Raw genomic sequence first — 60,948 nt, forward strand, 5'->3', positions numbered from 1 at the left:
ATGTTTCTTTAGTTGTTCTAGTTCCTTTCATTCTTGCTTACTTCTGCTTATGTTTATGTAAGCAAGTTACATTACTAGCATGTTGTAATGTACTCCCTTCCCTTTAAAATTAATGTTTCCATTATGTATGTACCTTGTCAGTCACTTGTTATGTGTTTGTTGACATATTCATACCAAACCTCATATCCCCTCTCTGTGTTTGTGTTCTCTAGCTGGTTTGTGGGCATGTCAGCATCAGATATTGTTGTGCATGACCCAGACCTGACCCTTTCTGGGGTCATATGCTTCATACAATGTATTCCCAAAACCCCTTGACCCCTTGTGTAACTACTGATTCTGTGTGTTTTTGAGTTTTATTACTACTGTTTTCAAATCACCCTTACCACTTACTATTTTCAACCCAGTTTTAAATAAATCTCTATATTCTCTACTTCCACTATATTCTTAGAACTTAGGTTCTGCCCCTCTTGTATGAGCCTTGCCTTGGGATCCTTGAGCTCCCTCTGAACTTGGACACATAAGGGTTGGCCCTTCCACACTACACTCATCTCTGTTTGGTTATGCAAACCTGGGTGTAAGCACTGCCCGGGGTCCCTTGAGACCCTTAGGAAACTGACACACACAGATCTGAGAAAGGCTTAGAAACAATTGGCATTTGAGGTGGTTTATTCCATAACTCTGAGAGGAAATCAGAATCAGGCTTCCTACGGTTGTAACTTCTTATTTTTGGTCTGTAATTTTGTAACAAATATTGGGGCTGGCTAGTGAAAAGGGGTGGGGTAATTGTGCATGTTTTAGATATTAGAAGGGTAGAGAACATGCCTATAGGATTTGCTCTGTTTTAATTTAAGTTCTGCATGTTTTACTTTCACACAAATAGACATCATGCCTGTAGGATTAAAATTCATTTTAATAGAAATCATGCCTATAAGAATTTCGCTTTAATCAAATAAATCCTTCCTACTTCACTGCCTGTTCAATTAGATACCATGCTTATAGGATCAAAATCAACCTTTAATACTTAGATACCATGTCTATAGGAATTAAAATCAGCAATAATAGAAATCATGTTTATAGGATCTAACACTAGTTTAGTGAAAAAATCAGGTTGACTCGTACTGTTCCGAATTAGTTTGAGCAATCTACTCATTTTATTAATACGACTTAGAAAGCATGTCTATAGGATCCAAATCGCCTGTTTTGAAATTAACCACTACTCTGTTGCATTCTTAATCAGTAATAGATATCATGCTTATAGGACATCACCAATACACACCTAGGCAAGCCGTAGGTAATTTCTTGATAAAACTGAACTCGCATTTGTTTAATTAGCACTGCTACAACCAGCAGGCAGGCCTGATTCGGACTTCTTATCTGAGTTATATAATAAATTGGTTTGCTTCAACAATTAACGCACCCCTACCTTAGTACTTTAAATTCTGACCCTAACTATGTTTAAGTCATGCTATTTATGTGCATTATCTGCGGAGGTATACATGAGCCTCTTATTTGTTTATATGTTTTACCCTAATATGTAGTCCTATGTGTTTTTCATGTCGCGTTAGTCTTTTTACCTTTAAAAAACCAAGAGTCAGCCTAAAATCCTCCCTCTTATAGGAACAGTGGTCCTAAATTCCTCCGAAACTGATAGGAATAGGACGGGTAATAGCATGCAATAGAGGTCGAGACCAATCCGCGCTTTAATACCTTAATGGGATGGGAAGGGTAGATATGGATATGATGACTGGTGCACTAATACCACGTGTATCCCCTCTTCTGAGGAGTGTCATTTCTGGTATCACATTGATGTGATCCATATTATGAATAATCCTAGGACCCCCTCCTTTTAGATTCTCAAATATTTGTAGAACTATAACTCATTTTCAAAATTCGCCTTTTAATTGTTTTCAAACTTTTGTGTGTTCAAACTTAAATCCCCACTATTTGAGCATATATTTGCCTATCTGCTAATTGTACAAAATTCACAAAAAACTGTCTGGCCGAGAAGCACACTAGTGGATCCTGAGGGGTGCCTAAAACCTTCCCCTTGGGATAATTTCAAGTCCTTACCCTATCTCTGGTTATCAAACAAACTTAGAAATGAACCCTATAGTGTCCTAATGCACCTTAAATCATTAGGTGGCGATTTTTCAAATGCAAAACCCATTTCCCAAAAGGAATGAGTTGTCTCACACCCAAAATGTCATAAACCCGATTTTCCGATGCGAAGAGGGAAAAAGGGGCGCGACAGCATGGCGACTCTGCTAGGGATTCTTAGGCTTTTACCACTTCAGATTGTTCTTGTGAATTTGTACCCTACCTTATGTGCAATTACTTATTTAATTCCTTTAAGCATTTAATTTCTTTTCAAAAAGCAAAACTGACATGTCTTCTTGTTTTTTTTCCTTTATTGTCGCTTTAAATTACGAAACTGTTGTATTTTATCGCTTCCTTAATGTGCATATACATTTCAACGTGCTTTTAATTGTTACATAATCATGCTCAACATCATACTCCACTCGTGCCAAACAAATACCATAGCAACGCTTATAATGAGTAGTTGTGCTCTTCCTATATCATCACCCCCTAAATCAGGAAAGGCATATTTGCGGTAAAACCAGCCGATCAGCGGTGCAGTCGACGGTTCCGTGCCTTCCCCTTTGAGTTGTGTGCTCAAGGGTACCAGTCTAAACCCTCATAGAAACCTTACTCTGTTCAAATTGTGTATGCATCATGGTCAAACCTAGCTGGGTCAGTTATGTTGTCCACATAATGATCCTCATTGTCCAAAGTCCACTGGGTTTCCCTAAACCCAAACGGACATCATCACATTTTATGCATTTATTTGGAGAACTAAATGCTTCATGCTAATTGTTGGTATTAAATAAACGAGTCTGGTGGGGGTAAGGGCCTAACCTTATTTGTCTTGCAGAAATATGAGGCACGAAGTCCCTATATTCGGCATGGTCACCAACATCCACTCAAGACTGCTAAGCTAGTGGAAAGATCTTCACTCTAGTGATCAACCTCTCGTCAGAAAGTATCTAGGAAACCTACCTTCCCTTTTGGAGATCCAACCTAATAACAAGATTATAGAAGCTGCCACACTCTTTTGGGATTTGAAAGGGCTGTATTCTACTTTGGGGACATTAAAATGACACCCTTGCTATAGGAGATAAGAGGATTGGCCGGTCTAGTATGGGAAACTCCGGGTCTGATGATGCCTGAGAACCGTAAAGGCAGGGGTTTCCTCAAAATGATGGGTTTAAAGAAGAATCCAGAATTGACATGTCTGAAGGAATCGTACATTCCTTTTGACTATTTGTATGAAAGGTACGGTCACAGCAAATCCTACCGTACCTACCCTAACGAGTTTGCCATCACATCCTTGGGGCACATCCATCGAAGAGTCTTCGTCTTCATGTTTTGTTTCCTGTGGTTGATCGTGTTCCTGATGAAGAAAGCAAGAATCCACACCAGGCTGGCTATGGTAACTAAAACCCTAATGGAAGGGATTGGTGGGCATCCATTCAACATCGTGCCCATGATCATTGCAGACATATACCGAGCCTTGGAGAAGTGTCAATGAGGAGCAAAGCACTTCGAAGGCTGCAATTTATTACTTCAACTCTGGCTCATGGAACACCTCCAAAAGGGTGAATACCGACAAGAGATTCAGCGAAGGGACTGGGATGATCACATCGCTTTCTATCATCCAAAGCGAATGAATTACGTCCTTGATATGTTCGCTCAGCCTGAGGATGCCAAAGGATGGTTGGAGCTATTTGATAACCTGACTGAAGAACAAGTTCAATGGATGTTCGAGTGGTTTCCGACCGAGGAGTTCATCGCCCGATCCAGAGATGCACCTTTCCTGATATTGATTGGTCTGAGAGGAACCTATCCTTACATCCATCTCCGAGTTATGAGACAAGCTGGTAGGAAGCAGGTTATACCCAGGGTTGACAAGATGAGCCATTTTCGGGCTGACTTCCAGAATGATGATAGTCCTTACAAGTGTCAAGCTCAGCATATGTGGCACTACAAAATCATAATAGGGAGAGATACCATCGAACCAGACAGGTATCATGCTGGTTGCGCTCCTTTCTACTCTGGTTGGATGGAAGACAATCATGATGATCTGGGCCAACCAGGGTTTGCTCGAGGTCATAGGATTATAGATGAAAGGGCCGAGGCACAGGTCAAATACAACAAACTATGCAAAAGAATCCGGGAGTATGAAAGCGAACACCGCGAGAAACAAGAGTCCAACTAAAAGTTGATCGAGGAATGGAAGGACATGGCTGTCAGTGCCAACAAGCGACTAGGATACTTGGAGCGAGGCATAGTGGAATTGGAGAGAAAGTTTCTCAAAAGGGTCGAAGATTGTCAAAATGCTGAAGGGACCGAAGGCGGACATCTAGCTAGAACCTACCTGTTGCTGGGACTTCGCGAGTTGGGAAATCTGTTCGATGGAGCCAGGGATGCCGAATCTGGGGAAGGTCCTTCTGGGACCAAATAGATAGGAGTTTATCTTTTCGCTTTATAAAATGTAATAAGGCCAAAGGCTATTAGTGACTTTTTATTTCCTGTTAATTAAGTGTCAATTTGGGATTCGTCTACTTTTCATCAATAAAATGAGGCATTTAGCATCCTAAGTTCTCCAAATCAATTTGTCTCTAGGCCTACCTCAGGCATAAAGAGGTCCCCCAATTAGGACGCGTTTTACATTCCCGCACTATATGTTTAAATACTGCAATACTTTTTATATTCCTCACTAACTTGGTTACCTTTTTGTTTCATTATTTGTTTTTGTCTTTATTATTCCCTTCCCCGAAGGTTAGTTCATGCACTCTAGCAACATCATCCTATTCCACGAGATCCAGGGGCCCTCCACCCACTCCTCCTCTTAGTCCTGTCAAAAACAAGAACAAAGGCAAGATGGAAGATTTGAACAACGTCAGAAAGGAGAATCCAACTGAACGGGTAGAGGCCACTAATGGCCATGGTACTCAGGTTCCTAAGGAGAATGTATCCCAACTTGAACAAAAGTTGTTTAAATTTCAAGAAGAGCTCGATCAGGTTCGCAATCTGGCAAGCCTGTCATTTTCCCTCAACACCCCAGATATCAGCTTTCCCAATACTCAAAACCCCACACCTCCTCAAAACATCCCAAAGCAACAGAATTATCCCGCTCCTCACCATCACATTGTTCCACCAAAAACCCAATACAACACCTGCCATACCCAAACAACACGCCACTACTCATCCCAGAACTCCAAAACTTCACAAAGGACCACTCTCACACCCACCATAACACCCCTATCTACATGGAGACCATGCCAGACTCCACCCAACCTATCTCAAGTACACCTGAGTCTGATGAAAAAGACCTGCTCATCATAAACCTGGCTGAGGAACTTAAGAAATTGACTAGCCGAATTCAGGGCGTTGAAGGAAGTAAAGGAATCGAGGGGCTGAACTATGAAGATCTTTGCATATAGCCCGATGTCGAACTGCACGAGGGGTACCAACCTCCGAAGTTCGAAATGTTTGATGGTACAGGGGATCCAAGAGTCCATTTGAGGACGTACTGTGACAAGCTGGTTGGAGTAGGGAAAGATGAGAGAATCCGCATAAAGCTATTCATGAGGAGTTTGAAAGGAGATGTGTTGTCCTGGTACATTAGCCAAGATCCAAAGAAGTGGTCAAGCTGGGTAGGCATGGCGTCCGACTTTATAGACAGGTTTAGGCTTAACACAGAGAATGCATCAGATGTTTTCTATATTCAGAATCTAAAGAAGAAGCCTACAGAAACGTTTCGTGAGTATGCTACTCGCTGGAGGTCCGAAGCTGATAAGGTCAGACCTGCCTTAGAGGAGGAACAGATGAACAAATTCTTTGTCCGGGCTTAGGACCCGCAGTATTATAAATGACTTATGATGATCGAGAGCCACAAATTCTCCGACATTATCAAACTGGGTGAAAGAATTGAAGAGGGTATCAAAAGCGGAATGGTTACAAACTTCGAGGCCTTGCAAGCTACAAATAAGGCCTTATAGTCCGGTGGTATGTCTAATAAAAGGGACATAGGGGCCGTGATGGTTGCACAAAGGACCAAATCCCCTCAAATACCAAACTTACCTAACACCTCCACTTATATATCATTCAACCCCAAATTACCAAGCACCTTCACCCTCATACCAAGCTCCGCCACCTAGTTATCAATCGTCTCCACCTCCCACACATCAACCTACCTCACCCAAATACTCCCAACCCGCTCATGTCTACCAAACCTACAATGCTCAACCATCCCACTATCAATCACCTCTTGCACGCCAAAACTTTCCTAGGCCCCGCCCTAATCTTGACCGCAGACCTCCAAAACAATATACAGTCATTGTTGAACCCATTGACCAGTTGTACGAGAGACTCAAAGCTGCTGGTTATGTCACCCCCATTCCTGCTGCGACCCCTGAGAACCCTTCTTAGTGGGTTAACCCAAACAAATCCTGTGCATACCACTCCGGCATGAAAGGGCACACCATCGATGAATGTCGTTCTTTGAAAGACAAAATCTAGTCCTTAATTGATAACAAAATCATTGTGGCAAAGGAACCCGCATCAAATGTCCGGAATAACCCTCTGCCAGACCATAAGGGTGGAGGTATCCACATGATTGAAATAGAAGATGACTGGGATCCCGAGGGATCAATCGGGTTGATCGCAGAAGGAGATGACCCAAAGAAGCCAATAGTTACTCTCAATCCAATCATAGTCCAGATTCAACCATCTAAGGACACTGAGGTAAATATGTCTGTGCCACTTGAGTTTGAAGCAACGTCATCTGCAAAGACACCAGCACCAATTGAGGTCGAATTCATGTCTCCAGCAAATGCACCCACACCATTCGAGGTTGCAGTTTTGCCACCCAAGGCACACGCTCCATTCGGAGTGAGGTTAGCCATGCCAGTCCCAGTGGCAATGTCAACCATGACACCATTCTATACAAAGGTTGTACCCTGGGACTATATAGCCGAGGCAAGGAGGAAGGACAAGGTCAGATTCGAAGAGACTGTTGCAGTATAGGGTATGACAAGAACTGGTAGAGTCTATACCCCTGAACATCTATCTAAGTCAAGCAAGCAGGCCTCCAACCGGCCACCCATCATTGAGACATGTCCAGACAACCTTTGGAGAAAGATACAGGCCAAGAAATACTCGGTCATCGACCAGTTGAACAAAACACCAGCGCAAATCTCCATTTTTGCTTTGCTACAAAATTCTGAGACACACAAGAATGCTCTACTAAAGGTTCCGAGTGAAGCATACGTACCAAGCAACATCACTGGTGGGGAAATGGCTAACATGGTAGGAAAAGTGTTGGAGAGCCATAGGATCACTTTTCATGAGGACGAGCTGCCACCTGAAGGGTTGGGACATAACAAAGCACTGCACATCACCGTGCAATGCGAGGATTATTTCATCACTAGAATCTTGATCAATGGAGGCTTCAGTCTCAATATTTCTCCACTGGTAACGCTCAAGAAGCTGGGTAAAGGACTGTACGAGATAAAGGATGGAGCAATCAACGTGAAAGCTTTCGATGGTTCTCAAAGGACCACCATTGGTAAGATTGTCATATGCTTGCAAATGGGACCAACATAGTTTGATGTTGATTTCGAGGTGATAGACATGTCGGCATCTTACAACTTACTGCTGGGACGGCCATGGATTCATGCTACTGGGGCCGTAGCATCAACATTGCATTAGGCAGTAAAATTCGAACGGAATCACCAAGAGGTGATCATTCACAGCAACGGTAGCAACCCTATATATAGTCGCCAGACCATTCCGGCGATCAAAGGAAGAAGAAAGCTAGGTGGAGAGACTTACCACCACATGGAATGGGTAAATGCTGTTGACAAAGATAAATGGTGGGATAACAAAATCGAGAGTATACTAAATTGGAGTGAGTACGAACCTGCCAAGGGGCTCAACAAGAACCTCTAGGGAATCTCTAAGCCCATAAAACTCAAGAAGCATGGCACTACTTTCGGTCTGGGATATGATTACACCTGGGAAGAATTCAACAATCGGTCGCCACCATGGTGCGGTCCTTACTATCCACTAGAGCAGCCAATACCGCATCTGGAGCAGACTTTCCAATAGGCTGACATTATTTATGGGTCAGATGAAGAAGAAGCACTTATAGCGGTGAAGAACTTGTTCCTAGAAGACAATGATATGGACTGTTGTGTTGTTCTCGAGGAGGAGGGGGAATGCCCTTCCATATAGGCTGTGAGTAGAGGGGCACGCCTCAATAACTGGATCATCAGGACAACCAGATCCCGACGAGCCTCGGGGTAGCAAGGCTAAAACATGCATCATGCACTGTTTTATTTACTTAATGATTTTCTTTTCGTATTTTTCAACTCCCGCAATAAGATCTCCAATGTTCAAAATAGATATGCAATTTATCAAAGCATTTTGACTTTTCTCATGAATCAACACTCATTATTATTTTTCTCTCATTACTTTACTTATACAGCATTACTATTACTTATCTTGATGAACCGATAACTGTGACATGCAATGAGACAACGCAACAAACGGACATTGATTCAGAGGAAGATGACATACCAGATGAGATTGTCAAAGAAGTTGAGAACTTTTAGAACAGACCTAAGTCCAACCTGGACGAGACAGAAATTGTTAACTTGGGAGAAGCAGAAAATGTCAAGGAAACACGAATCAGCGTTCACTTATCGCCATCAGAGAAGAAGTAATACACGAAATTTCTAAAGGAATATGAGGACATATTCGACTGGTCGTATGATGACATTACTGGTTTGAGTACGTCTATTATGGCTCACAAACTCCCAACCGATCCAACATGTCCGCCGGTAAAGCAAAAGCTCAGAAAGTTCAAGCCTGATATGAGTTTGAAAATCAAGGAAGAAGTCACTAAGCAAGTCAAAGCTAAGGTTCTCGGGGTAGTAGAATACCTGACATGGTTAGCCAACATCGTGCCAGTACCAAAGAAGGACGGAAAGGTCATAGTCTATGTCGACTACCGGGATCTCAACCGGGCCAGTCCGAAAGATGACTTCCCTTTGTCGAATATACAAATCCTGATTGACAATTGCGCTAAGCATGAGCTGCAGTCATTTGTAGATTATTTCGCGGGTTATCATCGGATCTGGATGGATGAAGAAGATGCTGAGAAAACAACTTTCATTACGCCATAGGGGATGTACTGTTATAAGATGATGTCGTTCAGCCTAAACAATGCAATGGACACCTACATGAGGTCCATGACTACCATTTTTCATGATATGATACACAAGGAGATTGAGGTATATGTAGATGATGTCATCATCAAGTCCAAGAAGGCCACTGATCACATGGAAGATTTGAGGAAGTTATTCAATAGATTGCGAAGGTACAACCTGAAACTGAATCCCGTGAAGTGCACATTTGGGATTCCTGCTGGAAAATTGCTTGGGTTTATTATGAGTCACCGAGGAATAGAACTGGATCCATCAAAAGTCAAAGCTATTCAAGAATTGCCACCGCCAAGGAACAAGAAGGATGTGATGAGTTTCTTGGAAAGACTTAACTACATCATCCGGTTCATAGCACAGTCTACAGTTATCTGTGAGCCAATCTTTAAGATGTTGAAGAAGGACGCCGCCACCAAATGAACTGATGACTTCCAAAAGGCCTTCGACAGAATCAAGGAGTACTTGTCAACACCACCAGTCTTGGTCCCGCCTGAGCCAGGTAGACCCTTATTACTCTACCTTGCAATATTGGATGGAGCTTTCGGTTATGTTCTGGGGCAGCATGAGGAAACAGAGAGGAAGGAGCAGGCCATCTATTATCTCAATAAGAAGTTCACCCCATACGAGGCCCGGTATTCTCTGTTGGAATGCACTTGTTGTGATTTGACTTGGGTAGCTCAGAAGCTGAGGCACTACTTCTGTGCCTATACTACATATCTCATATCAAGTATGGATCTTTTGAAGTACATCTTTCAGAAGCCCATGCCCACTGGCAAGCTAGCCAAGTGGAAAATCCTGTTGAGTGAATTCGACATTGTTTACGTAACTCAGAAAGCAGTCAAGGAACAAGCACCGGCAGACCACCTTGTTGAGAATCCCGTGGATGGAGAATACGAACCCCTAAAAACGTACTTTCCTGATGAAGAGGTATCATTCATAGGAGAAGACATTGCAGAATCCTATGACGGTTGGAGAATGTTTTTCGATGGAGCAGCAAACTTCAAAGGAGTTGGCATAGGAGCAATCCTAGTATCAGAAATTGGTCAGCATTATCCGGTGTCTGCTAAACTCAGATTCCCGTGCACCAACAACATGGACGAGTATGAAGCTTGCATCTTAGGGCTCAAAATGGCCATTGACATGAACATTCAAGAGTTGCTAGTGATTGGAGATTCTGACCTACTTATACATCAGGTGCGAGAAGAATGGGAACCAAGAACTCCAAGATACTCCCGTATCTGCATCATGTACAGGAACTGAGAAAGAGGTTCACGAAGATGGAGTTCCAACATGTTCCCAGAGTCCAGAATGAGTTCGTTGATGCATTGGCTACCCTGTCATCTATGAAACAACATCCAGACAAGAATTTTATTGATCCCATTCCAGTAAAGATCCATGATCAGCTAGCCTATTGTGCCCGTATTGAAGAAGAAGCAGACAAAAAGCCTTGGTTTCATGATATCAAGGAAAATTTGGCAAAAGGAGAATACCCAGAGCTTGCAAATCCTAATCAGAAATGCACACTTCGGAGATTGGCCAACAACTTCTTTCACATCAGAGGAATCCTGTATAGGAGGACTCCTGATTTGGGACTACTAAGGTGTGTCGACGCAAAAGAAGCATCCAGGCTACTACAGGAAATTTATGCTAGGACCTGCGGGCCACATATGAATGGTTTTGTCTTAGCAAAGAAGATCCTCCGGGCAGGTTACTTTTGGATGACCATGGAAACGGACTGCATCCAGTATGTCCGAAAATGCCACCGTTGTCAGGTACATGCAGACATGATAAAGGAACCTCCAAATGAGCTTAATGCAACAAGTTCACCGTGGTCGTTCGCCGCCTGGGGAATGGATGTTATTGGACCAATCGAGCCTGCCGCTTCCAATGGACACCGCTTTATCCTGGTAGCCATCGACTATTTCACCAAATGGGTCGAAGCAGCATCTTACAAAGCAGTGACTAAGAAAGTCGTGGCAGACTTTGTTCGCGACCGCATTATTTGTCGATTCGGGATACCAGAGTCAATCATTACTAATAATGGCTCCAACCTCAATAGTGACTTGATGAAAGCTATGTGTGAAACCTTCAAGATCAAACACAAGAATTCCACAGCCTATAGGTCTCAGATAAATGGAGTTGTAGAGGCCGCCAATAAAAATATCAAGAAGATATTGAGGAAAATGATAGAGAAGCACAAATAGTGGCACGAGAAGTTATCATTTGCTCTATTGGGGTATCGCACCACAGTCTGTACATCAATCGGGGAAACCCCCTATATGCTGGTTTACAGTACAAAGGCAGTCATTCCCGCCGAGGTAGAAATTCCTTCCTTAAGGATCATACAAGAAGCTGAGCTCGATGACGAGGAGTGGGTAAAAAGTCATTACGAACAACTAGCCCGTATAGACGGAAAGAGAATGAATGCAGTTGTCCATGGTCAACTCTATCAGAACAGAATGTCCAAAGCCTTCAACAAAAGAGTCAAGCCCAGACAATTCACACCGGCAACTGGTGTTAAAGAAAATTTTCCCGCGTCAAGATGAAGCCAAGGGGAAGTTCTCTCCCAACTGGCATGGGTCCATACATGGTTCACCAGGTACTGATAAGAGGAGTCCTCATACTTGCAGAAATGGATGGAGAAGTCTGGCCGAAGCCGATCAATTTAGATGCAGTCAAGCATTACTATGTGTAATCTTTATGCTTTCTTTGTATGATGTAATTTGAACTACGATTGACCTGATTCCCGTTCAAGAGGGGATACGTAGGCAGCCCTGTGGATTCGATCACAATGCAATAAAATTTTCGTTTCCCCCCGCAGTTGGAAATTGGGGCAGAATTTTGAGGAGGACCCTCAAAATTCCGAAGAAACTTCAATCGATCATCGCAAGCAATAGGAAGAAGTGTCAACCCATTAAACTGGGGTAGAATTTTGAGGAGGACCCTCAAAATTCCGTATCAAGAGAGGTTGCAAGAGAGGTTGCAATGTCCCGAACTATGTTGCAGTCATTGATTCATCCAAAAGCTATTTTACACTTTTACAAAATCATGCATGTTTATTATCGAAACTGCTTTGTTTAGCAACGCTACCCCAATGATACAGACAGTATCACCATATCAAAGCCGAGCAGGTCAAGCAAAGCCAACGGGGATACAAACTAACCACTCCCCTTTACAAAACTCACAATTTTTCTTTGGATGCAGACACTTGGATTGTGAAATCACCAAACACACTATACACCCATGGGACAAACATTATTCAGGATTATGACCTCCAGACCGTTACATTTACAAACATTTGCTATCAGCATACACCGGTAATGCACTGTATGTCATAATGATCCTAGTAATCACAACACCACAATCCGCTATCAGCTAAGAAACTCTACTACCATTTGCCATTTTATTTCTTGTATAAGGCTACCATTCTGCCTTCCGAGGTTAAGCTCTACCTCCATCTGCATTCTTGCATAAGGCTACCTTTCTGCCTTCCATTTGCATAAGGCTACCATTCTGCCTGCCGAGGTTAAGCTCTTCCTCCATCTGCTTCTTTGCATAAGGCTATCATTCTGCCTTCTGAGGCTAAGCTCTGCCTCAAATTTCCTTCGAAACTAAGCACTATCTCAAGCATCGTTTATTTCGTTTCTCTTATGGGCTAAGCTCTGCCCTTCAATTCACAAGACTAAACTCTGTCTTGTCCGCTTCATGCTACTGCATCTCATGGGATGAAAATCGCCCCATACTACATCTGCATGGCTGAAAGATCGCCTCATACTGCATCTCATAGCTAAAACATCGCCTCACACTACATCTGCATGGCTGAAAGATCGCCTCATACTGTATCTCATGGCTGAAAGATCGCCACATACTGCATGGCTGAAAGATCGCCTCATACTGCATCTCATGGTTGAAAGATTGCCACATACTACATCTACATGGGCTGAAAGATCGCCTCACACTGCATCTGCATTGGTTGAAAGATCGCTTCATACTGCGTCTCATGGGCTGAAAGATCGCCAAATTATCCAAAGGCGTCATCGTTCGGAGGCATCATCTTTATAGCCCGAGAACACCATGTCATGGCCTGAGGATCCCTTTTTAACCTTTTGCATATCATTATTCAAAGGCATCATGGTTCGGAGGCACCATCCTCATAGCCCGAGGATATCATTTCATGGCCTGCGAATCCTTTATTGTACGCTTCATGGACCAGGACATCATGGTCTAAAGGACGTCATCCTAGCCGTCTGAAGGCAACATTCATGGTCCGACTGGAATTTGCATCATGTTTAAATTTACGCTCGATATACGCTTGTATTATTTCTAATTATAGGTACACCGGCGAGCAACGGCCATCCCGGCAGGAGCAATCCCACTCTAGTTCCCGCAGCCACATCATACCTGATCATTCCCGTAACCTTTCACTCACCCGACCCAAGATATTGCGTTCGTTCTTGAAAAGTCTCTGTCGGCCTACTCCGCCGACGGATCTTGAACTACATATGGCCTGATTCCTGTAAAACTAGGGATATGTAGGCATCTCAGAAGCCAGGGTGCGGCCTATCTTCTTTAAACCATTTTGCTCGGTCAAAATTGGCCATCATATCTTTACCCGACAACTCTTTCATCCTTCCCGGGTAAAGAGGGGCAGCTATTAATACCCAATTTTTCCCTATATATTTTTCAATATGCAAAATACCTTCAATCATATATATACAAATATAAGCATGTTCAAATGTTTTATTATTTTTTTATAATTTTTAAAGGTTTTTAAATCAATTTATTTTCCCCTTTTATCCATAAAAACCCCAATAATTATTTCCAAAATTATTATTTTGGTAATTCATTTGTTGGAGTTTTATATTTAAGCTAAAATATAGCTAATATAATTTTTGCACATTTGTATAAATTTATTTAGTGTTTTAAGGCTAAATTGCATATAATTGCAATATTAGCCTCTTTTAAGATTTAATTGCGTTTATATTCATAAAATTAAGTCCTGTATTTTTAAATTGATAATTATATGTTATAAATTATTTTAGTGCTTTTAATTTGTTTCCAAAAATTAATTTACTATTTTTATAATTTTAAAAGGGGAAAATTGGCCATTTAAATAATAGCCCAATTGTATTTCAATTATAGCCTAAATCTGACCCGAATTTAAACCCAATTTCCCGACCCAATTTCAATTAAACCCGACCCAAACCAAATTAAACCGACCCAAACCCGGATTCCCCACCTACCCTTTTAAATCTAGGTCGTTGATCATTTAGATCAACGGGCACCGTTTCCCCTACCTTTTTTAACCTTAAACGACCCCTTACCCTACCTCATTCTTCATCAAACACCGCCCTTGAATTCCATTTCCCTCTCAATTCTCTCTGAAACACTCATGAACCCTAGCCGCCATCTAATCCCACCTTAATCCACCCTAAACCCTGCCTAATCCATGGCCTCCCATGGCCATTGGAGATGTGTAGTGGCCTCCAATGGCTCCTGAGTGTTTGTTTCTGTGGTTTCATGGCCAGACCTCGAGGGAATCCGGTTCATTCCTTGCTCGACTTCTGTTCATGGCCTTTCTCCGGTCATCCATGACCTTTCTCCGGTCATCCATGGTCGTTCGAGTCAAATCCTTGACTCTCCTGGTTAGATCGGTAACTTTCAAGGCCTTTCTCACCTTTTCTGGGTCTTTTGAAACCCTAATATTTAAGATCTTTTGGTTTTCTTTTAGATCTGCCCTAGATATGTGCTTACTATGAATTTCTTAAGTGTTTTCTCGAAGGTTCTTTAACTTTTCTTTTAAAATGACTCTTCATTTTTTCGACGATTAGGGTTTTCCTTTAAGTTATTTCAAAAGATATTCTCTCTGATTTTAATGTGTTTGTGATTTTGCTATGTTTTGCTCATGTCGTTCTTCTATCTATTTCAGCATATTAAAACCCTAGTCCCCTTTCGGTCCTATCCGAGTTCTGAAATTGTTTGCCTAAATGTATACTTTTTCTTTGTTTCTGACTCTCTTTTCTTTGTTTAACTTGTTTGATTTTGAGTTCTTATCATCTCTACAACTCGACTATTGTCGAAGCCCTAATTTCTTAAAAGGTTTTCCTCACTTGATACTGTGAGACCTTTACTTGTTTTTGATTCTCTTTACCTGTTGCTATGTTTTCTTCACTGTTGATTCTATGTGACTACTTGACATACTTGACTACTGTGTTTCGAATATTTTCCTTACTACTGAATCCTAGCTTGTTTCTGTCACTACTGTATGATTGTGTTATCTCTTTTGCCAATATGTTTGGCCTCGCATGTCTGATGCTTCTGTTCACTCTATTTATATACTGAAGTGCAGAATCGTGTTTCTTCCTTGATTGATCTTGATCTAGTGACTGATTGTAAAAGCTTTTCTGTTATGACCCCTAATTTTACTCGCCTGTTTAAAATTAATTGACTCTTTTCCTTTTATAGTAATGTTTACCTTGCTGAATCTTTTCCAAAATAAGCATATCTTTTTACTTAGACTTGATTATTTACTTCATGCTTTTACTGCCCCTTTTATGGCAATAATCAATCTGTCTCCAAACTGATTTTCTTTTCTTAATTAGACCTGCTGCTACCCGTTAAACAGTGATTCCTTAATTAAAGGGAATCACTTGTGGTAATTGATTCTGACTTGTGATTGTTTCCATGTTTGTGTTAAGACTTTACTTATTACCTTATTCTTCACCTATTTTCAAAACTATAAATACCCACCCTCTTTTCTTTCAAAGACACGAACCATATGAGTTCAGAACACACACTTCACTTAAAACTTTCTCTTTTCTCTATTACTACTTGTGCTACTGCTTTGTCTAGCCGGCTGAAAGTCAAGGCTAGGCTGTGGAAATTTGCTTACTTTTCCTTTCTGCACTTGCTTCTTGGTATGTCCTAGTTAATTTTCAAGCATCAACAACAACATGTTTCTTTAGCTATTCTAGTTCCTTTCATTCTTTCTTACTTCTGCTTATGTTTATGCAAGCAAGTTATATTACTGGCACGTTGTAATGTACTCCATTCCCTTTAAAATTAATGTTTTTCTTGTGTATGTACCTTGTCAGTCACTTGTTATGTATTTGCTGACTTATGAATCCCAAACCCCATATCCCCTCTATGTGCTTGTATTTTCTGGCTGGTTTGTGGGCATGTCAGCATCAGATATTGCTGTGCATAACCCAGACCTGACCCTTTCTAGGGTCATATGCTTCATACAATGTATTCCCAAAACCCATTGACCCCTTGTGTAACTACTGATTCTGTGTGTTTTTGAGTTTTATTACTACTATTTTCAAATCACCCCTACCACTTACTATTTTCAACCCAGTTTTAAATAAATCTCTGTATTCTGCACTTCCACTATATTCTTAGAACCTAGGTTCTGCCCCTCTTGTGTGAGATTTGCCTTGGGACTCTTGAGCTCCCTCTGAACTTGGACACATAAGGGCTGGCCCTTCCACACTGCACTCATCTCTGTTTGGTTATGCAAACCTGGGTGTAAGCACTGCCCGGGGTCCCTTGAGACCCTTAGGGAACTTTGACACACCCAGGTCTGAGAAAGGCTTTGAAATAATTGGCATTTGAGTTTTATTCCATAACTCAGAGAGGAAGTCAGAATTAGGCTTCCTATGGTTGTAACTTCTTATTTTTACTCTTTTCTGATGTAATTTTGTATTTGGTCTGTTTGTAACAAATATTGGGGTTGGCTAGTGAAAATGGATGGGGTAATTATGCATGTTTTAGATATTAGAAGGGTAGAGAACATGCCTATAGGATTTGCTCTATTTTAATTCAAGTTCTGCATGTTTTACTTTCACACAAATAGACATCATGCCTATAGGATTAAAATTTATTTTAATAGAAATCATGCCTATAGGAATTTTGTTTTAATCAAATAAATCCTGTCTACTTCACTGCCTATTCAATTAGATATCATGCTTATAGGATCAAAATCAACCTTTAATACTTAGATACCATGTCTATTGGAATTAAAATCAGCAATAATAGAAATCATGTCTATAGGATCTAAAACTAGTCTAGTTAAAAAATCATGTTGACTCGTATTGTTCCGAATTAGTTTAAGCAATCTACTCCTTTTATTAATACGGTTTAGAAAGCATGCCTATAGGATCCAAATCGCCTGTTTTGAAATTAACCACTGCTCTGTTGCATTCTTAATCAGTAACAGATATCATGCTTATAGTACATCATCAATACACACTTAGGCAAGCCTTAGGTAATTGCTTGATAAAACTGAACTTGCCTTTGTTAAATTAGCACTGCTACAACAAGCAGGAAGGCCTGAATCGAACTTCTTATCTGAGTTATGTAATAAATTGGTCTGCTTCAACAATTAAAGCACCCCTACCTTAGTACTTTAAATTCTGACCCTAACTATGTTTAAGTCATGCTATTTATGTGCATTGTCTGCGGAGGTATACATGAGCCTCTTATTTGTTTATATGTTTTCCCCTAATATGCAGTCCTACGTATTTTGCATGTCGCCTTAGTCTTTTTACCTTTAAAAAACCAAGAGTCAGCCTAAATTCCTCCCTCTTATAGGAACGGTGGTCCTAAATTCCTCCGGGACTGATAGGAATGGGACGGGTAATAGCATGCAATAGAGGTCGAGACCAATCCGCGCTTTAATACCTTAATGGGGTGGGAAGGGTAGATATGGATATGATGACTGGTGCGCTAATACCACGTGTATCCCCTCTTCTGAGGAGTGTCATTTCGGGTATTGCATTGATGTGATCCATATTATGAATAAACCTAGGACCCCCTCGTTTTAGATTCTCAAATATTTGTAGAAATATAACTCATTTTCAAAATTCGCCTTTTAATTGTTTTCAAACTTTTGTGTGTTCAAACTTAAATCCCCACTATTTGAGCCTATATTTGCCTATCTGCTAATTGTACAAAATTCACAAAAATTTGTTTGGCCGGGAACCACACTAGTGGATCCTGAGGGGTGCCTAACACCTTCCCCTTGGGATAATTTCAAGTCCTTACCTTATCTCTGGTTATCAAACAAACTTAGAAATGAACCCTATAGTGTCCTAATGCACCTTAAATCATTAGGTGGTGACTCTTCAAATGCAAAACCCAGTTCCCAAAAGGAATGAGTTGTCTTATACCCAAAATGTCATAAACCGGATCTTCCAATGCGAAGAGGGAAAAGGGGGGCGCGACAATGGGCCATTTCCTCATTGTTGGGATAGTTGTGCTGATATCTGGTGTCCCCTTCTATGCGATCGCGTAGGTGAAGCCTCGATCGCGAAGGTTTGTTTGGTGGGCTGACTATTTTCCTTCTTTGTGTTCACATAGGACTGTACGTGATCGAGTACATGTGCTTCTGCTTTCTCTGCGTTCGCACCTCATTGCCCGCATTCGCATAGCTCAGTTGTAAAGCTGGTGATTTTCCCTTACCTTTTTGCGATCGCATGCAATATCACTCGGTCGTGTAGTGCAGTACTTGGCTTCAGCATTTTTCCCTCTTAGCGATTGCACTGGTCTGTGCACGATCGCGTAGTACATTTTGGGTGGTAGCCATTTTTCTTCTTCACGATCACATTATTTCTCTTGCGATCACGATATACAAATACCTGGGCAGAATATAAAAGTACTCTATTCTGAGGGTTAGCCATTTTTAACACTTTTGGAGTTCTAAAGCTCGGTTTTGAGAGATTCTTTGTGGGTTTTTCAAGCAAATCAATTGGGTAAGTATTCTTCACCTAGAATTTATTATATTCCATGATTCTATCTTTATTTTTATCATTAAATTAGTGTTTTGAGTTGAGGAAAAATGGGGATTTTGAAGAAAACTTTCAAAATGTAAAATGATTATTTGAGGGACGAATTGGTATCAGAATATGATTATTTTGGTATGGTTAAACTCGTATCGAGATGGATGTTTGAATTTTGTAAAATTGGTCGGGTTCCGAGGTGCGGGCACGGGGTTGACTTTTGAGTTGATTTTTAGTTTTTGGTAAAGATTGAAGCTTTATTATCAGAAATAGTTTCTTATGAGTTTTAATTGTGCTTTGAAGTTATTCTGGCTAGTTTAACCGTCCAGAGGTTATTTCACTCGAGATGTCCATTTTAGAGTAATGGTGTATCTTCTTTGAGGTAAGTATCTTGCCTAACTTCATGTGGGGGAATTACCCCTTAGGATTTGAGTCTTTTATGCTAATTGTATCATGTAAAGTCTGTGTACGCGAGGTGATGAGTACGTGCTCGACTTATTTGTGGAAAATTGAACTTCGAGGGCTCGTAGATTCTTATGTTCATTAGATATGAATTTGTTTTGTTATGTTAAGTTCCCCATTTACTAGTCTCACCTCTACGTGTTTTATTTGGAATTAATTGATTCATGTTCCATTCTTATTGCCTATTTGACTCTTGTGTGCCTTAACTTAGGTTGTTGCCTCATCGATTACCAGGCTATCTTCTCCTAATTGCTTATCTTTATTTGAAATTTTTATTATCTCTTCTATAATTGTCTATCCTTAATTGAGGTCATGATTATCCTTTCCGTGGTTTATCCTCAATTGTAATTGTTTGTATCTCTTTCGTGATTGCTGAATCCTAAATGAAGTTTGTTGTCCTTTATCATGGTTGACTTATACTTATTTGGAATTATTGAATCATGTTATCTCCCTTGTTGCTGAATTGTACTTTGTGGATCGTTGTTATATATTATTCTCCCTTGTTGAGCTATTCTTATTGTGACTAGTATTCTCTATTGTGTTTACTCCCTGTGAACTCGTTCTACCATTTTTTATGATCGGGAGCTCTTGAGTTGATTTACTTGCCATACTCTTGTGTTATTGTCATTGTTATTGTTATACTTTGTATTGTATTGTACGAGGTCTCTGCCGTTGTGGTTGTTATTGTGATGCATGAGGTCTCTGTCGTGAAGGTGTTATTGTGTTACATGAGGTTTATGCCGTGCAGTTGTTATTATGATGCAAGAGGTCTTTGTCGTGCGGGTGTTATTGTGTTGCATGAGGTTTTTGCCATGCTGATGTTATTGTGATGCACGAGGTCTCTATCGTGCGGGTGTTATTATGTTGCAAGACATTTCTGCCGTTCAATTATTACTATTGACATGTGCACATGTGGCACGACAAGGCGGCTATATATGTGGGTTGTGCATGTGGCGAGATAAGGTGGGAATATTATTATGCACGTGTGGCGAGATAAGGCAGGCAATTACTTTATTATTGCGCATGTGGCGAGACAAGGTGGGCTATGTTGGGGATTGAATTGTGATGACTTGTGATGGCTTGGGGGCACTATTGTTGTTGATATTTGTGTAGTGGTGTGCCTATACGGTGTGAGTTATACCGTGTACATTTCGTGGTGATCGATTCTTATGTGCCTTTCATTGTTTCTACTCTTACTAGCTGGTCTGAACTATGATAGAACACTGGCACAAGCCTACATGTAGTTAATCACCCTTAATAGTTTAGGAAGATGGATCTTGTTGTTATTAATCATTCATACACATCCTTGTCTACTTGCCTTCTATGTGAGAATGGCTCTATTGGAACGTGAGTTGTCGTGTAGTTACCTGTTGTAATGAAGGCACAAGATGCCAATTATTTAGGGTTGACTAATTGGGACCCCAAGACTTGTGAATATTTTGGGGTTTGGTACCTCGTGGAGATTATTGGATAAATCCTGGTATGAAAGTGGTTATTCTCATCTAGTTGCTACCTGTCATTCCTTTAATTGCTCTCACCGGATTTAGACTGTGTTCAACTTACTCGACTGTGTTATTACTCGTTGAGTTCCACTGTTAATTGTTGTTTTCTATTTCTTATTGCCAGTACCATATTATCATTGTCATTATGTGTGGTTTTGTAGAGATATCTCATTTTGTTAGTTCGACACTTATACTTGTCCAAGTTATCTAGCCTAGTGGGTGTCTTGACTATCACACTACTCCACCGAGGTTAGTCTTGATACTTACTGAGTACCGCTGTGGTATACTCATACTACGCTTCTGCATAATTTTTGTGCAGATCCAGGAATTTTAGAGGCAGTCGATCGTTAGCTAGTTGTACAGATTTTGCGGTGGAAACTCAAGGTAAACTCGTTATTGTGTTCGCAGGCTTCGGAGTCACCTTCTGATTTTGTATTCGCATTATTTTACCTCTATTTCGAAACAGTTGCATTTGTAGGCTTTTTAGCAAACTCAATAGAGCTTATGACTTGTACTACCGGTTTTAGGATAGTAAATTTGTATAGAGATTTCTATTTCGAAATTGTCAGATGTTAGTTAAATATTGTTGTTATTTGAGTTAATGTTAGGCTTACCTAGTCCCTAAGACTAGGTGCCATCACGACACCCAACAAGGGGAGATTAGGTCGTGAAAAGTTGGTATCAGAGCTCTAGGTTCATAGGTGTTACGAGTCAAAAGCGAGTTTAGTAGAGTCATGCGGATCTCGGTGCGAAGATATCTGTACTTTTCTTCGAAATGCTACTGAACTATTAGGATAGTTTCCCTTCTTTCATTCCTATCGTGTGAGTTTATTGATCTCAGAGTTTGAGTTTTTGTCATTCTATTCTCTTATATATGGTGAGGACACGAGCTGCAGTTATTGATGACGCTACTTTCGGAGCAGGTGCCGCTAGAGGTAGAGGCAAAGGCCGACGAGGAGCATGTGCCATAGCTAGAGAACCTACCAGAGCAGCAGTTGAGGAAACTCCAGCAGCTCCAGTTAGGGGATAGGTACCGGAGGTGCCTACTGTTACCCCCGGACTTTAGGAGACTTTAGCTTAGTTCCTGAGCATGTTTGGTACATTGGCTCAGACGGGGTTGATTCTAGTTGCACCAGCTACTTTACAGACTGGAGGAGGATTTTAGAATCTCACCACCCGTACTCCAAAGCAGCAAGTTCACGTTGGTCAGGTTCCAGGTGTTATGGCGACATAGCCTGTGGTCCCAATTCAACCCATGGTTAGGGCTATAACATAGCATATGAGGAAGAACAACTTAGCCTTGCAAGGTTCAAGAAGTATGAACCTCCTACTTTCAGTGGTTTTGCTGCAAAGGATGCTCAGGGCTTTCTAGAGGAGTGCCACCGCGTTCTCCGCACTATGGGTATTGTGGAGATGAGTGGGGTTTCTTTTACTATGTTCCAGCTTAAGGAAGCGGCTTATCAGTGGTGGCGAGTGTATGAGTTGGGTAGTCCAGCCGATACAACTTCACTTTCATGGGCTCAGTTTTAAGAGATGTTCCTGAGGGGGTTTGTTCCTCAGTCCCTTCGGGATGCATGGCGAGTGAAGCTTAAGCAGCTACGCTAGGGCACTATGTCAGTGTCAGAGTATGCCATTAGATTCATTGATTTGGCCAGAAATGCACCTGCTTTGGTCACTACAGTTAGGGAGTGAGTCCATAGGTTCATTGAGGGGCTAGGCATGATATTTGGTTCAGCATGGCTCGGGAGTTAGAGTCAAATATTTCATTTCAGCAGGTGGCAGAGATCGCTCGCCGATGAGAGGGCATGTGGGACCATGAGAGAGAGAGGACAGGCAGGACCAGGAGAGAGATGGCAGGCGAGGTCAGGAGAGAGAGGACAGGGAGACTAGCAGGCCTCGTAGGCCGGAGAGATCTACTGGTCCTTATTTTGGAGGCAGGGTACTGCATGGTAGAGGTTTTGTGGGTCGCCAGTTCAGTTTTCTGGTGCTCATGGGTCTCAAAGTACTCGTACCATATAATTTCCACAGCCACGTTAGCAAAGAGGTTTCTTCGAGTGTGGGGATGCTAGCCACAAGGTGAGAGATTGTCACAGCATGGTATTCAAGAGATTAAAGGGTGCCCAAGAGGGGGAGGCCCAGCCTGTTGATGTGTTTCATATAGTAGGCCTGAGGCCGCTATGCCAAATGATGTCATATAGGTATGCTTTTGATTTGATATAGAGGAGCATCATTCATATTTTTGTTTCGGTTCTGCTCATCGGGGTGAGTTCCCCTATTTGTTGCTCCACCTATGGGTGAGTTCATGATTTAGCACTCTGCTTATGTGTTTGCCCATGTTGGGAGATTCTATAAGTGGTAGCCCATGTCTATCGCTTTGTTTTTATTCATTATTGAGAGTTACGAGGCCAGAAGTGAATTCCTGTTGAAAATTACAGTAGGTTTTGATATGATTCCTGAGTAATTTGGTTATGATTTGTGATTTAGATGCTCTACTAGTGTGGGAGCCAGTACGTGTTGTAATTTTGTTGGTGAAATTAAACTAGTGGAAGGTTTTGGTTGGTTTGATGTGTATTCTACATGTGATTCAGAGTTGAGGGCAAGACCCTCGCGATTTCATGTGATTTGATGTGTTTGAACTGGGCTGCGTGCTGAGTAGAAGTTATATCAAGTTGAGATCCTTGTGATTTGTTCATATACTTTTATTTTTCCTTATTGATTCGTAGGATGGTACTGATAGGTAGTTGTGCCTGTCGGTCTTGTTTGATATTTCTCTTATGTATTTCTCCTTACGTATTCAGTCATTTTCGTGCTATGCTTATTTGTGATTTAGTTGCGTGGTATGTGCCCGGTGGCATTAGAGGTGACTTGTTTATTTAGGTGAATAGTTATGAGGTCTTCATGTTTCTTGCATCATTGTCAGTGTTGTGGAGGGTTGAAACAGGGTTCTAATGGATATAAGGCTAGTTGTCGATGTTGGTTTTGATTATGGGTAGTTATTATGATTAGAGATATTATTATAGGCATATGTGTGATGTGTCACGACGTGTGGTTGTACCTTTTAGGTGTAGGCATAAGTTGTTGCATCTGGTTGAGTATGATACTGGGTGTGAATGTAGGAATCGGGTCTTTTGGAAATGAGCGGATGGTGAAAATTTCGGCTCTAAGGCTTATTGGTATTGGTGGAAGGGATAGATTACAATTGATACGGTGTCATCGGGCTTATGTGGATTGGGATGACGTGGGGTCACCTGCAAGTGTACGTGGGATGAATGTATTAAGTGATTTGATGAATTCTGGACGATTCTTGGCACGTTCGACGATAGACGTTTGTTTAAGAGAGGGAGGATGTAACGACCCGGCCGGTCATTTTGAGAATTTAAGTCCTATTAGGCCGTATAGGTCTCGAACAACTTCATATATCGTGTTATGACTTGCGTGAGTGGCTGAGTTCAGTTATCGGATGATACAGAGTCAATTTGGAAGAAGTATTTCTGTTTTAGAAGCTTAAGCGATAAGAGTTGACCGGAATTTGACTTTTGTATAAACGTCTCCGGAATGCGGTTTTGATGATTTCAACAGCTTTGTATGGTTATTTAAGACTTATGTGGGCGTCCGTATTTGGATTTCGAGGTTAGTAGGGTAATTTGAAGCATTTCGGTAAAAGTTGGAAAAGTTAAAATTTGGAAGGTTGAGAGGTTTGACCAAGAGTTGACTTTGGTAATATCGGGGTCAGAATATGATTTCGAGAGTTGGAACAGCTCCATTATGTCATATCGGACTTGCTTGCAAAATTTGACGTCATTCCGGATTGATTTAATATGTTTCGGCACGAGTTTTAGAAGTTGGAAGATTTGAAAGTTCATAAGTTCGATTCATAGTTCGACGTTTCTTGATGCGATTTGAGGCCTCGACTAAGCTTGTATCGTGTTTTAAGATGTGTTGGTATATTTGGTTTATTTCCCGGGGGTCTCGGGTGTGTTTCGGATGGGCTACGGGCTATTTTCTCATTGTTTGGTATAGTTGTGCTGATATCTAGTGTCCCCTTCTATGCGATCGCGTAGGTGAAGCCACGATCACGAAGGCTTGTTTGGTGGGCTGACCATTTTCCTTCTTTGCATTCGCATAGGCCTGTACGCGATCGCGTACGTGTGCTTCTGCTTTCTCCGCGTTCGCATAACTCAGTTGTACAGCTGGTGATTTCCCCTTCCCTTTTTGCAATCGCATGCAATCTGACGCGGTTGCATAGTGCAGTACTTGGCCTCAGCATTTTTCCCTCTTCGCGATCGCACTGGTCTGTACACGATCGCGTAGTACATTTTGGGCAGTAGTCATTTTTCTTCTTCGCGATCGCATTATTTCTTCCGCGATTGCGATGTACAGATACCTGGGCAAAATATAAAAGTACTCTATTCCGAGGGTTAGCCATTTTTAACATTTTTGGAGTTCTAGAGCTCGGTTTTGAGTGATTCTTTGTGGGATATTCAATAAAATCAATTGGGTAAGTATTCTTCACCTAGAATTTATTATATTCCATGATTATTTCTTTATTTTATCATTTAATTAGTGTTTTGAGTTGAGAAAAAATGGGGATTTTGAATAAAACTATCAAAATGTAAAATGATGATTTTAGGGACGAACTGGTATCGGAATTTGATAATTTTGGTATGGTTGAACTCGTATCGGGATGAGTGTTCGGATTTTGTGAAATTTTTTGGGTTCCGAGGTGCGGGCTCGGGATCGACTTTTGGGTTGATTTTTAGTTTTTGATAAAGATTGAAGCTTTATTATCCAAAATAGTTTCTTATGAGTTTTATTTGTGCTTTGGAGTTATTTTGGCTAGTTGAACCGTCCGGAGGTTATTTCACTTGAGATTTCCATTTTAGCGTAACGTTCTATCTTCTTTGAGGCAAGTATCTAGCCTAACTTCGTGTAGGGGAACAACCCGTAGAATTTGAGTCTTTTATGATAATTGTATCATGTAAAGTCTGTGTATGCAAGGTGACGAGAATGTGCTCGGGCTTATTTGTGGAAAATAGACCTTCTAGGGCTCGTAGGTTCTTATGTTCATTAGATATGAATTTGTTTTGTTATGTTAAGTTCCCCATTTACTAGTCTCACCTCTACGTGTTTTATTTGGAATTAATTGCTTCGCGTGCCACTCTTATTGCCTATTTGACTCTTGTGTGCCTTAACTGAAGTTGTTGCCTTATCGATTACCATGCTATCCTTTCCTAACTGTTTATCTTTATTTGAAACTTTTATTATCTCTTCTGTAATTGGCTATCCTTAATTGAGGTTATGATTATCCTTTCTGTTGCTTATCCTTAATTGTAATTGTTGTACCTCTTTCGTGATTGCTAAATCCTAAATGAAGTTAGTTATCCTTTATCATGGTTGACCTATCCTTATTTGGAATTATTGACTCGTGTTATCTCCCTTGTTGTTGAATCGTACTTTGTGGGATCATTGTTATATATTATTCCCCCTTGTTGAGCTATTCTTACTGTGACTAGTATTCTTTATTGTGTTTACTCTCTGTGAACCCGTTCTACCATTTTTTTCTGATCGAGAGCTCTTGAGTTGATTTACTTGCCATACTCTTGTGTTATTGTCATTATTGTTGTTATACTTAGTATTGTATTGTACGAGGTCTCTGTCGTGTGGTTGTTATTGTGATGCACAAGGTCTTTGTCGTGCGGGTGTTATTGTGTAGTGCGAGGTTTCTACCGTGCGATTATTATTGTGATGCACGAGGTCTCTATCGTGCGGGTTTTATTGTATTGCACAAGGTTTCTGTTGTGCGGTTGTTATTGTAAAGCACTAAGTCTTTGCCTTGCGGGTGTTATTGTGTTGCATGACATTTCTACCATGCTATTGTTACTATTGATATGTGCGTATGCGGCGTGACAAGGCGGTCTATATATGTGGGTTGCGCGTATGGCGAGACAAGCTGGGAATATTATTATGCACGTGTGGCGAGATAAGGCGGGCAATTACTTTATTATTGAGCACGTGGTGAGACAAGGTGGGCTATTGATGGGTTTTCAATGTCTTAGCCTTATGTTTTGATGATCTAACAAACTTACTGTCAAGAACCAGATAGGGAACCTGACACACTTAGTATACATTGCTAATCAATGGACTCCAGCTAGGACTCTAACTAATATGAACTGCTACAAATGTAGAAGGCAGTGAACCAACTCAGGGACCTGATCCATTGTGTGTCCCTGACAGCAGTACGAAGGTCAACTGTGTACAGCTGGAAAGTGACTGCCTCAGAAACAGTGCAGCACAGTTCTGCAGTCACTTGTCCTTTGACCTACCAAGTGTTTACATCATTCAAGTGATGTCATCAAAGGTGTATTAACAAGAGTATTACAAAAAACATCACTTGAACACTTGAGAATTCACTTCAAGCATTCAAGCCTTCAGATACACCGAATTTAATTCTTAAGAGCCTCAAGAACAAAGTTAAACGCTACTACGGACAGTTCCTAAATCCAGTATTTTGTTGTCCTAGTTTAGTTGTAGCTTTGTAAGTGTTCTTCATTGTAATTCCTAAAATGCTCAGCTAGAAGCGTTGCTTAGGAACCCCTTTGTAAAACCATAAACCCTTTGTGTTTGTGTCGTGACTAGAGTTAGTCATGAGTTGAAGTCTTTGTAATAGGTGTATTGCAAAGTGGCTTGTAATAGGTGTATTACGAGTTAGTGAGAAACTAAGAGTTTAATTCCTTGATTGCATAGTTTGTAATCTAAAAGTTGCTCATAGTGAAGTTGAAGTCCTACCAGTGTAGGTCGTGGTTTTTTATCCCCTTGAGCAGGGATTTTTCCACGTAAAACTCCCTGTCTTACTGTTTTATTAGTATTCTCAGTGGAATCTCATTGATTAATTGGTACTTTATAGTTTCGTGGACTCATATAAACTATCAATTGGTATTAGAGTGGGTTCCTCCTATCAGGCTAACACCTAGGAAGGATCCTTATGGCTGCTCCACCAAATTTTGAAGAAAGTCAATCTACGTATAGACCACCCAGGTTCAATGGGCAATACTATGGGTGGTGGAAGACAAGAATGCATGATTTTATCATGACTGAAGATTCTGAGTTGTGTGATGTCATATGTGATGGTCCTTATATCCCAACGAAAAACGTTGGAGATCTTCCATTGACGGTGCTAAAGACCAGAAAAGAATACACTGACGCAGATAGGAAAGATGTGGAGAAACATTTTTGTGCCAAGAAAACTTTGGTGTGTGAAATAGGACATGATGAATACACTAGGATCTCAGTTTGTGAAACTGCCAAGGAGATATGGGAAGCTTTGCAGACAGCACATGAGGGAACCACTCAAGTAAAGAAATATAAGATTGATATGCTCACCATCGAGTATGAACTCTTTAGGATGAAAGACGATGAATATATTCAAGATATGCACACAAGATTCACTTCCATCATAAATGAGCTATACTCATTTGGTGAAATCATTCCCAGGAACAAGCTCGTAAGGAAGATCCTTAGTATTTTGCCGAGTTCATAGTAGAGTAAGGTGAATGCCATTACTGAAGCAAAGGACCTGTAGGAGCTGACCGTAGATGAGCTGGTTAGAAATCTGAAAACTTATAAGATGAAGAGGAAGATCGACAGTGAAAGAAGAGAACCAAAGAAGGAAAAGAACGTGGTACTCAAAGCTGAAAGCAATGACTCAAGTGAGGAGGATAGTGACATGGCCTACTTAACCAAAAGGTTTCAGAAGATGGTTAGAAGAAATGGAGGAATACTGAAAGGGGGCAACTCCAGCAAACCAAAGAACTATGACCTCTGCCACAAGTATGGAAAGCCAGGGCACTTCATCAAAGATTATCCTCTCATGAAGCAAGAACACTCCAAATACAATCCTGATAAAGCAGCAAAGAGGAACCCGATTCCTGATAAGCACTTCAAAAGGAAGAGATCGGCTGACAATGTGGTGAAACAGGCTCTTGTATCATGGGGAGACTCCTCTAGTGAGTCTGAAGAAGAAACTGATGCAGGTGACAGTTCCATGATGGCAGTTGAAAGTGAAGAAAAAAATATGATTCAATATTTGCTTTGATGGTCCAATCAAATGATGACAACAGTGAGGTAAACTTCAGGGATGTGCAGAGAAATCTGAAATCCTACTCTCCTAAGAAACTCATGTCTTTAACTAGTGTATTGTTGATGCCTATCATAGTCTTGTGGAGGATAAAGATGTTTTGACCTTAGAGCTAGGAGAAGCTGAACAAACTAGAGATGATCTGGTAGTTTGTGTAGTTGATCTGAAGGAAACCATAAGTGATCTCGAGAAAGAAAAAATTGTTTTAACTGAAAAAATTGCTAGCATAGAACATAAAAGAGATGACTTAGTGGTTGTAGTTGTTGACTATAAGGAAACCATTGAGAATTTCAGCAAAGAAAAAGAGGCTTTAGTGAAGAAAGTGACTAAAATTGAGGAGGAGAGAGATGATCTCTTGATAGTGATGCAGGCCTGAGGGAAACTATAGAGGGACTAGAAACTGAGTCTAGACCTGGAAATTCTGGAAAAGGAAAAGAGGTAGCCAGTAAGGCACACATTAGGTTTGAAAATGAGTTCAAGACTGTGAAAACTAGCTTGTGTGTTGAGACTGAGAAAAACAAGCATCTCCAAACTGAACTGGAAAGAGTAAAAAATGATCTTGAAAAGTCCCTCAAGTGGACCTGGTCCTCAGAAGCTATCACTGCCATATATGTTAACAATGGTGGAAACAGGCAGGGAATAGGGTTTCAAAGGGAGAAAACCTCTTATAACCCCCATAACAAGTATGTTACTGTACCAGATAACTAGTTGTGCACCCACTATGGGAACAATGGGCATTTTAAGGAAAATTGCCAAGCCAGGGTCCAGTCTATTAAGAAAAACAAAGTGTTTGCTGAAAATGTAATTACTAAAAAGGGACCAGGTGCCACCCATAAAAAATGCATGTTACCTGCATGGACTAAGAGAGCTCTTATTCATCCTCTTGCTTACTACAAGGGACCCAAACTTGTTTGGGTTCCTAAAACTAACTCGTGATTTCCTTGTGCATGGAATAGTGAAAGGAAGCAGTCAATAATGGTTCATGGATAGTGGATGTTCAAAGCACATGACTGGGAACACCATGGACTTTCTTTCACTAAAAGTCCTGCAATGAGGGAGTGTATCCTTTGGCAATGGGAAAAAGGGGTACATTCTCGGAGTTGAAAAAGTCGGAAAATCACCCAGTCACTCTATTGAGAATGTGTACTATGTCAATGGTCTTAAGTACAGTCTCTTGAGTGTTTCTCAGATCTGTGATAAAGGAAACAAGGTGGAGTTCTTGTACAAGATATGTACAGTTACTAATCTGGTAACTGGTAAAGTGGTACTTGTGGCCAAGAGATACAAGAACATCTATATTGCTGATTTTGAGTCTATACAAAGTGGTGATCTGAGTTGTCTGAAAGTTGTTGATGATGATGCTGAACTCTGCACAGAAGACTTGTGCACACAAGCTTCTCTCTTCTGAATAAACTAATTTAGAAGGACCTGGTCCGTGGTCTGCTCATGTCAAAGTTCAAAGTATAGAAAGTCTGTGATGCATGTGCTAAAGGGAAGCATGTGAAGTCCTTATTTAAGTCTAAAAAGGATGTCAACACCTCTAAGCCACCCGATCTTCTTCACATGGATTTGTGTGGCCCTATGAGAGTGCAAAGCAGGGGAGGAAAAAGATACATCTTTGTGATAGTGGATGACTACTCCAGATTCACATGGACTCTATTTTTTAGAATAAAAGATGAAAACATTGAGGTATTTGTGGCCTTTGTGAAGAAAATCCAGGTGAAAATGGAGTCTAGAGTTACATGTATTAGATCAGATCATGGAACAGAATTTAACAATGCCAAATTTGATGAGTTCTGTAATGAAAATGGCATTACCCACAACTTCTCAGCCCCAAGAACTCCCCAGCAAAATGAAGTTGTGGAAAGGAAGAATAGAACTCTTGAGAAAATGGCAAGAACAATGCTGATCGACAATGGGATTACAAAGAACTTCTGGGCTGAAGCAGTCAACACTGCTTGCTACTTGGTGAACAGGTGCATGATCAGATCTCTCCTAAACAAAAGCCCCTATGAGTTGTTGAACAAAAGGAAACCCAAGTTGATTCACCTAAGAACATTTGGGTGCAAATGCTATGTTCTCAACAATGGAAAAGATCAGCTTGGTAAATTTGATGCCAAGAGTGATAAAGGAATCTTTTTGGGATATTCTTCTCAAAGCAAAGCTTACAAGATATATAACAAGTGGACTCAATGTGTTGAGAAAAGTGTTCATGTAATCTTTGACGAGTCCTATCCCTCCTGTGAGAAAAGAAACTAGGATGATCAAGATGGGGAGCTCTTACTAGTTCCAGTGAAGTCATCGACATGACAAATAGAAAGGCAGACATGATGGGCCAAGTGAAGTAGCCAATTAGAGACAATGTTGCCTCTTTCTCAAGGGAACCATGTACCTCAATTACAACCACTGAAGCTGAAGAAAGAGTGGTTGATGCAATGCAAGGTACTCCACAAGTACCTGAGAGAAGAACACAAGGGAACCAGTTAGATATACCCAGCTCCTCCACAAATGAGCCTCATATACCCAACTGGAAACATAAAAGCTCTTATCCTCTTGACAACACAATTACCCCTATAGATTCTGGAGTGCAAACCAGATCAAAAGCCAGAATTCACTTGCCTTCTTAGCCTTTCTTTCCCAAATAGAACCCAAAAATATCAAGGAAGCCTTAAAGGATGCAGACTAGATTACAACCATGCTGAGTTACATCAGTTCGAAAGGAACAATGTATGGCACCTGGTACCAAGACCCTCAGATCGAACCATTATAGGAACCAGGTGGGTATTTAGGAATAAGCTTAATGAACATAGAAACACTACAAGGAACAAGGCTAGGCTAGTGGTTCAAGGTTACAATCAGGAGGAAGGAATTGATTATGATGATACGTTTGCTACGGTTGCTCGCATGGAAGCTATTAGAATCCTAATCGCTTTTGCATCTCATATGGAATTCATTCTATTCCAAATGGATGTCAAAAGTGCATTTCTAAATGGACTTCTTAAGGAAGAAGTCTATGTAACGCAACCTCCAGGGTTTGAATGTCATGAACACCCTGAATATGTGTTTAAACTGGATAAAGCATTGTATGAGTTGAAGCAGGCTCCTCGAGCTTAGTAGGAAAGGCTGTCAAAGTTCCTCTTAGAAAACGATTTTACAAGAGGGAAAATTGACAACACCTTGTTCCTGAAGAAACGGGGAAGGAACCTGCTCATTGTTCAGGTATACGTTGATGATATCATTATTAGGGCAACAAATGTTTCATTGTGTGAAGAATTTGCAAAACTCATGGGAAGTGAGTTTGAAATGAGCATGATGGGGGAGATGAATTTCTTCTTGAGTCTTCAAGTGAAGTAGTCCACAAAGGGTACATTTATTTGTCAGCAGAAATACATCAAGGAGCTCTTGAAGAGGTTTGATATGGAAGCATCAAAAGTGATAGACACTCCCATTGCAACGGCTACTCGATTGGACATGGATGAGACTGGATCTCTTGTGAATCAAACTATGCATAGAGGTATTATTGGGTATCTTCTCTATCTCACTGCCAGCAGACCTAATATTGTCTTCAGTGTGGGGCTATATGCAAGGTTTCAGTCAAATCCCAAGGAATCTCATATGAAGGCTGCCAAAAGAATTTTGAGATATCTTAAGGGAACACAGGACCTAGTCCTGTATTACCTCTCAGGTGACAGTTTTAAACTTATAGGTTATGCTGATACTGACTATGTAGGTTATCTTGTGGACGGAAAAAGTACTTCTGGAATGGATCACTTTCTAGGATCATGTCTCATCTCTTAGGGCACAAGGAAGCAAAACTCAGTGACTCTTTCAACAGCTAAAGCAGAATATATAGCTGCAGCCTCTTGTTGTGCTCAGCTTCTATGGATCAAACAACAATTGGAGGATTTTGGGGTATTTACTAATTGTGTGCCTCTTCTATATGATAACGCAAGTGCACTCAACATGGCCTAGAATCCAGTTCAACACAAAAAAACCAAGCATATTGATGTGAGGCATCATTTTCTGAGGGACAATGTGGAGAAAGGGCTTATCTGTATGAAGTTCTGTAGTACAGAAGACCAAATTGCAGATATCTTCACCAAAGCATTGAGTAGGGAACATTTTGAAAGAAATAGGGTGAAGCTGGGGCTATTGAAGCCTAATTGAGAACCTGATTCCCATCAGTTGGCTATGAAAATCACCTTCAAGTAAAATTAAGTAAAGTGTTTTCTGGCCAAGTCTAACTCATTTCAATACCATTGCAGGTAAACACGCATGATGATTATAGAAGTTGTAGATGCATTACATGGGTAATGAAAGAGGATTGAAATTTTCAAAGACAGGTCAAGAACCTGGTTCTTGTACCAAAGCTTAGTAGTCTTGTGCATTCTTTAATACACATTTTGAAAAGGTACAAATATCAACTGTCATGTCATCCACCCTTTCAGACTCTGATGTCACGTCTTTTCGTTTCAAATCCTTTCCATCTCCCTCTGAAACGTTGCGTCTTCCCAAGCACTACCGCCATTTCAGAACCGGTTCATATCTCTCTCCTCATAATTATCTTCTCTTTTTTAAAACCCTCTCTTCTCCTCACTAATCATACTCCCTCATTAGACCCTCTCCAAATATTCTCAACTCTATCTCTTCAATCACTGACAATCTCTCCAAAATCCCTTCTTCAGTCGACACTAACCCAGAGAAAACCCTTGAGTCCTCCGTCCCTGATGAATCCTCTGTCACCATCCCTGTCCTAACCGCTGAAACCACTGAGTCTTCTATTAAATGACCTACTACTAGGTTGAAAGTAAGGGTAGCTTATGACTCTGCCCTTTAAAAGAGCAAAAATAGCAGTAAGAAGAAAAGGAAGAGACTGGTGAAAAACAAAGAAGTAGTGTGTGATAAGGATGTCCCCGTGGTGGAAGTTGAGGAGAAAACAATAGAGGAACCTAGTTCCTTAGTGAAGAGGTACCATAAGAAGAAGCAATCTACTTTAGTTGAGAATGTTACAACCCCCAGTTCAAAATTGAAAGTTGTTGTGAAGAGTGGAAAACTAAAGGATCTTGTGAGTGAATCATCAGGTTCTCATGAGGATGTTTCGATCAAGTCTAGTGGAAAGGAAAAATAAAGTGTTAAAATTTCTGGCAAGAGAAAGTTGGAACCTGCAAAGGAACCTGTTTTTGCGAAAAGGGTGAAAAGTGAAACTAGTTCTGCTTTAGAACGATTGAGGCACCAAAAAGTCTTGTTTGGTCGCACTTTTGACCCGGCAATTTCTGATATGGCTGGTATGAGACAAGTCATTGTAATGGTTGAGTTTCAACGGTGGGGGCATCTATTCCAAATTGATGCACCCAAGGTGTATGAGAATGAGGTTCAAAGCTTCTATGTCGGCCTCTTTCCTATTGATACCGACCAAATTTGTACCTTGGTTAATGGGGTGGATATCGTGTTTGATGTGAGTATGCTTGGGGATATTATGAAAGTCCCTATGGTTAGTGTGTCTACAGTGAAAGATGCGTGTGGGTCAAACTTCTGAAATGTTGTTATGAAGGATAATGCAAACCAGAAGGGGGACCAGGTTCACAAGAAGGCCTTGCTCCCCGTTTATCAGTTGATCTTCGAGCTGGTGAACAAGGTTCTTTTACCCCGTGCTGAGAGGGGGTCCATGACTTCTAGGTTTGACTTGTATCTAATGGAGCAACTGGATGGATATACACTTGTCAGCTTGCATGCCATCATGATTGAACATATGCAGAAGGTAGCAGCTTTCAAGGATGGCAATCATGGCCTTCCTTATAGGTTTCTTCTTATGCATGTGTTTAAGTTCTTCAAAGTGCCACTAGGACAAGGTAAAGTAGGGACCAAGAAGCAGCCCTTCTCTCAAACAACTTTGGAAGAATGGGGGTGCATCGAGAAGAATGGGGGGTTAGGCAGTATATCGACAATCTCTCATCTCATCAATGCTCAAAATAGTGCAACTGAGGAGATTCGAAGGTTGAAGGCAAGGAACGGTATCCTGTAGATCAGTAGGCCCAAGGGACCCCAGAGTCAAATGAGGAGGTAGTTCGTTTGACAAAAGAAAATGATAATCTTAGGGCACAAATGGAGACCCTGAAAGCATAACTGCTCAACGGCCTCCTAGTTCTCCAAACCCTTGTTGCAGCTTCCAATCCCTCTACTCCTAATGCCCCTTAAGCAACCCTTTCAGTGACCAGTTTCTGGATTTTCTATTTTTATTTTAATGACTTGGTATTTATGTTTGTTTCTTTTTGTTTTGATATGGATGGGATGTATTTGTACTGCTCCCGATGTCAACAGTCCAATCTTTTCCTTTGCTTTATAAGCAAAGGCATATGTTTTTTATATAAAAACTATCCTCTTTTGCTATCTAAATGCTTGTGTTCTCTATTTCTCTTTTCTATCATTTGTGTGCACATATGTGGCATGAGTTAGGTAGGCTAGACTTCTTTATGCTGATTGCCTGCTTGTGTATTTTTAATAATGCCAAAAGGGGGAAGTATAATTGAAATAATTGAAATAGGGATTTGATTAAAGGGGAAGCATAAAGTCAAGGGAACTTGTGAAGTTCCTATTGCTTCATATGGTTATTTCTGCTCTAAAATTATGTTATCAATGTCTAAGTTTGTCATCATCAAAAAGGGAAAAATTGATGGATTTTCAATGACTTAGACTTATGTTTTGATGATCTAACAAACTTATTATGAAGAACCAGATAGGGAACCTGACACACTTGGTATACATTGCAAATCAACGGACTCCAGCTAAGACTCCAGCTAATGTGAACTACTGTAAATGCAGAATACAGAGAACCAACTCAGGGACCTGATCCCCTATGTGTCCCTGACAGCAGTACGAAGGTCAACTGTTTACATCTTGAAAGTGACTGCCTTAGAAACAGTGCAGCACGGTTCTACAGTTACTTGTCATTTGACCAACCAAGTGCTTACATCATTCAAGTGATGTCATCAAAGGTGTATTAACAAGAGTATTACAATAAAACATCACTTGAATACTTGAGAATTCACTTCAAGCATTCAAGCCTTCAGATACAGCGAATTTAATTCTCAAGAGCCTCAAGAACAAAGTTAAACGCTACTACGGACCAATTTCTAAATCCAGTATTTTGTTGTCCTAGTTGAGTTGTAACTTTGTAATTGTTCTTCATTGTAATTCCTAAATTTCTTAGCTAGAAGCGTTGCTTAGGAACCCCTTTATAAAATCATAAACCCTTTGTGTTTGTGTTGTAACTAGAGTTAGTCATGAGTTGAAGTCTTTGTAATAGGTGTATTGCAAAGTGGCTTGTAATAGGTGTATTACGAGTTAGTGAGGGATTAAGAGTTTAATTCCTAGATTGCATAGGTTGTAATCTAAAAGTTGCTCATAGTGAAGTTAAAATCCTACCAGCGTAGATTGTGATTTTTTATCCCCTTGAGCAGGGATTTTTCCACGTAAAACTCTCTGTCTTATTTACTTACTGTTTTATTAGTATTCTCAGTGGAAACTCATAGAGGACCTGGTATTCTATAGTTTGGTGGACTCGTATAAACTATCAGCTATGTCGGGGATTGAATTGTGATGACTTGTGATGGCCCGGGGCACTGTTGTTGATATTTGTGTAGTGGCGTGCCTATCCGGTGTGAGTTATACCGTGTACATTTCATGATGATCGTGTCTTATATGCCTTTTATTGTTTTTACTCTTACTAGTTGGTCTGAACTGTGATAGAACACTGACACAAGTTTACACGTAGTTAATCACCCTTAACGATTTAAGAAAATGAATCTTGCTGTTATTGATCATTCATACACATCCTTGTCTACTTGCCTTCTATGTGAGAATGGATCTATTGGCACATGAGTCGACGTGCAGTTACCTGTTGTAATGAGGGCACAAGATGCAAATTATTTAGGGTTTACTAATTGGGACCCGTGACTTGTGAATATTTTGGGGTTTGGTACCTCGTGGAGATTATTGGATAAAACCTTGTGTGAAAGTGGTTATTCTCATCTAGTTGCCACGTGTCATTCCTTTAATTGCTCTCATCAGATTTAGACTGTGTTCAGTTTACTCTACTGTGTTATTACTCGTTGAGTTCCGCTGCTAATTGTTGTTTTCTATTTCTTATTGCAAGTACCATATTGTCGTTGTCATTATGCGTATTTATGTAGAGATATCGCATTCTGTTAGTTCTACACTTATACTTGTCTAGGTTATCTAGTCCAGTGGGTATCTTGACTGTCCCTCGTTACTACTCTACCAAGATTAGTCTTGATACTTACTGGGTACCGTTGTGGTATGCTCATACTATGCTTAAGCACAATTTTTGTGTAGATCCAAGCATTTCAGAGTCAGTTGATCGTTAGCTAGCTGTACGGATTTTGTTGTAGAGACTCAAGGTAAACCTGTTGCTGCATTCGCAGGCATCAAAGTCACTGTCTAATTTTGTATTCGCACTGTTTACCTCTATTTCGAAAACAATTGTATTTCTAGGCTTTTTAGCAAACCCAGTAGAGCTTATGACTTGTACTGCCAGTTTTGGGATTGTAAATTTGTATAGAGATTTCTATTTCGAAATTGTCAGATGTTAGTTAAATATTATTGTTATTTCAGTTAATGTTAGGCTTACTTAATCCCTAAGACTAGGTGTCATCACGACACCCAACAGAGAGAGATTGGGTCATGACAAGGATCCTAAGATATATAATCATCAAAGAACAGAATATAGCAGGCAGTTGATTTTTGTCAATTTTAACTGCATAAAGTTTGGCTTAAATCCGCAACCTGCACCGCCCCGCATCAATTTTTAAAATAATTATTTCAACCCACTCCGCACCCGTCCCCCGCCCCGCGTAGCCTTAAACCCACACCGCCCAATTACTATCCCTAATAAAAAGTGACCCCAAAATTAAATTTATTATAACCTCTCCATGTATATTTACTCAACTACGTACATGTACAAGTACAACTAAGAAAATTTATCAAAATAAAATCTTTTCAAGCATACCGTGAATTCTAACTATTCGATGCAACATTGCGAAATCCTAACATATTAAAATTCCATTACTTGATCATGTCGAAATCCTTATTCATGGGTTTATTTGCAGTGGTAGGCTAGAGTGTACGAAACGGATTCGGCAGAATCTCATAGTTTTAGTTCAAACTTTATATTTTTCTTAATAAATGTTCCTTTGGAAACATTTGATTAAATTGGAACGGTATAGAGAAGATGCATGGCCCAAGGATAATATGGACAAATCGAGAAGATCTTAATAAATTTTTTAAGATATACAAATTATTAAGTTAGAATTCAATAACTCAAAAGGATAAAATCTCCAACTCATAAACTCTCAATAGTTTGTACCTTCCAGAAGAAATACACCTTTACAGACAACATAGTAGGAAACTATTAGAGAATCAGACTATAAAAATGAGATTATGAAGGTAACTGAAAAATAATCTTGCTACATTTTGGTTCTTGAGTTAGTTGCACTACTGCATCAAGAATTGATTTTGTTAACAATTATATATCCTTATGATTTATGTTGGAAGACAAAAATATATCATTATTATTTATGATTAATTTTAAAACCATCCTTTTATAATATTTGCAACAATAAATAAATCTAAATAAAAGGTAAAAAAGGATTAGTTGTGAGTAAAAATATAAACGAGAGCAAAGATTACGTCGAATTTTCAAATTCAAAATTCAAACAAAAGATCTGAAAATATAGTTGGTTATTCTCTATCCTTTGAAAATGAAAATGTCGTTATATAGTTTAATAAAAATAAAAGGAATCACTCTCCAAATACTTTTAGAATAGTGTGATTGAGATGAATCTCTTATGGGGTGTCAACGGATATTTAAAAATTGACTAAACCGATCGAATTGTATCGTACTGAACCAATTTTTAGCTTTTTTAAAATAAAATCGTAGGTTTTTATATAAATTTATCACCGTACCAATAATTAAGATAGATTTTTTATTTTATGAAAATAAACCGAAAAAATAATGAACCGTACCGAATAAATTTATATGTGAAAAAATATTTATATATTAAGTTTAAAAATAATAAAGCATTAAATTTTTCCTTGAGTCTTGGAATTATGAAAACGGTTACAAGCCAACAAGTAATTAAACTCAAAATCCTAGTTCCCAAACCTATTATGTTACTCCTATTAAAACTAAATTATTTTCAACATATTCACTAGCAAGACACAAGGTATTGTAGCGATTATGGGTAGCAAACTACAATGTATTAAATATGTTTTCTTTCATATGATTTAGATTTATCCTTTTGAATATTTAATTTTCTATAAATTTTATTCTTGAGTCTCAGTCCCAGCTTGGTTAATATCTTTCCACTCGTGTAATTTATATATTTTTTATATTAATTTGCTTATTTTCTTTTACGTTGTTGTAGAATAATTGATGGATCTATACTCTAGTCATCTTTCATATTTTCATAATTCATCACCCTTTAAAATGTAAAAATGTCTAGAGAGTTTTGTTAAGTCCTATAAATATTCGTATATTATTGTGTTCTACTTCTACTAGTGACTTTTATAAAAATATCAAAAATAACTGAACCATATCGATACCGAAGAGAAGCCGATATGATTAGGACAGTTTTGAAAATTCTAATTTTGATTGTATATAATAGTATAACCGAAAAATTAGTATGGTAATTTTTTTACAAAATAACCGGCCAAACCGAAAAATTGACACCCTAATCTCTTACTATTTTGGGACATCTTGAAATATTTTGTACCATCCCACTTTATATTGTTATTACAAAAAAAATTATTAATTCCAAGAATCCAAATTTTCAACTTTTATGTGATTTATTTATACCAAACTAAATTTTATACCATTACTTTAAATTCTTATTTCACTACCACTAATTTATTAGTAAAATTAGGGTGTATTTGGTACGAAGGAAAAAATTTCCATGTTTGGTTGGCTTAAATATTTTCCTCATCAACTCATTTTTCTCCAATTGGAAGAAAATATTTTCCCTATTAAGAGAAGTAAAAACATTTTCCAAAACTTTTTTCAACTTTTCCCACCCTATTCCCCATCCCACCAACCCACTTTCACACCCCTACCCCACCCTATTCCATCCTAACCTACCACGCCCCTGCCCCCACTCTAAATAAAAATATTATTAATAGCACTTTCTTTTTATGTTATAGATAGATTATTTTTTCTTAATTTCAACAAATGAGTATTTTCTTTTCATGATGTAGAAAAATATTTTCTTTCATCTCAACAAAATAGCTTTTTCTTTTCATGATGTAGAAAAAGTATTTTCTTTCATTTCAACAAAATGAGTATTTTCTTTTCATGATGTAGAAAAAGAATTTTCTTTTATTTCAATAAAATGATTACTTTATTTTCATGTTGTAGAAAGAGTACTTTCTTGTTCAACCGAAAAAAGAGCATTTTCTTTATAGTTATGGAGCATAAGTTTCAACGTTGTTTTGGGTAAAAAAAGTAAAGCAGCACATTAGTTCTTTTTGGGTTGTGTGAATTTTTAGAAGAATAATTAAATTGCTGAACAAAATAAAATCCTGAAAATTTTGGGTATTTGGAAAGGGAGGGGGGAGGGGAGAAAGGAAACATGGGGACTTGGGGAAGAACCAAACAATAGAAAATATTTTCCAGAAAAAGTTTTTCACTCAGCAACCAGACAAGGGAAAATAAGTGATAAAACCACTCATTTTTCATGAAAATATTTTCCATGAAAAATATTTTACTTCATACCAAACACACCCTTAATATTATAAATTTTGAGTTCAATCAAATAGGGTGAAATTATTTTTTTCAACTTCATCTGAATGCATTTTCAAGTGGCGAAATACACAAACGGCCCCTTTAAGTTGTCCCCAATAATCAGACGGCCACCTTAGCTGAGCTTATTTTCAGTTAGACACTTTAAGTGATTATAAAATGTGTCTTGTAAATATCTCGCGCTGACATGGCAATTCAGTTGTGTCTCAATTAAAATCGAGTGCGTGAGGACTTCTATTACAGTTTTGTTTTAAATTTTCAATTTAAATTATTTTTAAGTGGGGCCCACATCACATTTAATTTTTCTTCACCCTCACTGTGTCACTCTCTTTTCTAAAGCAGACACCAAACTCACCTTCTCTTTTGTCGGCCCGGCCTTTTTTCTTCGAAATTGTTTCCACCTTCTCCCCAAAAATTTCAATACAACCAACAAACCTTCCTTAGCAAAGCCCAAGGTTGACTAGCAATAATCAGTGAAAAAGCAAGTGATTTTGTCCGAGTTCATCATGCCGCCCATTTATTAAAGCTCCAATTTATACCGAAATTAGAGAATATATTGCTTAATTGGTGAAGAACTCAGATGACGTGGGTTCAAAAGAAACAAAATAGGTATTAAAGATATATTGGGTTTCTCTTTTTGTTTTCTATTCTTTCCATTCAGTCAGTCCTCCGGCCGTTGCCGTCACGTCGTCTCAACAATTTTCACCGCCGCCACCTGCAAGTGATTTGCACCATGAAAACATGTAAATGTTCACTGTCTAACATATCTTTAGCATCTTAAATGTTCAGTGTCAAAAATTTATTTTACTTGTTGGAGAAAAACATGTAAGAATTATGACAGAAGCCTACTGTAAATTTCTAGGCTTTATGTTAAAGATAAAGCATAGCTCTTGTTGGGAACATGCAGAAGAAAAATATTGAGAGAAGAAATGGAGAAAAATCAAAAATTAAAATGGGGGTGGGGAAGAGGATAAATTATTCTTTTCCATGAAAGACAATCAACATTTTATAAAAAAGGGAAATTGATTTTTAGTTTTTTCCTGGTTTTCTAATTATATGTTATAATTTTTTGTTTCAAATTACATGTGTCATTATTTGATTGTTTCATTTGACATGTCAACAATAAGTAAATCACACGCGAGATGGATTGACTAGGTCGGTGTTTACCAGACACACTTTATAATCACTTAAAGTGTCTAACTGAAAATGAACTCAGTTAAGATGGTCGAGTGATCGTTGGGGACAACTTAAAAGGATCGTTTATGTATTTCACCTTTTCAAATTTAAATTATAGACATTTCCTCCTTCTATCTAATCATACATTTAAGCATTTAAATGTCTCTTACACCCTCTAAATTATCGATCTCCTCTTTTTAATTTTTTAATTTCATGATACTTTTCTTTTCAGAATTACTGAACTTGCTTATTTAACTAATTAATCAAGTTTTATTTCTGGAGTAAAAAGATTAAATAAATAGTAACCACTTGTATATTAATTAATAACTTTAAAGAAACAAACATCAAGTTTAAAATATAAATTGTTAGTATTACTAATTTGATTCGCAAAATCAAACCCATAGTATATGTTATTTTATTCATGACAATTAAAATTTAAAACTTTATCTACAACAACTGGAAGAAGAAAAAAAAGTGGGACCCGATTTAAGATCATCATTTAGGCTAAGAGCCTGTTTGGACATAAGAATATTTTCATTTTTTTTAAAAAAAAATCATTTTTTTTCGAAATCAGTGTTTGGTCATAAAATTTTCAATTTTCACTTGAAGATGCATTTTGAATTTTTTTTGAAAATTTGAAAAACTACAAAAAGGTTTTCAAAATTTTCACTCATATCACTCACAAAACTTCAAAGACAATCAAATTTTATATTTATGTCCAAACACAATTTTCAAATATCATTTTTACTTGAATTTGTTTTCACTTTTTTTTTTGAAATTTTCATTTGTTTGGTTTCTATAGGTAAAAGAATTGAGGTAAAGAAAAATATTATCGTACAAAAAGAAATTGAAATACTATTACATAGATGCTTTTAGCAAAAAAAAAAAATGAATTGACAACATAAACGGCAGAACGCTCATCGAAACTACATATTTACATCTAGCTAATGAATAATAGTTTTTATTATTTAATTATAAATAAGTGATATGTGTTCTTTCTTTAAAATGTAGTAATTTTTCTAAGATTAAATTGTTTAGTTTAGTATAATACTAGATAAAAGAAGTGGGTCACAACAAAATTGACAACAAGTGCAACACCTCACAATATAGATAAATATAGATATTGAGGATTCGTGTGGCACCCCGATTTATTTGGGACTGAACATAATTATTGTGTTGGTGTATAAATCATGTCGTAATTTTTCATGTAATAAAAATAAGTCATATTAAGTGATGGTTGCTAGAAATCTGTCACGACCCAAAATTTACTATAGGGCGTGATAACGCCCAACGTCGCCGTGAGGCAAGCCATCGGTGAATTACCAATTTAATTATTCATTTCATTAAATTTTGAAATCATGAATCCCGTTAAATAATAGAGTAAAATCTGGCACTCATAGAAACATGTGCTTCTCTTTACCAAATTTCGAATATAAATAAATCATAATGTGCAATAATAATAATAATAATAATAATAACGTGAACTACAATAGTGAACATCCACTAGGAACCCCCCAAAACCGGTGTCACAAGTGCATGAGCATCCACAGAAAGTACAATCACAATACAATATCTGTCTGGAATACAAGATAGACAGGATAAAGTAGATAATTACGAATGGAGATTATGTCTGCTGTGAATCGTAGCATGGAAATGCAGCTCACCATAAAGTCTCCTCAGTAGTTGTGCCTACGCGCCCAAATAAACACCAAATGAACCTATCAGATCCCACAAATTTAGTGCAGCATGAGTACATAAATCAACGCGTACTCAGTAAGTATCAAGCTTAACCCCGAAGAGGTAGTGACGTGGGGTCGACATTGTCATTTACTGGTGGTCCAGTAAATCAAATATAATAAAGTAGACAAGTATAAAATATGGTAAGTAAACAATGAGTACAGATATAGGCAAATAATATGGTTTACATCGAAACAATAAACACAAAGACATCAATCATCGGATACTTCCTCAAATGGATTACGTAACGGTCAATACCAAATCAATGGTCACATCTCGAGTCAGGAAATTCATGAGTACGCGAACTCCTTATCAAGTATTTCGCACGATTCTGCCGAGGTGAACGGCCCGATCCCATAGGAGTGTTTTATAAAATTATCGAGGCGAACGGCCTGATCCCGTAAGAATATGATATATAATATTGTCGAGGCGGATGACCCGATCCTATAAGAGTGTGTTATAATATCCTGCCGTGGCGAATGACCCGATCACATAAGAGTATGATACATGATATTGTCAAGGTGAACGGCCCGATCCCATAAGAGTGTGATACATGATACTGCCGAGGCGAACAACCCGATCCCATAAGAGCGTGATACATGATACTGCCAAGCAGAATGGCCCGATCCCATAAAAGTGTGTTACAATATCCTGCCGAGGCGAACGGCCCAATCCCATAAGAGTGTGTTACAACATCCTGCCGAGGCGAGCGGCCCGATCTCATAAGAGTGTATTATAGAAACGAGGCAAACGACTCGATCCCGTAAGAGTGTGATACATAATCTTGTTGAGGCGAACAACCCGATCCTATTAGAATAAGAAATTTTAACGGGTCCTCGATCCCACTTATGAACATACGTGTGAGTTATGAAATTTAAGGAAACTTTTCGATGAATACGCATAACACGGGAGAAATTCATAAGGGAAACATAAATTTTTCCGCGGCTAATCAAGTAGCTCGTCGAATATCTAAAACAGCGAGTCCATTACTCTGTGCGAGTCTAGTCTCAGGTCATAATGTGAAATGAAGTAATTAAAAATGCAAGAATAACTCGAATAGTATAATTAGAGCATGGCGTGAATCCTAGTCTATCCGGACATAATCAGGAATTCTAACATATGCACGGACACTCATCACCTCGTATGTGCGTAGCTCCCACAACATGTACCATGTAATAAATGTAACACCTACGGGTACTTTTCCCTTTACAAGGTTAGACAAGAGACTTACTTCGCTCCGGAGTTCCATGACCGGCTTCAATACCTCTCTAACACCTCATACAGATGCCCATCGACCTGAAACTAGTCAAATAACATGCAAATCAATCAAAATATATTTCAATGCTTATAATTTAACAATTTGTAAAAATCTCCATCTCTGCTCGGAAAGTCAACCCTCAGGCCCACATGCCAGAATTCCAAATATTTTTGAAGATAAACATTATCCATAACATCACGAACTCAAACATATAATTTATTCTCAATTTCATGTCAAATTTCGTGGTCAAAATCCAAAAAAAAATCAAATTATAGGTTTCTTTCAAAATATCATAATTCCTATCAATTTCCATGTTAAATTCCTTGTAGAATACATGTAATTAACTAACATTATGTGGGAATTACTTACCTTGCCGTAGATGATGAAAATATCCTCTTGAAGAGCTCCAAAAATCGCTCCAACCAAGTGATATGAAAGAAAATGGGTCAAATCTCATATAAAAATCAAGTCTGCCTAGGTCTTTCCTTTTCGCGATCGTGGAAGAACCATCTTGATCGCAAAGGCCAAAATCACTGCCTCCAAAATTTCCTCTACACATTCGCAACCACTGGGCCATGATCGCGAAGCCTTCAGATACTACTGCTTCGCATTCGCGGTGTAAGCATCGCATTTGCGAAGGCTTAATGACTCCAGGCCCCAGCTCCCCCTCTTTCTTCGCGTTCGCGACCTCCAAGTCGTGTTCGCGTAGGATACCTTAGCCTCTTTCTCTGAGTTTGCGGCTCCTGTGTCGCTGTAACGACCCGACCATTTATTTTAAGAATTAATACCCTGATCCCCTATTAACTATTTTTTTTGTGTTTGTTTCTACTATTGCGAGTTGTCGGGAGGATTTATTTGGAGTCTCCGAGAGTTTTGGGACACTTAGTCCCTAAATAAGAGTTTAAGCTTTAGAATTTGGACCGTAGTCAGAGCGGTGCGAAGACGGTCTCGGAATAGAATTATGTTGGTTTTGTTAGCTCCATTGGGTGATTTCGGGCTTAGAGGCATGTTCGGATTATGTTTTGGAGGTCCGTAGCTTATTTAGGCTTGTAATGCCGAAAGTTGAATTTTTGAAGTTTCCGGTTCGATAGTGAGATTTTGATCTAAGGGTCAGAATGGAATTTTGGAAGTTGGAGTAGCTCCGTAGTGTTGAATGTGACGTGTGTGCAAAAGTTCAGGTCATTCGGACGAGGTTTGGTAGACTTTTTAATCTAAAGCGTAATTTGAGAGTTTGGAGTTCTTAGGCTTAAATTTGATGTTTAATTGGTGTTTTGATGTTGTTTTGAGCGTTCCGAAGGTTGAAACAAGTTTGAATGATGTTTTAGGATTGGTTGGTAGGGTTGGTTGAGGTCCCGGGGGCCTCGGGTGAATTTCGGGTGCTTAACGGAAATAGATTTTGGACTTAGGCAAAAATCTGATTGTTGAACCTATCATAACTGCACCTGCGTGTGTGGGACTGTAGAAGCGGGTAGGTGACCGCAGAAGCGAAATTTGGTCCAGGCTCTAGAAGCCACATGTGCGAGAAGTGGAACGCACCTGCAAGACCGCAGGTGCGGAAAGGCAGTCGCAGAAGCAGAAATTTGGGTTTAATGAAAAGTCGCAGGTGCGACTTGGTCTTCGCAGATGCGATTTCACTGGTTAGAAAAGGGCAAAAACGAGGGTTTAGTCTCAAAACTTGGAAAAATTAATTTGGGAGCTCGGGATTGGCGATTTTGAGAGAGATTTTCACCTGGGTATTTTGGGTAAGTAATTCTTACTCGGTTTTGATTACTTTCCATGAATCTATGCTTAAATTCATCCTTTGAATTCGATTTTTGGATGAAAGTTTGGAGAAAATTTGGGAAAAGTTCTTAGGTCAAATTTTGGGGTTTTGATCTAGAATTTGATGTCGGATTGGAATAATTTTGTTATAAATGAACTCATGAGAGTATGAGGATTCTGAATTTGTAAATTTTATCCGACTCCGAGATGTGGGCCAGGGGGCGTTTTGGTCATTTTTCCTAATTTCGTGTATTTGCTTAGAATTAATTAGTGGAATTAGTTACTTGAAGTTATATTTACATTATGCAATTGATTTGAATAGATTTAGGCCATTTGGAGTCGAGTACTCGTGGAAAGAACGTGGTTTAGGTTGATTTTTGAGTCGGTTCGAGGTAAGTGGCTTGCCTAACCTTGTGTGGGGGAACTCCCCTTAGGATTTGGTATTGTTGATATTTGAAATGCCTTGTATGTGAGGTGACGAGTGCGTACTTGTGCTAATTGTTGAAAATCTTGTTTTCATTAAGTAACTATAATTGTGTTTCCTTTCCTGTTTATACTACTTGCAATTTAAACTTGTTGTTAGCTTAGGGAAGCATGTCTAATTGACTTAATTGCTTTACTTGCTCAAAATGCCTTATTTGGATTATGTGCAGCATGCTAGGTTAGAAATACCGATTTTACCTTGGTATGAAATTTGAATTGAATTGAGTATTCTCCGTGTTTGAGTATTCTCCGTGTTGTTGTTGTGTGTTTACTTTGGGACTACGGGACGGCATCTCGGGAGATCCCCCTGCCTGTTTACTTTGGGACTACGGATTTGTATTATGGGAGATCTCATGCACATATATCTATTTGGACTGTAGTGCGGGATACCGAGAGATCCTCAGCACGTGTATTGAGGATAATAAGAGATCCTCGGGATACCGAGAGATCCCCAGCACGTGTATTGAGGATACTAAGAGATCCTCGAGATACCGAGAGATCCCTAGCACGTATATTGAGGATACTAAGAGATCCTCGGGATACCGAGAGATCCCAAGCACATATATTGAGGATACTAAGAGATCATCGGGATAACGAGAGATCCCTAGCATACATATTGAGGATACTAAGAGATCTTTGGGATACCAAGAGATCCCCAGCACATATATTGAGGATACTAAGAGATCCTTGGGATATCGAGAGATCCCTAGCACACATATTGAGGATACTAAGAGATCCTCGGGATACTGAGAGATCCCCAGCACATATATTGAGGATACTAAGAGATCTACGGGATACTGAGAGATCCTCGGTTGTTGTCTCTGTGTTGAGCTGTATTCCTTCTGTGATTATTTTGTCTCTATTATAGTCGTTGTTATTCTTATTATCCCGTGTTACTTCATACTGTTAGCATTTAATCATATTGTCGTATTCCATACTGTTTTACCTCGTTTTTCAGCTATAATCAGTAGGGCCCTGACCTTCCTCGTCACTACTCGACCGAGGTTAGGCTTGACACCTATTGAGTACCGATGTGGTGTACTCATGCCCTTTCTGCGCATATTTTCATGTGCAGATCCAGGTACTTCAACTCAGTCCTACTACCCTTGAGGCAAGGCGATTCTCTAGAGACTTCGAGGTATATCTACCGCATCCGCAGACCGAGGAGCCCCTTCCATTCTCTCTTTTAGTTATAGCCCTTTTGTACTTTTTCTTTTGTTTAGACACTTTGGAGTTAGAACACCTTGTAGTTATTCTACATCTTGTGATTTCATGTGATTCCGGATTTTGGGAAGTTGTTCAGTTTGTGAGATCTTGTACTAGTATATGCCGAGCGACATCTTAAACATTTCTATATTTACTTATCTTCAGTTTTTATTAGTTTTCCGTATTTTGTTTCTTTTTCTGCAATTGTTAGGCTTACCTAGTCGTAGAGACTAGGTGCCGTCAAGACAGATCACGGAGGGCAAACTTGGGTCGTGACTGTCGCGTTCGCGATGACCAAATCCCAGCAGCCCAAAAATCCTTGTTCGTGAGAACCTTCATGTTGGCGAAGAATAAAACCAGACACCAGCAGTTGCAAAACAAAGAAAAATGGTCTGAAACTACTCCGAATCATATCGAGGTCCCCCGGGACCCCGTCCAATCACACCAAGTAGTCCCAAACTATAATACGAACCTGCTCGAGGCCTCAAATCACACCCAACAACATCCAAATGATGAATCGACGATCAAGATCCTTTTTAAAATTTTCAACCATTCAAACTTCGACGAATGCATCTGAATCATATCAAAATATCCCGGAATGATGCCAAACTTTACGCACAAGTCATAAATCACGATACTAGACTATTCCATGGATCCTCGACGGACATTGATAATACCAAAGTCCTCTTCAAACCAAACTTAGGAAATTCTAAAAACCTTCAAAATGCCAACTTTCCACAATAAGCGCTGAAATGCTCCTGGACCACCCGATACTCAACCCGAACATGCGCCCAAGTCCAAAATCATCATACAACCTACTGGAACCTTCAAATCCCAATTCCGAAGTTGTTTACTCAAAAGTCAAAACTTGGTAAACTCTTCCAATTTGAAGCTTCCGAAATAAGAATTTTCCTTTCGAATCAATTCCGAACTTCTCAAAATTTAATTCCGACTATGTGTACAAGTCATGATACACAAAATAAAGCTACTCATAGCCTCAACCCGCCGAACGACGTGCTAAAACTCAAAATGACCGGTCAAATCGTTATAAAACTCGTATTTTAGCTGTATTTTGCACTCTAATTATTGCACTTTACTTGTGATTGAGCTTAAATCATAGTGGTTTGTACTTATTATATATTTTATGCCTTGTAGGAAATGATTCTGAGTTAAAAAGATAATTTGGAGCTAAATGGAACAATATGAAGCTTTGAAGTTTGAGTAAAAGCGCAGAGAATTAAATCAGAATCGCGTTTGGGGGTCGAGGCCCAAGTCTAGATATCAAAAAGTGAGAAGAAAACTTTACTCTGAGAAAAATGCAATACCACGCCGCGGGGTGCGAGGCACTAAAATTCCTGCAGAATGACAGAAATACCTCTTTGAAAATCCCCACTGGCACGGCGCGCCGCGTCTGTGCATTTCCTTAGAGTAGTTTCCTGCTTCGGCTTGAAAATGGTAGTTTCGTCCGTACGTGTTCCTCGTGGTATAAATACACCAAATATATGAATTTGAGGGGACCTTTGACCTAGGAAGCTTTTGGAGAATGTTGGAGGCTTCAAGACACAAGAATTTATTTTCCTTCTACCAATTTAATACGCGAGTTTGGATTGTAATGTTAGATTATTTTTCTCTTATTCTTTAACTTTAATTATGGTGACTTTCTTCATGTTTATAGAGTAGTTTGTCTTAGGGTTTGACATGATTTAGTGAAGTGGTTGTTGTTTATGGATTTGACTATTATTTAATTGCTTGAATTTATTATAGGGGCTTTAATATTAGTTGTGATTTTATTTTTTATAGTGTTTAATCAAAAGAAGAATATCTTATTGAATATTATTGCAACGTATTCCTTTGTTTATTTTGGTGATTATTTTAAGTAATAGAGAGAGCCTTTTGAGTTACCATTGAAATCATGATTGAAAAATATTCGCGAGAAGTTTCTCTTAGATCATTCCTACCAATAAATTTTTGCATGTTTCACCGCACTTCACGTTAGCTTATTTGAAAAATTTAGATTTAATCGAGGGAGGAATCGAAAATATAAGCTAATTACCTATTGAATTCGTGAGAATCGATAGAAACCCCCTAAATTTGGTATGAATTATTTGTTATACTCTTGTACTATTTGTGGTTTCAATTACTCTCGTATAGTTGTTATCCCCTGGACGACCTCATCCCAAGAAAGGGACACTCTCGTGCCATGTAGATTTTTCTGTCCATGCCGCCATTTTTTGAAAATTAATTTTTTTAAAAATCTTTTTAAGTGTCTTTTTTAGATAATTTTATTGGTATAATATTTATAATAAATTTGGCTAGAACTATATTGTTTAGGCTATTTTTTGTTTTCTAAAAATAATAAAGTTTTAGTTATTCTTTTCTATTTTGACCTAGAAAAAAGAAGAAGAAATATACAACTAAAACAAATAGTCAAGGCACCTAAAAAAATATAAAAAGTACATTGTTTGAACTTCATTGTTATGGCTATAATTTTTTATTTAGATATAAAATATGGATCTCTAAGAAAATATTTATTCTTTATAGATTTACCCCAAAAAGTATAAATATACAGTTGAAATAAATAACCATTGCATCAAAAGAAAAAAGAAAAAGAGTATACAATTGCAAGTTCATTATTTTGACTATACTTTTTTTGATAAAAAAATAATGGGGCTGTAGCCAATGTTTTTTTAATGATTTGGCTTGAAAATAAAAAAACACAGTTAAAATAAGTAGTCATTATATCTTTAAAAAAATAGGAAATACGCAAATGGTACTCAATTATTTTAGCTAAACGTTTTTATTTGGATAAAGTGATGAAATTCCAACCAAACTTTTTATAAATTTGGCTCGAAAAAGAAAAAATATGCAGTTGGAACAAATATACATTATATCTATAGAAGAAACTATATCTATAGCTTCAGCTGACCGAGGACATGACCCTTGATATGAAGGTATGAAGGTCAATGATTAGGGTAGTGGAGTATGTAATCTAGAGTGTTCATAACAATAGTATTGACACATAGTCTCGTTTTCTGTTGGTAGTAGATTTTTATGACTAACCGTTGTTTTCTTTCATCATTGATCACCTTACTGTCTTGTTATTTTTATTATGCTTTTATATGACTTTTGGGTACTTGTCACACCTCATTTTTTCATCTACATCCCGTAAAGGGTATAAATATAAGGGAGTTTTTCCAATTAAAGGACAATCGAAACTGAATTTATTATTTTTTTTAAATAAAATTCAGAGTCGTCACTTGGGAGATTTATGGTGTCCCAAGTCACCGGTTTAATCCCGAATCGAGGAAAAAGTTTGACTCTGTTTAACAGTCCGCGAACCAGAAATCCGAGTAAGGAATTTTGTTAACCCGGGAGAAGGTGTTAGGCCTTCCCGAGTTCCGTGGTTCTAGCACGGTCGCTCAACTGTTATAATTGGCTTAATTATATGATTTTAATACAGGTTTTAACCTATGTGCAATTTTAACTTTTTAACTGCTTTTATTTATTTTTTAAAGAAAATTGCAACGTTATTAAAACACGTCTCGAACCACGTCACATAAATGCACCCGTGATTTTTGACATATTTTAACATTGTTGAGATTTGGATTTGGGTCACATAAATGTGCACCCGAATTTAGGAAAATAACTTTATTAAAATGTCGCACTTAAAGCAACTACGCGTTGCAACTTTGCGAGGGCCCTGGAAATTAAACTAAATGGCACGCCTCGAATTTTAAGGACTTAAATACTAACTAAGCGAGGATCATGCATTTGAGGTTTCATTTGGCACGACATCTCAATTTCAATTCTAAAAGGGAATTCAAACACAGTTTTAGAGAGCCATATATTGCTAGAATTATATACTATGGCGCGCATCAGTTATTAAAGAAAAAGCACTCCACTAAGTGAACTACGGATATTCATATTTAACATTCAACTAAGAAAGAAAACAAAATACTCGGATCTAAGTCTAGAGCTATTAAACGGATACCTCTACAGTAACTACAATCCAATTCCTGGTTCAAATTCTTTCTTGAGTCCAATTAAATCAACCCAACAATTTACGTTAACAAACTCTAAGCTAACATTCACATGTGACTTCTTAAAAGAGAACAACATAAACACATGGGAGCAACTTTTGATTAATCAAGAGAGCAAGCAATTAAGAAACTCAAACAAACAGTAATATCCTGCATTCAGTGAAATTTTGCAGCTGAGGGCATGTATCAATAAGCATGAATATAATGAGAATGGGAGGAATGAACCTTTCTCAAGCTTACGAACATATCAATAAGAACTAGTTGGCTTACAAAGGAGACGGGAAATTACCCCGACAAGATTGAGCGCAAATGACATCGTCGGCCCACGCCGGAAACCTTATCGAACCCTGACCGGATTGCCTTGACACACCAGTTACCCAGACCTGAGCGTCTGCTCCTCCCTCGATATCTCACTCTGTTTTCACGACACCTCGTTGCTGCTGTCTTATGGGAAACGGCGAGTGGTTGGTTCTTTGGAAAGAAGGGCTGTCATGGTGGTTATGGAGGAATCGCGGCTTAGGGCTGGTTTGAATCATGAGGTCACTGGTTGGTGTTGGTTGGTCGTTTGTGACGTGAAGCTTCGCCGGAAATGGCAGCTTCGCAATGAACGGAGGTCCAGCGACGATGGTGAGTTGGGTGAGGTCGCTTGGTTCTGTTTGTCGCGTCTGGAACTCGTTAATCCGACGAGCTGGTGAAGCTCATTTTTCCGGTGAGTTTCAGGCAGAGACGGGGTTGTTTGACGATTAACGTTCAGGGGTCGTCGGTGTTTTCTCCAGCGAGCTGGGTTGTTCCCGGTTTTGTGGGCTGTTAGAGAAGCAGTTCTGGAAAAAGGGGGGTTCGTTGGAGAAGATGGAGTCGGGGGTGGGATCGCTTTCGCGCAGCCTTTTTAGCTGCTGCTTTCAGCTTTTGTTCGTTCTTAGCCTTCTTCGTTATTCATGCGCAGCTTTTGCTGCTTTTTTCGTTCCATTTCGTTCAACTTTTTTGTTTTCTTTTTGCTCTTCAACGTTTCGTTTTCATGCGCAGCCTTCGTTTCATACCCCCTCCTCGTTAGGTGTTAGCTTGTTTATATATACATAGGTCTAGGTTAGTTTTTGTAGGGTTTTTAGGTTAGTGAGTATGGTCCTAAGAATTATGGGCTTGACAATTGTGGGCTAAGTCCAAAATTAGGCCTAAAGATGGGTTGCTCGAGCCCAAGCTCTGTTCTTTCGCTGCGAACGAGATTAAAAATACGGGCCCATTTGTTAATTATTCCTACTATTCAAATAATTATTAAAATAAATCTATTTTTGGTATTTTTAAATATCATATTAAAATAAAAATACAATACTATTTTTGTATTTTTTTTTAAGATTAAAAATGACTACAAAACATTAATGAACCTATTTTTGTAATTTTTGTTTTCTTGTAATAAAATAAAGTAAAAGAGTCAAAATTACTTAAAATATCTATATTATGCCTAAATTAAATATTTACGCGCTAAAATATGAAAAATCTTGGGGAGGGTCAAAAATCACATGTCTACATGTGCCCCTCTTTGACTGAAAACGTACAAAGTTTTCAGACAAAGACTGACTAGACAAGTTTTGACCCGACCCTTATTTGGAGAGATTAAAGCTAAGAGAGAAGGGAGTGTGACCGAGCCCTGGTATCTGGGCTTCCTACATATCCTTGGCTATAAAGGAATCAGGCCACGTGTAGTTCAGAGATAAGTGAGGTTATGGAGTATACCGAGGTGGAGAGCCGGTCGAGGTGCCGCTCCGTCGAGGTTCCGGTCCGCAGTCCTGCTATTACATCAAAATCAAAACATGAAAAAGACTAGCTAAGTCTATCAACTACGAGTTACAAGATTCCTATCTATAAGTCTTCTGAAGCTTGATCTTGAGTCTTGAATGGTTCTTCATGCAGACTTTAGATTTGAACCTTAGCGCTTGCCAGTTACAGGTGTTAGCTCATTCTTCTTCAGATTTTCGAACCAAAACCGGACATGTAGTGCTTGTGATTTCCACCATGTCTTAAGCAGTTCACATCTTTCATCAACTTCTGCATTTGGATTCACTTCTTGTCTTTCCCTCTTTTTCTTTATTGTGACTAACTTCTGTTGATAACCTCGGACTGTTGACTCGCATTCTTGCTGCGATATTCTTTGGTTGCTGACTTGAATTGCAATCTGAGATGCTTTTCCTTTTCTTCAGGTGGACGCTTGATTGTTGAACTCGAACCGTCTTCTCTTGTTACTTGACACTATTTTCCCTTGCACCTTGAACCATTTTCCCTAAAACTTGAATTGTCTTCCTTCGAAACTGCTTTCCCTTGAAACTCGAGTTGTCTTCCTTCGACACTGCTTTCCCTAGAAACTTGAGTTGTTTCCCCTTGTTCTCCAGGTGAGCGCCTGATTACAACAAAATAGACAAAACAAAGAAATTTTCTGCCCTAGTTTGTACTAGGAAGATTTGTGGGTTGTTAGCAAAATTGTAAATCACTTGTACTATTGATGCAATGATGAAATTAAACTAAAGAATAGACTAGGAAAACTATAAACTAAGCTTGACTAAAGTAAAAACTGACCCTATTCTCCAGGCGGGGCTCCCTGACTGCTGACGTGAAATGTATTCCCTGCTCTTCAGGCGGGCTCCTGACTGCTGACGTGAAATGTATTCCCTGCTCTCCAGGCGGGCTCCTGACTGCTAACTTGAAATGTATTCCCTGCTCTCCAAGCGGGCTCCTGACTTCAACTTGAAAGTGCTCCCTGCTCTCCAGGTGGGCTCCTGACTTCAAGATAGACAAAAAAAGAATTTGAAGGCCAAAATTTAAATTGTACTCCCTTGTTTTCCAGGCGGGCTCCTGACTGCTACGCTTGAAAGTATTCCCTACTCTCCAGGTGGGATCCTAACTTCAATTTGAAATGTATTCCCTGCTTTCCAGGCGGGCTCCTGACTTCAAGATAGACAAAACAAAGAATGTGAAGGCCAAAATTTAAATTGTACTCCCTTGTTCTCCAGGCGGGCTCCTGACTGCTGCGCTTGAAAGTATTCCCTGCTCTCCAGGCGGGCTCCTGACTTCAACTTGAAATGTATTCCCTACTCTTTAGGCGGGCTCCTGACTGCTAAACTTGAATGTATTCCCTGCTCTCCAGGCGAGCTCCTAACTTCAAAATAGACAAAACAAAGAATTTGAAAGCTAAATTTAAATTGTACTCCCTTGTTCTCCAGGCGAGCTCCTAATTGCTGCGCTTGAAAGTATTCCCTGCTCTCCAGGCGGGCTCCTAACTTCAACTTGAAATGTATTCCCTACTCTCCAGGCGGGCTCCTGACTGCTGAACTTGAGAGTATTCCTTTGTTCTCCAGGCGGGCTCCTGACTTCAAAATAGACAAAACAAAGAATTTTGAAAGCTAAATTTAAATTGTACTCCCTTGCTCTCCAGGCGGGCTCCTGATTGCTGCGCCTAAAAGTATTCCCTGCTCTCTAGGCGGACTCCTGACTTCAACTTGAAATATATTCCCTGCTTTCCAGGCGGGCTCCTGACTTCAACAAAACAGACAAAAACAAAGAAAATTTTCTGCCCCCGTTTGGTGGCTGGGGACAGATGTGATTGTAAAACTAAATCATATTACCAAGTATTACTAAAGATTTGAAAGCTAGGTCCCATTATTCAGGGGGGTCCTGACAACTCTTAACTAAACGACAATTTAAAATCTAAGTTATATCTTCTACATGTGTGACTTCTACTAAATCTTACTATCTAAGAGCATCTTTAAACTACTCCCCATTATCCAGGAGGGTCCTGAAAATCAAAAGTCCAATTTTATCTTAAGAGTGACACCTTTTATGGCTAAATTATACTACCCTACAGCAGACTTTACGCTAAATGTTGTTATCTAATCGAAATCTTAAAGCTAAGTTCCATTATTCAGGAGGGTCCTGAAAACTCTTAATTGATTCTTATCTCAAGTATGCAAACTTCTAAACTAACTTATATTCCTTTGGGATACATTTATGCTAGATTATGCTATTCTGAACTTTAAACTAGGTCCCATTTTTCAGGAGGGTCCTGAAAATCAAAAATCAAACCTATTTGGTGACTGCCTTTCTCCACGGAGGGTTTCTCCGAAACAAACAAACTTTTCTGCCCCTGTTTCAATCAAAGAAAATTCTTGTTAGTTTAAAATGTGGCGGTTGGTTTGTGGCCTTGACTTTGAGGGCGATTGCTCCTTCACTTCCTATGATAACTGATTTCCCCTCGAGGACCTTTCTTGCTTATGGACTAGCCACTTTCTCTGTCATCCTTATCACAGAAAATGCCCGTTCTCCGTTCAGACCCAATTCCTTCTATCTGTTACACTACTCATGAACTGAAATTTACCAACCTTTGTGTTTTACCGAAAATACCTTTGATTCGTCCACCTAACACCCTCCATCTATTGCATCGTGCTCTTGTGTTGACATGTACTGCATCTTTGTGTTTTTCATGAATTCCAAAGCACGACAATTGCCACCCACTCATCGCGCATGTTGTTTTTCTTGACTTAAACCACTGGCCCTGGCCTTGAGGTCTGTTGCTCCTTCACTTGCTACGATAACTTTGATTTCTGCTCGGAGGACCTCGCTTGTCACTGATTAAACACCTTTTGTCGATCTTACCATAGAAAATACCTTTGATCCGTTCACCAAACCCCTCCTTCTTGTTGCATTGTATATGAATTGGTATGTACCAAACCGTCGTGTTTCACCGAAAATACCTTTGATCTATTCACCTAAAACCCTCCATCTGTTGCATTGTTCCTGAATTGATGTGTACCAAACCTTTGTATTTCATAAGGATCCCAAAGCATGTTGATTATTACCAGCTCAATGCGCTTGTTGTTCTTTCCTGACTTATGACATTTTGATGTACTGGCCAGGTCTCGTTTTGTGCAATTGAAAAGCTAGTGGCAAATTTTGAAGTCATTTCTCACTTATTTTGACCAAACAGACTAAGGAAGATGAAGTAAACAAGACAAAAGGAATAGAGTAAAGGGCAAAGGAAAGAGATGATTCCTAACAAGAAAACTACAAAGTGGAAACCTATCAGATGTGGATACCAACTCCAATGACATGCAAATGTTGATTAAGTGGCATAATCTGTCAAACAAGTCTGATGTTCAACTCTTGTTATACCCCTGAACCATGAAACTGGACTTCAATGCTCCAATTATCCAATCTGATTCACAATCCTTATTCGACTTGTAGTGCCCGAAGGGTTTTCACCATCAAGCCTCTCTCATTCTGTTCTTTCTCTCAACTTACCGTTGCCTTATGGTGCCCGCGAGGGTTTTCACCAATAAGACTCTCTTATTCTTGGATTTCTCTCAGCTCCCGTCACCCTACGGTGCCCGTGAGGGTTTTCACCAATAAGACTCCCTCATTTTCATTATTTTTCTGCTTACTCCAGAGTATTGCCTCTGATATGTATTACCTCTTCTTGCTTGACTTGGCATCTCTTGAAGACTGATCAGAAGGTCTTTCTTTGGACCGTAACGTGGGCTTTTGGATAGGGTTAAAAAGAAAGGATGTCAAAGGCTCAAAAACAGTTCTCATGGGTTAAAAATTACAACTTTCAGAATCAGATTTCTTACAACAACCACAACTTCTGCCCCAGTTTCTTGCTTGGGGACTTTTAAATTTTTATTTTGATGAGACTGAACCGTGAGGCTGCCTACGTATCCTTAAAAGGAATCAGGTCGAACGTAGTTCATGACATAGGAATTACTCTGTTGTTGTGATTTTTCTTTTCTCTTTCTCTTTTCTTTTCTTTTCTTTCTTGCTTTTTCTCTTTTTGTTGTTTTGTTGTTTTTTTCTTTCTTCTTTTTCCTCTTTTTTTCTTTTTTTTCTTCTTTTCTTCTCTTTCATTTCTTCTTCTCTCCCTTTTCGTTTTCTTCTTTTCTCCTTTTCCTTTACTTATCTTTCACGCTTGTGTTTCTGATCTTTGCTACTGATTCCGAAAGAGGGGTATGAAAGAAAATAAATGAGGCTCAAAGGGGTAACGAAGGATAAGGTGTTTAGATAGCAGAACAAAATGCCTTCGTCATTCCAATCTTCAAAACATGCCAAGTACAAACAACACAATTACACAAACCAAGGAAAACATTCGTAACATCTTTTGATTGCGTCAGACTTGATGACCATATTCACACATTCGCCTTCTACATCTATTACATACAAAGCACCATTAGACAACACTCTCACTCTCACTACCACGAACGACCCCTGTCAATTTGGACAAACTTTCCGTTATCTTCACCCGATGCAGCATGATGCATTTCAATAGTGTATTTTTATGTTCTATCTGCCGCAGTTTCACATAATCCGGGCTTGAAGTGATCTCAAAATGCCTTCACTTATTTCCCTCAAATGTCCCTACATCTTCAACATTGTTTCGTTGCTTCGTGACTAAACTGACTTTTAAAACCAGGCTGAGAATTACGCGTGCATGTCATGTCACTAGAGTCAATAGGAAAAGAACTATAAAAAAAGAAAAGAGAACTAAACAGAAATGATTAGAAATTACAGAAAACAGAAAATTGCATTAGATAGATGGTGAAAGGGTTTGGACAACAAAACAAACAAACTAAACTGGGGTTACAAACCTAGAACAAACCTATACAACACTAGACGGGCTACTATGACCAAACAAACTAGGCGAAATAAAAGGATAGAAGGGTTTGAGTCACAAGACAATATCCGGATTACAACCCTGAAATAACCCGGACAACGGAAATGACAACCACATAAACCACCAAAAACTCTTCCCTGGCTAACCAAGAAAAGAGCGTCTTTCCAATTGCCAAGCTCGGCATCTTAGCCACTGAATTCTGCATCAACATTACTAGGACCTTCACAAACTTCCATCACATTGTTCTTAACAAATTGCTTTTGGGCTCCCTTTGCTGGCTCGTTCTTAAGATCAACCTCAAATAGCACTGAAAACTTTGTAGCATGTGGGCCTTCGAGGATCTCAGAAGAATTTTCATATTCCTTTTCAAAAAAAATCATACTCACCATATGCGTCTCAGGCGATGGACTTTGGCTAGTGTCTGCTGCATCTGAATTTGCACGACAATGTCACCTGCATCAATAAGCTTCTGAATTGCTTTCTTCAGATTCCAACACTTCTCTATGTCATGCCCCGGGGCATCCGAGCAATATGCGCACCTTTAAGAAAAATCAAACTTCTTTGACAGAGGGTTTGGCATTTTTATATGAATCGGCTTCAACATGTCCAATTGCTTCAACTTTTGGAACAAACTGGCATATGATTCTCCAATAGGGGTGAAAGCCTTTTCTTTTTTCAGCAACCTCTCATTCTTAAATGCTTGATTGGGCCGGAAACCTGATCCAGGGGGTTTTCGGCAGGCTTGTGGGGGCGGGTAAGACATTTGGGGAAGTGGTGTGGGCCATCGCGAGCCTTGTAGGTATGGAGCATATGGTGGTGCATTATGGACAAGGTACTGGGAAAGTGATGTACGACTTTGGGAGTTCTGTAGGGAGAAGTAGCATTGGGGAGGATTACAAGTATATCTAGGAGGTCGACATTGAGGCTGAAAGCGTTTAGCAAGAGCGACCGCTGGACCCTGTCGTCGGCGGGGCTCACCAACATTTTTTCTATCAATGGGAGGACTATCCCTAGCAATTTGTTCGTTTCATCTAAGCCAAAAATCCCTAAAACTTTCCTTGGGTTTCTTTTCCATTTGAGATAGGGAGGAGCGGTCTGGGACAACACCTGATTTGTATTGAAAGTATCAAACAAAATCTTGAGCCATGTCACCCAATGTAGGCCACTTACCAACATCTTGACGATTATGCCATTCCAAAGCTGCCCCGGTCAGGATCTCACTGAAGTATGCCATCAACAAATCATCTTTCTCGCCAACACTTCTCATTTCACTGCAATAATCCCTCAAATGGGCTACCGGATCTCCACACCCATCATACAAGTTAAATCTTGGCACTTTGAATCCCGCGGGCAGACGAACGTTAGGGGACACAGACAGTTCTTTGTAAGCCATGCTATCCTGGTCTCCCATTCCGTGCTTGTTCTTTAGGGACTGTTCTATGCTTTTCGACCTCCTGGGTATCCCATCTCGCTCTTTTCTTCCTGTGAACTTTTCATTTTCAACATGAGCCTCATTCCGCGGACCCGACTTGTATGAGTTGGGAACCTTGTGGGCAACCTCTGAGGGGTAATATTGGGCATCATGAGCTTTGAGTGGGTGTTCATTATTGGGGATGGTGGATAAGACAGGAGCGCAATTTTTGGGAAAGGTAATTGGAAGAT

At 39.3% G+C, this 60,948-nt stretch overlaps 1 protein-coding gene and 1 pseudogene across 1 annotated transcript; both read left to right on the plus strand.

Moving 5' to 3' along the window:
• The first annotated feature begins 28,012 nt into the window (after nt 1-28,012).
• On the plus strand, nt 28,013-29,122 carry LOC104223454 (uncharacterized). Its single transcript, XM_009774902.2, has 2 exons — nt 28,013-28,531; nt 28,610-29,122. The coding sequence occupies exons 1-2, from the start codon at nt 28,013-28,015 to the stop codon at nt 29,120-29,122; spliced, it is 1,032 nt and encodes a 343-aa protein (XP_009773204.2).
• Nucleotides 29,123-38,367: 9,245 nt separating this feature from the next.
• Nucleotides 38,368-38,462, plus strand: LOC138869926 (U6 spliceosomal RNA; annotated as a pseudogene).
• Nucleotides 38,463-60,948: the final 22,486 nt, after the last annotated feature.

Source organism: Nicotiana sylvestris, chromosome 5 (assembly GCF_000393655.2).
Source record: "Nicotiana sylvestris chromosome 5, ASM39365v2, whole genome shotgun sequence".
Lineage (NCBI taxonomy): Eukaryota > Viridiplantae > Streptophyta > Magnoliopsida > Solanales > Solanaceae > Nicotiana > Nicotiana sylvestris.

What these genes read in the sequence shown, in the direction of transcription:
- LOC104223454 (XM_009774902.2), top strand. Translation starts at nt 28,013, where the DNA reads ATGGCTGCTCCACCAAATTTTGAAGAAAGTCAATCTACGTATAGACCA. An exon ending in TCATTCCCAGGAACAAGCTC is followed by an intron (nt 28,532 to 28,609) that starts GTAAGGAAGATC and finishes AAGGACCTGTAG; the next exon opens with GAGCTGACCGTAGATGAGCT.